The 72,089-nt window shown below is 44.8% G+C and overlaps 1 protein-coding gene across 1 annotated transcript; it reads right to left on the reverse strand.

The window, feature by feature from the left end:
- Window positions 1-9,006: 9,006 nt before the first annotated feature.
- On the reverse strand, window positions 9,007-57,814 carry LOC119185960 (sodium-coupled monocarboxylate transporter 1). Its single transcript, XM_075868311.1, has 11 exons — window positions 57,672-57,814; window positions 57,131-57,271; window positions 50,838-50,967; window positions 39,435-39,523; window positions 37,679-37,788; window positions 25,301-25,368; window positions 24,736-24,822; window positions 23,126-23,307; window positions 17,614-17,717; window positions 9,599-9,699; window positions 9,007-9,517 (listed from the first exon to the last, which is right to left on the reverse strand). Exons 5-11 carry the CDS (start codon window positions 37,773-37,775, stop codon window positions 9,431-9,433), a joined length of 726 nt encoding a protein of 241 aa, XP_075724426.1. The 5' UTR covers window positions 37,776-37,788; window positions 39,435-39,523; window positions 50,838-50,967; window positions 57,131-57,271; window positions 57,672-57,814; the 3' UTR covers window positions 9,007-9,430.
- Window positions 57,815-72,089: the final 14,275 nt, after the last annotated feature.

The following is a 72,089-nucleotide window of genomic DNA, read 5'->3' on the forward strand; positions in this document are numbered from 1 at the left end:
CCTGTGTGTGTTTTCGTTTTTTTTTTTATGAGTGCGCGTGCCTTTTTTTTCTATCTAACCCCTCTTTCTTGCCCCTACTTCCCCGCCCCCAGCGCTGGGTAGCAAACCAGGTGCCAATATCTGGTTAACCTCCCGGCCTTTCCTTTTCACTCTCTCTCTCTCTCTCTCTCTCTCTGAGTATCCGAGATATTAAGCCAGTTGCAATAATTGCTTTGTTTAACTACGCAGTTTGTAAGCGTTTCTTCTTCCCTGATATGACGTCTAAAATTGATTTTCTTATGCTTTATCTCAATCACACAAAAATATGAAAATAAAGCTTAGCGTTTGGCAGTCATTCGAGACGTGCCTTGATTTCTAGAACACTGTTGTTTCCATATTGATAACCTAATGATTCAGGGCAGTGTGCCAACATCTCTGTATAAAGTACAGCCGCTAAACCACATTTTTAGTGTGAAAACGAACTTGATCTTGTGACGTTCGTAAACGAATCTACGCTCACTAGTTCATTCGGACATAATGCATTTATCATTTACTAGAAACTACCGTTACAGCTCTTCCGGTAACTTATATTCAGAACCTTCAACCCTTTCCACATAAATTAGAGTTTTTCATTTTTGACCACATGAAGATATAAACAAACCTCGAAGGAGAAGATCTAAAGGTGAAAACATAAGTAGGCAGAAAATATGAAACCCTCGTACTGGTTGCGCTGTTGAAATATTTATGCATGCTGACTTACCAGCTATCAAATACAACGAGAAAAAAATCTCAAAAAAATATAGCGAAAACTTCGCGATTTGGAGGAAAAGGTAGTATATGTACAAAAAGTAGCCACAAGTCATCGCAGAAATACTTTCGACGCTTTCATTCAAACGACTGAATGCAAAAGCCTATTAGCAACAACGTTATTAAGCAAGTCATAATTTCTTCAAAGTCACAGTTTACGAGATTCAAGTATCCACTATTGACTTTTGCGACCATGTCGTGCAGGTTCGCAAAACAACAATCTTTTTTTCCATCTTGCGTGGCTTTTCTAAAAGGACTAGAAGGAGCAAATTTGGGGTAACGATAAGGTTGACTACGGTATCATATTGATCATGATCACAGTTCCTGGGCTTAATCTGGACTGTAGTTTCTCAATCACCTAATCACCTCCTGCATGATAACAAAGTGCGAGAAGTTATTATCGCTGAGTAAGAATTCATACGTATTTCTAAGAAATGACACAAGTGATACCTTGGAGATCCGATTTCATATGCCAATGATAGCAGAACACCCTGCATGCAAAACGCTTTTGATTTGATAAATGTGGATCAATGGATGAACTTTATCAGGTCCTTGTGGGCCGCTCCCCCATCGGAACAGAAAGATGAAGTCTCTCTGGCACGTGGCGGGCCCGTTGTACTGCCCATAACAGCTGTTCGATTCCGGAGGTACTACCTTTGAAATACATCTACAGCACCATGCTGGAAAGATCCCCGAACCCGAGCCACATATTCCAAAGCTTTTTCTTTTTCAGCATACTGGAGGCGCCAGTATTAATGTTGCTGTAACCGTGCCTTAGCCGTCATGTTCTGTCACCACACTTTCTAACTCGAGCGGCTGCGACGTCACCAAATATTGGCATTTTGGTTCAAAGGCTCTAAAAAGATATTCAAAACGTAGCCCCATAGCCAAGTCATTTTTTGGGCTACCACTGACCCCAAAAAATCATTTCAAGTGGCCGAAAAAAAACTGAACATCCGGGCCCCATTTTATCACAAGTGTAAGCTAAAAGCAGCGTTCCTTACTGTCTTTTCCAGCGCGTACGGTTTGTGCTATTCTTCTCGTAATATTGCCTCAAAAACTGACTTAGCCATCAATACAGAGGGCAAAGAACTTGTCGCATTATGAATCCCCTCTAAAATCCGCAAGAACACCACCGGTGAGCAATAAATACGTGGGTTTGAACACGAAAGTGACATTGAAGCCGCAAGGTGGCCATCAATTCAATAGCCACAGAATAAAATGTTCTACAATATGGTCTTCACCGTTAACTTTTTGGGGTCAGATCTAGCGCAACTCTACAAAATGGTGGTGTGAGCGCTAGCGGCCACTCTCTGAAGCACCGTCGTTTCCATGCTATTTGTCACCTTAACGCAAAATAGGCGCTGAGAGCGCAGCACGTGAGCGTATTCGAGTCACCAACTGATTTCTGTTCATAGAGCGTGCACCAGCGCCCTTGACAGTGCCCATTTAATCAAAGTTCACAGTTGCTGCTTGAGCAAAGCAACGCACATCAGCTCCACATAATTCCAGACATCCACCTTCCCGTAATACTAAGAGCTTGCAAAAGTTTCTCGGAATGCTGGCTTTTTATTTAGACTTCTCCTCCCACTGAGCAGATGTCTCCTTGTACTAACATTATTCCTGATAAAATGCGCAAAAAGGCTGAGGAGCACTCGGCAACGAAGAGCGTTCGACACACTTTTCAATGTTATTCCTTGTAACGCCCGTATTCAACTGCCACACTGTAAAAGAGCAATGGCACCAACTTTACTCATGTCAGTATTTTCGGGTCAATCAGTTGCTATCGACCCCTTAGTAGCTATCCACGACCAAAAACGAAACTAAGGGACGAATAACTTTCATTTTTGTTGATTTACATTACTGCTATCCAACACAATTCAAAATAGCAAGGCTGCCATTTCCAGCGTTGGGAGTGCTTTTTTGCAGATCGCGCCAAAGCTGATCACTTCTCCACGTAAAAGAGTGACGTCAGACTCAGCTGCTCCGAAAACATTTTGTCTGCTAAAGCACAAATTCAGTCATGCCTTATCACCTGCTACCGTCGTCACCGTACGAAGTGAAGACTGGAGGTGAACACGGCAGTCTGGAGCTTCGATTTGCCACGATTCGTGACGTGGCAAAGCTTTTTGTTTTGATGGGAGCGATTCCAAAGTGGACGCCATTGCAAGTTCCAAGCAACAATGAGGAGAGTCCCGAGGATGCATGCTTCGGCCATGCTCCTTCGTGTGTCTCTATTTGCTATATTGGGGGTTCTGGCGAGCACATCATTGAGGTATACGCTAAGTGGTCAACTGAATATCAGTGTACAGAATGCGTACCAGCGGAGAAATGGAATACGATCTCTGCTTGCCAGGTTGCTCTTTACGCCTCATGATGGCTCCGCCTATTAGGCCCATCACAGTTGCGCAGAAGTAATCCTGTATTACCGGATGCAAAATCTACGAACGAACTAAACTTCACTTTTAACGATACCTACGTGTTAATTATTAGCAATGATATTTTCTGTACGCTACTCCACTTCGATACCTTGTGGTCTCGTTGGCGTGTAAAATACGCGTGATACAAATACTTCCTGATTGTTTTTTTTTTCACCCTTCCAAACAGACAACTGCAACTCACAACAGTTTCCCAAATTGCTGACTGGCGAGCACAAGTTGAATCATGCTCTTTCGCCGTTCCTTTATTGGTGATTTGTGGCTTGTAATTTCACGAAATCATTCAAAGTGGTTTGATGAAAAGGCATGAAGAATGAGTGCGCGTGTCCAACCTTCGCCACCAGTCTGCGCCATGATAACAAAACATGGATAATTAATGGCATCGCTACTAGTGCATCGTCACTCAGAATGTTGTGTGTGAGATGTATCACACAAACACGTTGCACTAGTGTCGATGTCACATGGCACTCCATTTTTCATTGAGCTCAAGTACGCTGTTTGCCTTTGAAAAAAAAATAACTTCGACGCGACGAAGGCGAATAAAGTTCGGCCAAGGGGACCTACGCATAACAAGCAATCGAATGAAGGGTGCATCTCAATTATGAAGTTTTATGTCACTGCTTCTTTAACAAACCTCCTGTGTTACAGACCAATGCCAGTGATTATCACCATGGTGCAGTACTTCTTGCTACAATGCGCAGCGCTCTGAGATCTGTCGTTTTCGCAAGCCACACTTTAATCAGTGTGCAACGCAACTACTCGCTAACAGAGAAGGAATGCTTCACCATCATTTTCACACTGAAGACGTTCGACATGTTTTTGATGGCAATAATAGATCATTCAGACTGATCAACTAACAAGCACTCTCTTTGCTGAAATCGTTACCGAATCCATCTGTACGATTAGCCCAGTTGGCGTTTATCTTGGATCGCTACGACAACTTCATTGAGTACAAAAAAAGTATTAGTAACACTTTCTGACGCAATTTCAAGTGTGACATTGTCTTTTGAACCCCAGTTCGAGCCAGAAACAGTGTTTGTGGTCAGGACACCACATCAAAGCATGCAGTCACGTTGGGGTACATTCAAGTCTAAACAGGAGCTTCTTGCCGTGGTGACGGCCTCGGTTGTAAAGTGTCAGAAAAGGTTTCGGCTCGTGATCCAGCTGACACAGCAAGCGGCGATGGGAGAGACGGACTGCTACCTCCTCGGAAAAGGTTGCCTCCTGTTCTGGTAAATTCCATAAGTTAACTATGGCACAGAGGCATCACCTTTTCAAACCTTCATCCCTGGTAAACTTTGCAAATCATTCATTACCATAGTGCCAATACAATGCTTTAACTAATCACTCTTCAGGGAAAAAATCTGACGAGAATCTGTATCATACAGTAACTTGGCCAGGTATGAAACAGGATGTATTACAATAAGGGCGTTCATATTCTGTTTGTCTAAAGGTGAAAACACGTGGTGGTTTGCCGCTGAAAAAAGGGCAGTCAGTTGAGTATGTCGCCAGGGCAAATAGCAGGACTTGGCGTATTTGGTCCGCTTCTCTTGAGCCCGCGGCAAGACCAGTATCTCCTTGTGGTGGCAGACCATTTCACGAAACGAGTTTAATTGTTTACATTGCACAAGCTCACTTCGCAGAAAGTGTTGAAGTGCCTTTTCGAAACCTTGACAAAGTTCGGATTCCCTGGCCAGCTGATCACGAAAAACGTGATGTACATGACCAACAAGGTACTCACTGATTCCTGTGAGATACTCGGAATTCGTCACAAGGGCACGAATGTGTATCACTCGCAAGCCAACATCGCGAAAAGAGTGAACTGAAATCCTAAATCTATGCTGGTCACGCATACTCGGAGTCAGAACGGCTGTGTTATGAAACTGACCGAGAAGGTGTTGGCGACTAGTTGCCATTAAAAATGGAATGCTCATTTCCTTTTTTTCGTTACAAATTTTTTTTCACTTTGACTTGCAGCGAAAGTGGCACATTTGCGTGAGTAATTTTAGGCGACTATGGTTGCACGGCGGTTTTGTTGGTTATTCATGTTGTTAGAAGTATAGCGCATCTAGGACGGGACAGAGAAGAAAACACAGAACACATACACGGCGCTAACTTTCAACATTGCGGTTTAATCCGAGAAACAGCAATACTTATACCCAAACATGGCGCGTCACAACCACGTGCTAGAACCAGAAAACTGATCTACTGCAACTCATGCGACATCTAAATAATGCAATTCTTTCATTGATAATGATATTGATGGCTTGCTTATACACGCGTCCCCAAACTTAGCAATGAATTTTGCTTCTATGATGAGCCTTGTCATTTGGTTAGTGCTTCCCTCTTTAATCGCACCAGCATAATCGGAAGAAGCACTAACCAAATGACAAGGCTCATCATAGAAGCGAAATTCATTGCTATGTCTGGAGACGCGTGTATAAGCAAGCCATCGATATCACTATCATTGAAAGAATTGCATTATTTGGATGTCGCATGAGTTGCAGTAGATCAGTTTTCTGGTTCTAGCACGTGTTTGTGACGCGCCATGTTTGGGTATAAGTATTGCTGTTTCTTGGATTAAACCGCATTGTTGAAAGTTAGCGCCATGTATGTGTTCTGTGTTTTCTTCTCTGTCCTGTCCTGAAGGTGCTATACCTCGAACAACAGGTAATGTTAGGCCCAGCGGCTGCCCACAAAACACCAGCCTAAGGTCCAATGCTCTCCGTCAGGCCAGGAGGTTCTGGAACGTATCCGGGAATGACCTTGGAGCATCAAAACCACACAGATTCCCACAGGCAGAGCACTGCCTCTTCTGTGCCCTGTGAGTTGAACTAGTAATACACCACAGCACATACTTCGCGAGCACCCTGCTTGCTCAACACACGGCGGCTGACGGGGCATGGCACCACCCGCAAAGATACGCTCAAGCGGTAGCGGAGGCGGACCTCGCGTTACTGTATCTCCACCCCGACCTTCTCGTGTTCACCAAGCCGCAAAGAAAGAGGTAGTCTTGGACGTGAAAATCAACGACGTATGATGGCTTCTCCCGCCCTTCTTGAAGATGGGGGATGCACCTGGCTCGTCTTAAAATGTGCCACCTCTAGGTTGCTGGACAAGGAAGGGAGATATTTCGCTAGACATCGAAGAGAACAGGCGTGCGTCAGTGCCACGCCACCTCGTGCTGTGCGCAGAAGCCACCCAAATTAAAGTCCGTTGTTCTTACTTGACCGTGTCGTCCTCGCAAGGAATGTGGACGGGATGCAGCAAGCCCAAGATTCACAGCTGTAACGGCGTCTAGGACGCAGTCAGTTTCGCAGTATAATTACTGACTGACTTCAGTTTATGTTTACCTCCACAAGCATTTCACTGTAGCTGTTTTCAGGAGCACACTGTCGGAAAAAGAGCCACGCAAATTTAAAGAAACGTGAACAAGCAAACAATACAGGCACTGGTTCATTGTTCGTTTGTCCACATTTCATAAACTTGGCACTGATGTTTTCAGGATCATGTACAAACTAGAAGCTCTCATATAGGACCTTTAGCAAGTTTACTTCATTGTTAACCTTAGCAAGTTCACAAAGTTTGCACAAATTATTTCATCCTTTATTCATGCAGAACGGTGTGTTTGTTACAGGGTCAAGCAAAATGTTTAACTCAAAACATTCTCATTCCTACAGCCCATTTAAAAGGAAGTCATCAAGACAGTTTAATGTCGTTTTTTTAAGTGTTAGTGTCACAATTGTGTCACAATTAAATATTTACTCCGTTGTTGCAGAGTATAAGTTGATGAAGAGCGCCAGAAATATGTTTTAGCTTTCGATGCTCAAACGATTTTTGTCGATAAAAAAAACGAATTCAAGTTTTTATTCTTGCTTTTTGACCTGTTTTTCTCTGCGAAAGAAGGTTCGCTCTTCTGCGCTTTGCGCTGAATGGTAAACCTGGATTGTAGAAGCTGTGATATCCGAACCAGTAGATGAGCAGAAAGATGTGCGCACTCGGTTTACAGCGCTCTTTGCACATGTTTTTTCTTTATTCTTTATTCAGTGAGTACCCCGCTTTGCTCAAAAAGGCGTTACAGCAGGGGGGTTACAGACTGGAATAAAACAATTCTTCGTTTATACAGCACACTTGCTCGTCTTGCAGCTGGTTCCAATCTCTAATGGTCATCACAAAAAAGGAATTATAAAACATGGTCGTTCTTGCTCGATACTCTTTCACTTTGCGTCGGTGGTCATGTCGACTAGATATGTAGCTGGGTTCACTGAAATAGTTATGACGGTCAATCCCAGTCCGCCCATGAAAAACAGAAAAGAAAAACTTCAAACGCAGTTTTTTCCTGCGTAAAGAAAGCAATTCCCAACCCAATTCAGCTTTCATAGCACTGCAGCTGTCTCTCCGCTCGTACCGCCCTAAAACAAACCGCGCAGCTCTGTTTTGTATTTTTTCAAGCTTATCAATCAAGTTCGCCTGCATCGGGTCCCACACGGGACATGCGTATTCCAAAATCGGTCTAATACATGTGAGATAGGCCGTATTTTTTAATGTTCGGGGTGCCAATCTTAGGTTCCTCTGAATGAAATTTAGAGCCCTTGCCGCTTTGCTAACAACGTGATCAACATTGGCATTCCATGAGCAATCATGCGACAAAACAACGCCAAGATATTTGCATGTTGGTTCGGTAATAACAATATGCGTATCTATGGTGTACGCCGTTACTATTGGTTTCTTTTTTTTTGGAAACACGCATATGAACGCACTTTTTGGGGTTTAGCGTCATTTGCCACTTCTGGCACCACTGTACAATACAATCCAAATCGTTCTGCAAATAAGCACAGTCACCTTTGTTCTGAACCTGTCGATATAACACACAATCGTCGGCAAATAAACGCATGCGCGACGAAATACCCACAGAAATATCATTTACAAAATAAGAAATAAGAGAGGCCCAAGGACAGAGCCTTGGGGCACGCCTGATGTAACGTTAACATAGGATGAACACTTCCCATTTAAAAGAACGCATTGACGCCTGTTCAGCAAGTAATTGGTTATCCAGATGAACACATTTGGGTCAAAATTTAGAGTCTGTAATTTAGCCAGGAGAAGGGAGTGTGACACGGTGTCAAAGGCTTTTCGAAAATCTAAAAACACGCAATCTGTTTGTCCACCTTCATCAACGTTGGAAGCCAGCTCGTGAAAGAACTCTACAAGTTGCGTCGTACAAGAAAAACCTTTACGAAAACCGTGCTGCTCATTTATTAATACATTATTAGCAGTAAGATGGGTCAATATGTGCTTGGATAAAATGTGCTCGAAAATTTTGCATGCCACTGACGTCAATGAAATGGGTCGGTAATTTGTTACATCTTTTTTTGAGCCACCCTTATGAACCGGAACAACATGAGAAATTTTCCAATCTTCGGGTAGAGTTCCCGTTGAAAGGGATTTTGAATAAATTATATAGAGGTAAAGAGAAATTGGCAGTGCACATCGCTTTAGAATACGAGGAGAGATGCCATCAGGACCAACTGCTTTGGATTCATCTTGGTTTTCTAGAAGAAAACATATGCCACGGACACTCAGTTCTACCGGTGGCATCAGCGGAATCGTGGTTGGGTGTGGTTTTGAAGGAACGTCAAGCTTGGGCAAGAACACAGACTGGAAATATTTGTTTAAGCAGGTAGCTTTTGCTTCCTCATCCACCACAACCATATTATTAAAGCTTAGTTCAGCCACTCCAACATGATCAGACCCACACTCTTTGATATAATGCCAGAAACACTTTGAATTAGTTTTCATTTTATTGCTGAGCCCTTCGAAATATTTCGTTTTTGCGCTTTCCACACATAATTTATACTGCTCCGTTAAGGCTTGTAATTCTTTCACGTGGTCACTGCTTCCAGATTTCTTTAATTTACCAAAAACCCGTCGCCTTTTCCGGATTAATCTCAAAATACCGGACGTCATCCATGGCTTCTTGCGTTTACGAAGCTCTCCGGCTTGTTTCGCAGGTATATACTTATCTACGAGTGCTAACAACTTGTCCTTAAAGCAACTTGTCCTTCTGGTTTTCGCAGTCTTGTATTTCATTACAAGACTTGTATTTCATGTCGCCAAAATATTCTGGTCACACTCGTTGTATCAACGAATCAACACTAACAGTTTTACGCATCTTATTCCGTGTCTTAAGATATGAGCAATTTCGCCTACACATTCATCTCTGTTTGAGACTTTAGGAGGTCAAGATCTTCTGAGCTGCATTTGTGCTCGTCGAACCTCGGCGTCTTCATTTCCTGAAATGACAGTGTCATAATGGAGCAGGGTAAAACTGATATGTGTTTATGTTCTAGCTGTAGTGGAGGTAATGGACTTACCTGTGGGAGCGATTCATTCAAGAGTCGTGCTGGTTTCCGCCAAATTCTAACGAGCAAGTCACTGCCTGATTCCGGTTGTTCCTTTTTACTCCACGATTCCCCTAAAAAAAAACTAAAGCTACGTGATTGTTCTTCCACAGGGCAGTCTCATTAAATAGTCTCAAAAACTTAGGCAGTAGGGCGAGATTCATGACCTGTGAAACCTACCCACAGAAAATACAAATGTCAACACTTTCATAAATACTTTACACAAAAACACATTCGTAACCATCTGTGGTTGTGTTTGATTTTGGCGAAACAACTAAATGCAGCAGAAAACCTCAAAGAAGCAAGGGGGCCGACAAGCGCAGAACCTTCGACTTGAGTGCCGCTGTGTATGGCGCGTGGATGCGATGCATACGCTCTAATGTCCGCAAAGCAAGGTTGTCATAGCTTAATTACACGTTCCTTTCTTCCTCTAAAATATATGTACCTCAAAGACGTAATAAACGTCACAAAAAGTGATTTGGGCTAGTTGAAGTGGTTCATTACGGAAGATAGAAGTGGGGTGCAGTACGTAACATGAACTCGAGGAGGCGCTTGTGTTATTCTCTCACCCAGCTCATGGTACGAACTGCGCCCCACTTCTATCTTCCATTAGAACAGATGTCGCTACAAAATGTTTGGTGCCATTACCTTTGATACATTTTAATATACATGGAGAATCTCAGATCAGACAAGCATTGGCATTGACAATGATGGTACGATGACATGAGGAGTCACGCCTGTTCACATCACAAAAATCGGGTAACATGCAGTCATCTCGTGAAAATGCAGAAACTGGGATATTATCCATAAAGCACAATACAGAAAAATCTGTAATATTTGCCAGACAATCACGATCCGGAACGGATCACTTAGTAGCACGTACGAAATACAAGGTTTGGTAGTTTAGCCTCAAAACAAAAGATCATTTAATGCGCTCTCAACTGCGTGAAGCGAAGTTTCATGACGCTTTTAAGGTAAATGCTATGAAAATCTTCATCTAGACAGCGTTCTCAGAGTGCTGCATTTATAAACCAGCTCCGCAAGGTGGCGTGAAACAGACACGCAGAACGCGACCATGCCACCGTGATGGGCTCTCTGCACATCAGCACTGTCTCCGTGACAGATTGTCGTCTCATTGGCGAAGTTTTGCCCATTGGCTTTTTCTATTTCCCTCATGGGTCTTACTTTTGGCCAGAAGCAAAGCTGTTTCATCTGCAGTATTGTCCCGTGAATACTTTCATTGAGCACAAAGCGATTACATTTCATCAGCTGTAATGACGTGAGCTGTACATACCAATCTTGGTTTAAAAAAAAGCAAGAAACGGTAAGAACAAAACATTTTGGCCTAACTGCGATACCACGCTATACCGATAACGCTCGAAATGTTTTCCGTAGTCGGATTCGCTTAAACTATCAACTCTGCCAACAGAATGACAGCACGCCGTCGTTTCAGCACTCGAGCCTTCCTTCTAGCTGGTTTACACTTGCACCACAACTGCGTTTTTTTTGCGGCGAAGCTCCTTAAGCTGGGTCGTGCGTCCCTGATGTATGTAGTAGTAGTAGTAGTAGTTGTAGTAGTAGTAGTAGTAGTAGTAGGTAGCCACCTCTTGTTTAGTTTTTGGAATGCCCTCTGGATGACGGTATTTATAAAATGAATATATAATGAAAAGTTGCGAGATGGTGGTACTTGGAGTTTTTGTTCACCAGAAAGACAGACAGACATAAAGACAGATGGATAGACAGACAGAAGGACAGACACACAGACAGGCAGACAGACAGACAGACAGACAGACAGACAGACAGACAGACAGACAGACAGACAGACAGACAGAGAGACAGACAGACAGACAGACAGACAGACAGACAGACAGACAGACAGAGACAGATGTACATACAGACAGAAAGACGGACGGACGGATGGATGGACGCGCAAACGTACGGATGAAAGCGCAGACGCCCGGATGGACACCCGGACGAACGCCTAGACGGACGCCCAGACGGACGGATGAACGGATTGACGCAAGGATGGACGGATGAACGGACGCAGAGACGGATGGAAGCAAGAACGAACCGACGGACTGAATCACGGACAGACTGATGGACGCTTCGCCCCACTCATCATTCACTCCATGGTTATGCTGTGATTTTTTTTACATTTGCATTTGGCCAGCATGCCGGAAGAGAAGGCGTGAGCAGCCGACGGCCTAGCCGGGATCGTTGCTCCGCCTACTGTCGTAGAGCTTAGCCATGCACTGTCGATGGCTGCTACTGGCATAGCTTAGCCAGGACTGTTACTTATACCTATGAAACCTTAGTCTTCACAGAACTGTTTAATGTGGTGTGATATGTGACTAAGCTTGTTTGGCTAAACATAGGACACTTAGCTTGTTTGACAGCTGTAACACTGTTTCACTCGGATGCACCCACGTAGACTCCCTGTGGAACACTTCGATCGTGCCAACTAACGCCAGTATTGGTTGTTTATCCGTCAAGGAAACTGAAGCTTTGAACATATACCTAGACACAGCGTATGGTCGCAGCGATGATATCAACAAGCACATGGTAAACTATAGAACTCAATCAGCGCTTTTTGAAGGCGTCGTCAAATAAGGAGAAGAACTGCACGGTCTACGCTCCTTAGTAGTGTAGTAAAATATCCTGCGCTCGCACATACCCCAAGGTCAATCTAACTAGGTGGCGAAAGTTGGAACAAAAAGTGGTCTCAAGCCCAATGCGACAGACATCAAGAACCATGTGACGATTGAAGCGCGAATAGGTGAGAAGAGGACTAGTAGCAAAAACAAAAAATAAATATATAAACGTTTATTTTCAATAGATTTATATATATTTGTTACAATATAATTGTAGACTACTTTAATAAAGCTTTGGTATGTGGTTGAGTGCCCTTTTTTTTCGTTTGGTTTCAGAAATAGTGGGCACATGCAGGCAGTCTGGTCTTACTCAATGATCTGTTAACATGGGTCAATAGATCTGTCAACATGGGTCAATGATCTGTTAACATGGGTCAATACAGGCTATATTACCAGTTCGGTGCATTACCAGGCCAAGGAGGCATCGCCCACCTTTCCGTGATGGTTTCATGCGAACCTACAGAAGTGTACTTACTTTTTATGTACATTTCATAGCTCAACTAGCTCACAGATTGCGTGGATAGCCGCTCCTGGGACTGCCAACTGCTGTCGCTGGCACACGGCCGGCGTGCCCTCGCCGTTGGTGACTGTAAACGTGACATGCCAAGCAAGAAGACACTGTATTCTACGGCTTCCAAAGCTCCATTTTCAGAAGTGCTGTCTTGCCGCAGTAGTTTCCAATGATAGGGCAACGTGAGTTTTCAAACTATTATGCTATTGTGCTCGGGAAAAGTTGTCTCACGTTTGCCTCTGCGAAGTTTCTTCTGCATATTGTAAGTACGTCATTTGGCTAATAAAACAACTTTGCTTCCTCAATCTTTGTTGTTTCTGTTTCCTTTCTCTCTAGCATAATAATAGCGAGACACATTTGAGGCGCAATAAAATCACGTAATAGTAAAGGCACGTAACAGGTCAGCAATTAGGAATAATTTAATTTCACGCCGTGTAAGGCCAATGCGTGACGTTGCTAACGCTTCTGGTTATGACGTCATATTTTATTTTTCGCTTTTTTTGCTGTTAATTGTCCCCTCCTCACGCAGATGGCGACGGTGGACACGAGCTGACGACTACTGGATGTATACATGTGCCTTTATGGAAGTTAGGCTGCCAATTTTATACGTTATATTGTTACGTGGAAAATAACAGTAGACAGTCCCTCAACGCAGCTCACAGACTACGTCCATTTCTTCACTCTCAGTCTGAGGTACCTTTCTTGGGTATGTCCTACACTGCCCTGTTTCAGTCAGCCGAAATCACTTAACAATATTACACTCGCTTCAGCAACATGGGAGGCAAATGCGTGCTCGTAATTTGAGCTACGATTGCGCAATGCTGTTCCAAATCCGGCTGCAATCAGACTCACTCTATCGAAGCACAACATTCGCTCGTCCACAGTTTTTTTCTGTCGGCGGCAGTCGGCGGCGAACCAGTCGGTGATGGAGAAACATCGTTGGTACATAGAGAAAGGGCACTGCTTCGACAATGAGCCGTCTCGCGCAAATAGGAAGCGAAAGGCAAGAAACGTAACCTTGCCTAGGGTGACTTCGAGTGCAGCCAGTGTTTCTCGCTCTTATCAAGATGCTTTCAACATGTCCTCCGATATTACCGACCTTGGAAAACATGTTTTAACGGCACCATGAACGAACCACATCCCCTGTTTGCTCTAGCAAGTGTGATGACGCATTACTTAAATCCACTGCTCACAGATGATGGCACTGTCCAGCCCTATTTAGCTCCGCTAAGAGGGAAGTGAAAAATAGTCATGCGTGTCAGGAGTTCGGTGCGCGTGCCTTGGTAGCTCAGTCGGCTCACGTCACGGATCCCGTGGCTCACGTCACGGATCGTGAGGCCAGAGGTTGAATTCTCGCCAGAGGAACACTTATTATTACTTTTTTCTTGCTCATTTGTTAGTCTCCGTTATACTGGTGTGATATTTTTGACAGAAATACGCAACTGAATTATTGGTGGACCTCACCCTAAAACAGTTTCCTGTTAAAAGCTGTATCAGCCTCTAATAACCTATCATTATATTTCGGTTATTTACTGCTGCATGTAAAGGAATGACAAAAATCATGTGCATTACTATCGTTGTATAGCAAAACGTTAGGTGATTGATGACATTGCGCGTAGCGCCGAGTACCATTTGTGTTCACCGCCTGGGCTGTTATTGATAGATGCGACAGATGGCGCTTACGAAGGCTTTATCAATTCGCTCACTTGGGAGGGACACCGATCCTCATGTAGAAGATTTTATTGCGCTTGATATACATATGTACATGGATGTCAATAAATAAATGCACAGCGACTCAGCTGTGACGAAAATAAATTTCTATTTTTATATGTCGTTTATTAGCTAACAGTATTTTCGCCGTATAAATGCTCTGATCGCACCAAACGATAGCCTGGAGAGTGGTTGAATTTCGAGACGACAGCGCTTAAGAGCGCGTTTCGCTGAAGTTTTTGGTTGATTGATATGTGGAGTTTAACGTCCCAAAACCACCTTATGGTTATTGAGAGAGGCCGTAGTGGAGGCCTCCAGAAATTTTGACCACCTGAGGTTCTTTAAGATGCACCCACATTTGAGCACACAGGTTTACAGTACTTTCGCCTCCATGAAAATTGCAGCCACCACAGCCGGGATTCGATCCCGCGACTTATGGGTCAGCAGCCGAATACCTTAGCCACTAGCATCAGTGTGTCAGCACCAGTGTGCACGTCAGAACAAATAAACAGCTTGTCCGTGAGGGAAAATTTTAGGTGTTCAAAACGGGAATGGCAGCCCGAGGAAAAACCCCGCTTGATATATAAAGAAGGCGATTGTATGTGTTTGCGTGTATTTATGCGTGTATGTAGTGCATGTGTGCCTGCGTGTGCGTGCGCGCGTGCGTATATCACTGTCACGTTCCAGTTGCTTAGCGAAAGAATAAAAAAACTTCGCCATTAAGCGCTCACTTAGTGTATCACCAAACTTTTCAAAGCTCAAAAACACCTCAAAGACAACATTTTTCTCTTTCGCCCAATAAATAGCCCATAAACTGCAACATGACCTTAAAAATTTTCTCTGAATCCATTGTTATGGAGCCTCTGGTGAAAGTTCTATAGGAGTAATTTTCCATGAAAACACGGTATACCATGTCTTATCGCGTTTATATTTACTTTTCCCACAAGAAATGAAATTCTTACTATACAGTTCTCAATGCTTATCTACAATGAATTACTGCTCTTCGGTATGGGGCAACACAGCGGAGGAGAAATTAGGCCGAATAAATAGATTGCAGCAAAAATGTGCGCCTAATTGCAGGTGTTCCACGCGGTTAGCATACCAGACCGACAATTCGATGCCCTTATTTATAACGAATACCTGACATGTACAACCAATTTTTAATGATGCAATATCGTACTTCTCAAAAAAAGCATAATTCTTTACTTACTGTTTCAGCGCGTTTGACACCCTACACCTGTCCCTGTAACACACGAGTCACTGGAGAATGAAAGATTCCTTACACACGTACTTACTATGGTCGACAAATGATATGCTATTTACTGCCACTATAACTTTAGGTTGTTGCCTGAAATGAACTATCACTACTGGTTTTTTTTTCTTATGAAATGTATGTAGTTATGCGGTGTGACCGTTGTTCCTGTGTCGTCTAATGATGCCAAAGTCTCTGGCAAGCCTTAGTGGTTTTTGCCTTCATCCCACAGAAAGACTGTTGTGTCTTTTGAAATGGCTCATTGTGAAGAAATAAAATTGAATTGAATGGGGTGCCGAAAGTCGGCCCTGGCTTAACCCGTACCGTATCTATGTCGGGAAAGTTGGGCCAGTGCCATCAGGCATACTTTGCGCTATTGTATTAAGCCACGCTGAATTCAACTCGATGAAGTGCTTAACGGACTGTGAAAGTGAGCGGACTACCTAAAGCAATGCATTTTGTGCAGCTCGTCTCTTACGACGCCGACACGGGAAGCCGATGGTCATATTTCTCCTTTGATGAGACATCTAAGGCCATATAACCTCTCGCCTTAATAAACGGTGTTGTGTCGTAGGTACCTTTGTTGGAAGTGCGCCTGCAATGTTGCAAGACATGACGATGAAGTGCTAAAGACATCCAAAAATAAGAAAATTTCGCTTGATGACTCTAGCAGGGTAAGCTGATTACAATCACATGAATATAGTGAATGTTAAAAAAACATGTCTGTATCCCGAATTAGTTTATGCAATGATTTTTGTTCCCTGATTGTTCTACAACACTTACCGTTTATCGCTTAAAATAGGCATATATGAGCCGGGTCTAAAGATTGTCACCTTAATTTAAAACAAGAAATCACTTTTAGGGGGTGATGAGGAACTGAGTATGTAGCGCATTATCAGTGTCGTACTGAGAAGCATCCTTCCCTTCACGTGGAGGAGGCCCGTCTCTGCTAAGTCAAAGCGCTACTTTTTCAATGCGTGCCAGTTCATTTATCTTGATTCATTGTCGCCATGCTGAAGAGTCGCTGTCTTCATGTGCAATAAATCTGGCGTACTCTCAGCGGCCATGTCAGGCACTTTAGACGCAGTTGAATGTTTCTTCCACAACGTTTCTTGGAAGTCAGCAATAGAGCCAGCCGTTTTGGCAGAGCTCTCCTGTTTTTTTTTTTTTTTTTTATGCATGGTGAGGTATTTCGGGCAGCCCGGGTAAAAAATGGCAGGCACAGTAGTCGTCGTGGGCATAGGTTTATTTGGGGTGTTCAACCTGAGGTTTCTCTTGTATTCTGCATTATATGTGGTAGAGATCGCTTCTTCCGTAAAATGCTTCGCGCAAACACGGTCAGTAGGCTGTAAGGCTCCATCAGCTCTCGATTCAGTATCCTTACTTGCAATTTGGTACAAAACACTAATTGCCATTTCGGAGCGCAGCCAGCGACAAGGCCGCTGACTCGTTCTCGGAGTCATATACAGTGTTAAGGTATACGTGCAGTGAATCACCAAGCGCGAATCGGTGAAACGAATGCACTGGCAGGGTTCACAGGCGTAGGGCGACGCGTTTCTAATTCATAAAATTCCTTGCACACATTGCTTTCACCGAGGTGTTCTTGCACGCGCGAATACACGGCGCAGCATACAGCAGCGCCCTCTCAAATCGCGCGATGGAAACTACTCGTATCTCAAAATCATCAGCGAAAACAATGTGCCTGCGCCCTCTCTTTACACGCAGTGGCGAGGGTCACGACTTGACTTATACTTACACCGTGATTGCTATCAAGGCCAGTGCTTCACTTTTTGAGCGTAGCTGTGGCATCTTCTATAAGAAAATGCGACGCTTGCATTCAATGTAAAATTCATTGCTGTCTTACCGGTTAAAGCGCTGATCAATACTCCAATTGCAATTGTTGCAAAAGTACCGAAGAAGCCCATCCAGTAGTAAGAAACCCGAAACAAGTAAAAGGGCTCTTCGGATCTGCGTTAAGAAAAGGCAAAAAAAGCTGAAAAGAATGACATTTCATCCAAACAGGAACACTTCTCACGCCCCGTACTTTTGAGCTTAATTCTCATCATCACTCTTTCTATTGTAAAAATTCCTATACAACAGTAGAGAACAAGAAGAAATCTGCTCTAGGCACCTTGAGGAACTCTTGGCCCCTGTTCTCGCTGGTGGTGGCAGGTGGTGGAGGTGGCAAAAGTGGTGTGTTTGGATGACATAAACAGGATTATTCAAGATAACATTACAATTATTAGCAATTACACAATGCAAGCAAGGCATATAAATATACAATATAATGTAAAGTAGATAAATTAGGTGCGTGAGAGTAAAAGTTTTTTTCAAACAATGCGAATTGATTACATGCTCAAGCACACTTTCGCAAAGGCAGTGGTAACTTCTAGAAAGCACAAAAAAACACTAACAGAGTGAAATAAATAAGGGAAGCAAGTTGAGACCACGTTATGTTCAACGTAATAAAACCAGCACTTTCAAGTGAATTAGGCAATCCGGTTAATTTCTCTTTCAACACTTGCATGCCATAATTTCTTCGGGATTGGAGTACAGACCATACTTCACTGATACGGGTGGTATGAATAGGTGTGTTTTATGTAGATGTGCCATTTTGTTTATTACGCAGTATTCTGAATTGTAGTTCCATACTCGAAGTAGGAAACAATTGTAGAAGGAAAAGATAGTGTGGAGGTTGTAGTGCCCGCAGAAGTCTCCAGTGTGATGTAGTTATGTAATGGTTGCTATTATACGTATTGTTTTCTTTGGTAATAGGTGCAATTTTTTAAGGTTGAGTTCAGTTGTAGCGCCCATACGAGGTAGCGTCATTGGTATGTGTTGCAAAGAGCGAGTAATAAACTATTAGTTTTACGGATGTTGGTAGACGATATCTATTGCTATTCAGCGTTTCTGTGGTACGGCTATTTTTTATGAAAAACTACACGTGTTCGTCTCAGTTTAAAGGGCTGCAGAAATGTGTTCCTAGTACTTTATTACATTAACTATTTCTATGTTCCGGTTGTTCAACATCAAGGTGAGATTGTTTGGAATTATTGTTCCTTTGGCGTTAAAACTACCGCTTTTGTTGTATCGCAACTTGTTTTCAAATGATTTTTCGAGTACCATCTTTATAAGGATAGTTTGCTATCTTAGTAAGTGCATTTTGCCATTTTGGTAAGTCCAAAGCCGCTTCCTAGAGAACCTGAGGCATTTTCGCAGTTTAGACTTCTCTATAAAAAACGGAGCTGTCGAAACCGAAGGCGTATCCTTTGGGATCGTGGTCGCCACCTATTATACTCGGAAACTGTTTTAGAAGGCAGTGGCAATTTCCCCTCAAAGGCGCATGCACACGAGCCTCTACCAATAGGCACGCACTTCAGGTGACGTTATGAGGCTGACGGCCGGTGACCCTGCCGACGGAGAACATGCTCCCTTCGTCGTTTCGAGCCCAGCTCTCAAACGACCGACCGTTGGCAGCAGTGTAGTAAAATAGCTGAGTGTCTAGCTGCCACAATGAGCATTTTGAACTCGCCAAAAATAACAGTCAAAAGTAGCGTTCAGATTCCGATATGCCAGCATTGCAATGTGTTTCGATGCCCCTTCTCCAATCGAGCAATGCGTGTGAGGGACGTTGCTTATCAGCATGTATGATCCAAGGGCGTAGCCAGGGAGTGGCACACACGGCACGTGCCCTTCCCCCTCGAAGTATTTTTCGGCATGGCATAGAAAGCTATAAATGGTGATTTTAAAGGGATATCCTCCCAAAATCATGGTAATGCCTCCACTTAAAAAAAAGTATAGATAGATAGATAGATAGATAGATAGATAGATAGATAGATAGATAGATAGATAGATAGATAGATAGATAGATAGATAGATAGATAGATAGATAGATAGATAGATAGATAGATAGATAGATAGATAGATAGATAGATAGATAGATAGATAGATAGATAGATAGATAGATAGATAGATAGATAGATAGATAGATAGATAGATAGATAGATAGATAGATAGATAGATAGATAGATAGATAGATAGATAGATAGATAGATAGATAGATAGATAGATAGATAGATAGATAGATAGATAGATAGATAGATAGATAGATAGATAGATAGATAGATAGATAGATAGATAGATAGATAGATAGATCTATGCTGCTTCCAACCAAAGTACGAACTTTGGTTGAGCTGCAAAAACTGAGCTATGGGTCATTGCTTTGGCCATGGTTTTTTGTGTTTATCTGCTGTTTGGAATGATTCCTATTGTTCTGCTTTTGTGCTGTTTTCAGATCATCACGTGTGATTACGTGATGTTTTCTGTTCTTTTTTTTGTAAATGTGTGGTTCGTCTTGCGACCAGCTGTTTTCAATTTTATAGTGTCCTTTCGAATGTTTTAAAACGAAAGTGTTTTATGATTGAGTCAAACAAGACCTCACCCAGTTATTTCCGTCAGAGATATGACATTGTTAAAATTTACATGAGGAGCATGCGAAGAAATGAACCAGAATAAAAAAGTTCGCAAACTTGGCGACCCAGAAATTGAACCCACAACCAGTCGCTCAGCGACGCAAAGTGCGTGCATAGCCAAATAAGCTATCGGCACAGTAGGCCTGTTTCATAAATACGCCAGCTAACGGTGGTTTTTTCGTCAGTTTCGCTTCGCGAAGAAGCGTGGTATAGCAAGCGCCATCACGAGGGCATGGAAAGTGAGCTGTCGAATGCGTGAGTGCTGCGATGTTTGTGTTGGCCGATAGTTCTCCGTATCCGCTGCAATTGCATCGCTTTCTAGCTTGAACGAGCTCCTAGTACTCTCCGATAAGCTTTCTGAGCTGCTTCCGCTGCATAATGAGTAATATTTTGTACACTTCAACGGGTTCGACGAGCAATTTGGCTTGTTATGACTGGAAATGCTTGGATCCGGCCTGCAAGAGACTCTCGACGGCGTGCCCTCACGACGTGGTCCGTGTCCTGCAGGAACGCAAGAGGTGTCTGTGTGCGCTGCAAGAAATGTGCATCTGTGCCGATGGGACACACAGCCTCCGTCATCTGCTGCGGGGCCCTCACAATGACGGCAGACTGTAGTTCGTGTCCGTGGCGTTAGGGCCGCCCTTTTTCGAGAAAGGTCTATTCGCGAGGCGTACTTCGGACGCGCCTGTTATGTTTCACACTTCTCTGAGTATCCACGCTCTTAGGGCAGTGCTGCCGCCTAAGAGCGCAGAAGGGAAGTACTACAGTAGGACACCAACTAACAATGATAGAAAAAGATACTGTCCCAGCCCTTTGTAGTCTCGATGCCAGCACTAGCAGGGCCGCTGTGGCGTCACAGCCTACCAACACCTCCTGGGTGGCGTTGGCTCTACTTGAAACATATTGTAGCGTAGCCTCTGCAATCAGCTCCGTTAATGTTTCGGGACTCGTTTCGCAAGTCACCAACACAGTTTACAATGGTAATGACGCAGTTACATGCTTCATCTTTCGCATCACGATTCCGTGTGCAGTGTAGTGCTGCTTCTCTAAGGAACAATGGTGTATCTTCTCCATCTACTGACATGAGTGCGGTAATACCTACTACAAGAACTGTTGCATTAAGCACCGCTGAAATACAACGCCGTCAAAAGGTGAATGTGATGCAAATGATTTCTTGAAGCAATGGACATGCCAGGGGGGAAGCGGGAGGCCATCGTGCATTGACGGCACAAGCTGAGAGCTCTGTCTCTCGTATTTGTGAAGTGTAGCACAAAGAGAACCAACTGGCTGCCATTAAGTTACCATTGAAGAACTCAAGTGACCTTATCGTCACCGAAGCGATTTATCAGCAGGGCCCAGCTCGTCAACCCGAAGCTGCATGTCAAGCACATATCCACAGGGTGGTCACCGACCCTCAACTCACGCTCCGCGACCACATTTCATTTAAGATATTTGCTTCTTCGAGCAAAATATTTGTTACCCCAGACGCTAAAATTTCGCCTACATTTGTGTCTTTTGAAGTTTTTCTGCCATTTCACAAGCATGGATATTTATATTTGGCCTCTCCTAAATTTGGCATTAACGGGCGAGCGCGACCTAGCGTTAGAAGTGAGCAGCCTTCTGGACTTATGAGCCAAACCGCGACATGCGTGTGAGCAACTTCATGCATATTGATGTTGCAAGCATGATATCAGTGCATGGTAAGGCACGGTGACAGGCAATAACATGAATGTCGTGATATACCTGTCACGAACATTGTGACGGCGCCATTGTGATGACGTCATGATGGTGGTTTCAGGGTGCTACATAGAGCACCACGTGGTGTTCGTGCACGACGTTCTTGTGTGACAGTAAATTGTGGAATTTGGCTAATAAACTTCTCAGCGCGAAAATTTCAGACCAGAAAACCAACACAAGAGACGAGTACGAGCACTCGTCCTCGTCTCTTGTGTTACGGGAACAGAAAAGATTAGGAAGTTTGTGGGTATAAAATGGCAGCAGCAAGCACAGGACCGAGTTGTCTGGCGAAACATAGGAGATGCCTTTGTACTGCACTGCACTTAGTCAAGATGATGATGACGACGACGATGGTGATGATGATGATGATGATGATGATGATGATGATGATGATGATGATGATGATGATGATGATGATGATGATGATGATGAAACACCATCCACCTCATTGCACAATTCACACGTTTTTACGGCTGCAGCGTGATCCTAAGCATCCAGCACTCTATACTACATATGGTAATTAGACTACTGGCAACACATGCATTTATATACGGTTTCTTTTTGAGAACATCTCATCTTTTTTCATGGATGTGTGGTGGGACGCTTGGTCGCCGCACAGAATACCTGAATTCAATTCCCACTAGAACCGAAGATTTTTATTGAATCAGCTAAATGTACCTCCCTTTATCACCCGCAGATAACACCACTTTTTCGCTAACAACCAATGACGATGTTGCCAACACCACCACCGGAACATCTGCGAAACGAGCTCTTTAACGTTATCGCTCTGTAATGGATCGTTATAGACAACTAGCATTTTTTTTAAATCTGTATGTTCACATTGGGGTTTGTCTACAACCATCCTTCTCGACCTCACTCAGTACGATTGTTTAAGCTGTCTTAAAGAGTTTTAAGCCTGAATGCTTCATCGCGTAAGGCTTGCGATGTTTCACAGATTATCTCTGTCTAAACACGTTCTCCCGGTAACATTCATTTAATCACAAGAGTAAGCACTTTTGAATGAGGGCTATACGCATCTCGCACTAAAAGTGAGATGTCATCTATTTCTTTTTCTTTGCGGCATAAAGAATCTATAAATGTCGATGAGTTCTCCCGGCAATTTTTCTCTAAGAAGTAGCAGCACGAAAATCAGTGTATCACCCATACCCTGCTGCTACGTAAGACCGGTTACCCTCAAATGTGTCCAAAACTGCTGTGTGCAACGTAACGTTTCCAGGGCAGTAATCCAGGGAAACTGGCATTCTGGGGGGTGCCGCGCCCATCTGGATTGCTTTCGTGATGTGCCATAGCTGAAATACCACCGTGACAATAGTAGCTACAGCTGCACCCTGCAAATAAAAAAAAGAAATAACATCTTGAGGCGTACAAATCAAATGTATTCAAAGGTCACCGTGTAATTTGTATCACACCTTCCATATTCATTCGTTACAGCAGGACAGAGGCGTAGCCAGGGGGTGGCACACCGGGCACGTGCCTCCCCCTCCCGAATTTTTTTCGCCATTGCACAGAGCAAAAATGATCATTTTAAGGGCGTGCCCTTCTTGAAGTTATTGTGTGTACCCCTCTCCCCCAAAAAACATTTCTGACTAGCCGCCAGCAGCAGGAGTCTCAAACATGCGTCACGTGAACCACATGCGGCCCATCGACCTTTAGCTTGGGTTCCCAAAGGACAGTCTGTCCCATATTTTTTAAGGCTCTGTGATATTCCGTAACACAGCTATATTCTGCTTGCTTCATTTCTTCGCCTAGCGTGATTGATATCGCTTGGTGTGGGTAAGCTACACAGACTTCACTATCGTGCTAAGTATATTTTTTTTCATGAGGTACACCGTGTAGTCCCTTTGGGTCGGAGCATACCCACGAGACAAAAACTCAATATTTCAGGACCGACGTTTATATTTTCATCATTTTCCCTACCTACATTGATAAGGTACACAAAACCTCGCAGGGAATCTCCTTTAAAAGTGACCTATGTGTGATATACGAGAAAGGCCTCCTTTCAAATAGCAACACTCGACAAAATTTGTCTCGAACTACCCTTCCCCCTTCTCTTTGTTTCCACTTATTGCCGGCGCTGGCCCCTTGGCTGACTAAATTTAGTCACGGCGACACAGTAACTGATGTGAGTTTGAGATACCTGCGTCAGAGGATAGAACGACCTTAAAATGACTATTTGGTGCGAAGTGTTCACTACCGGCTTGACAAAAAATTTCTTGTGGCACGTTGTCGAGCAACAACTGAAGCTGTTGATATGAATGAACGGTGTCGTGCGAGCGAGATGACGTGCATGCTGTGCGCGAAATGTTTTCAATCTTCTGCTAGCTTTAATCTTTCAAACCAGTTTCACGGTGTCGTTCCTCTGCTAATTCTTTCACAAACTTTCAATAGTCTCTCCACGGCGGCGCAACTACTCGTATGTGGCAACGAGCACTTCTTTTCACTGGGAAGGGAAGTGTTACAACAATTTCTATACGTGAGCAAAAAAAAAGGTAGGGGGGTAACGAAGGGTGGAGCGTGTTAGATAGTATGTTCACATCAATCTACTCTTTCCTTTTTATGCATGAATAGCGCTGTTCTGGGAAATATTGTCTTTATTATACTGGAGTCGCAAGTACAGCCTTGTTCTGTGTATTACTTTTTCTTGTGTTGGCGTTTGAAACCTGTTGGAACCTTTCACTTTTCATCATGCACCAACACGCCCAAAAAACCACGCTGCCAAAGTTCTTTTACACAGAGGACGGATTGCCGCTTCTTACCTTCGAGTGCACAAAAAGGAATAGCATAGCCAGGAGACACAAACCAACGAAAGGTGAAGTCAGACCTGAGTATACCATTAAAAATACCTGTTTGCAAAAAGAAAAGCAATCTTAGGACATAATCAAAATAATCAAAATGACATATTATACAACCAGTAGGCACCAATAATAACCAATATATCCATACTTCTCATAAGGAAATATAAAACCTAGGAAGGTTCGCTGCTAAAAGCATGCTCAGTAGGATCATGTACTTCTCGAATATTTTACAGATGTGAAGTTTGACAATATGACATATGGAATTTCGCATGTTATTGTAAATACTCGAGTAATATCTGAATTTTTACTGCTGTGCTGTAAATTATAAGCATAGTACTTGATGTGGAAGTATTCGGAAGTATTAGATAACGCCTATTTATTTGAATCAATTTGTTTCTGGCACTATTACATTCCGACTCAAGTCAGTCTATGCTAAGTCGCTGTTTGCACGTCGGAACTGAATTATTTCCTGCAGAAGAAATATTGCGAGCAAAGCAGTAGCATCCAACATTGTAAACCTACTCACCCGGCTTAAAGATCCCATGTATACGCATATAGTGCTGTACACTGTCATGATTATGCCTAAGGCTAGTGCTGCAAGACAAAAATAACAGATATAGCTATTAAAATTGCGTTCCCACGTGCTCCAAAAGAATGAATGTACATACAAGTGATTCTACTCTTGCAAATATTTAATATGGAAGGATGTATCAAAAAAAAACCTACAAGTGCATATTCAAACCAGAAAACACCACTACCGTGGTGGATTTGTAGATACGTAACCAAGTTAGGGAAACATTGCGGTGAACGTAGAAATGCGGCCCCTGCAATTATTTTTCAAGTGTGACTGGTTGAGCAAATGCACTGGTTACGAGGTTTCATGTAATTATTTGTAAGCAATATAGCAGTTTAGTGATACAATAATGCAGACAAATGAAAATAAATTGCCGCATCTTTTGCGTGAACAGATGTGCTTCAAGCACCCCATACATTCAGAGACCTAATATGTGTAGTAAAAAAAATATCGCAGATAATTGTATTGGTTTATTGTATTTAAACTTTTCTCTTTTGACACAGCTATTTTCCTAGAAATTTCATGGGCTGTCCCTTTATGTGATACTGACCACTGTCATGCTTTAAGTGACGTATACACATGACAGAAAGACGCGATAAAATCAGCGTTCTTCGGTGGCATTTTCCTGAAGAACAAGTGCTTTTCTTCCATTCTAGAACATACAACAGTTGCCTTTCAATATGACGAAAACTGCAATGTTCTAAAGGACAGGAAGCTTTGACAGTTTTGTGATACCTGATGGTACGTTGCGAGACCTTGTCAATGACAGCGGCGGTAACAGCAATCGTGCAAAATAAAAAGTTCGGCCATCGCCACAAAGTGAATGATGATCGAGAAGCTTGCTCTTAAGTGGTCGGCAGAACTCTTGAATACTCTGTACAAGCACTTTGTTATGGTGGGTAATTGCATATGCGTCGCTATATACATAAGATGTAATCATTTACATTTTGACGCAATTATATCATCACGTGCTACAAAAGGTCTTTAACTCCGAGGAACTGAGCCGGCGGGGAGACGCACCGAAAACTGGCAAGGTGGCTGCTTCAATAATGAACAACTAGCCAGAGCACGCGCCGCCCCAGAACATCGTCTTCCATTCTAGTGGGCAGCCATAGCTTACACACCGTACCTAGCGGCAAAATGGCACTATTCCTCCTCTGAAAAAACAATGAGCATCACTCTGATGCTCGGAAAGTGCAAAGGCAAAGTCGGGGCGAACCAACAGAAAGTACACGCATACAAAAAACAGCAATAAAGTTCATGCGCAGCTGCACTACCGCGTGAAGTACGGCTTCAGTCACACTACGTGCACAATCTCCGAGTGTGCGCCTTCACCGCCGTGGCGAGAAGGCGCCGTCAGGGACTACCTCGTAGTTCACATCGCTCACGCGTCGCAACACTTTGTACAATCCGACGTAGTGGCTGGGCAGGTTTTTTTTTTTTTTACAATCCCTGGCGTCGTACTGGAGTCCACACCCAAAGTCTATCGCTTGGATGGTATTCAACTGGTCGAAGGCAAGCGTTGTAGCGGCATGCGTCTGTACTCTGCTGGTGCGTAATGTTTAGGCATGCCAACTGGCATGCTTATTCAGCGTACTGGGTAAGCTTCACAGCGTCAGTAGTGATCAAAGCGTCGCGATTGCATGGAATCATCACATCCAACACGATTTCGACCTCACGTCCATAGACAAGACGGAAATGCTTGAATCGCGTAGTTTCCCGGACGGCAGAATTGTACGCGAATGTGACGTACGGTAGCATCTGGACCCAGGTCTTGTGCTGCACTTCTACATACATTCATAGCATGTCAGGGATGATCTTGTTGAGTCGCTCTGTCAAGCCGTCGCTCTGCGGATGATATGCCGTGGTCTTGCGATGGCTTGTGTAGCTGAGATTGATTATGTCATGAATGAGCTGGGCCGTGAATGCTGCTCCTCTGTCTGTGGGGACACACGACGGGGCCACATGTCGAAGAGCGATGTGGTCCATAAAAAATTGGGTGACGTCGGAAGCCGTAGCACGTTGTAGTGCCTTTGTTTCGGCGTACTTCGTCAAATATTCGGTGGCTACTACGATCCACTTGTTGCCTTCAGATGATAGCGGAAAGGGCCCCAGTAAGTCCATTCCTATTTGATCTAACGGCGCTCTAGGTGTACGACCAGTATATCGGTTTAAGAAGCCTCGCGGGCTTCAGTGGCGGAGTTTTGCGGCTTTGAGATTCCCGGCAGCTTTTCACGTATTGCTTAACATATGCGGAAAGCTTGGGCCCGTAGTACGCTTGTCGAACTCGAGTGAGAGTTCGAGAGGAAATTAAGGAACCAGATGTGGACTCATCGTGGCAGGCGACAATAATGTCGTCACGCATGTCAGATGGCACCACTAGAACATATGTCCTCTCATTGCCGTTGGATGTTTCCTTATACAGGACTCCATCTCGCAGACAGAGCGACGTTAAACCTCGAGAAATACATCGAGGTATAAAAATGTTGCGTCCTTCAAGGTTTTAGATAACTGCGAGAATTTTGTCGTCCGCACGCTGTCATGTAATCAGATTCGTTGTGATGAGGACCCCAAGAAAATCGCCGTCATGCTCGGTGTCGTGGCCACAAACTTGGGCAGGTGCAAAGGACAATGAATCAGCATCTTCGTGCTCGCGACCCGATTCGTAAGCGTTCGTGAAATCATATTCCTGCAGATGAAGACTCCATCGTGCCAGCCGCCCACGCGTGTCCCCTAGGTTGGCTAACCAGCACAACGAATGATGGTTGGTCACTACCTTGAAGTGGCGTCCGTAAAGGTAAGGCCTAAATTTCATCGTGGCCCATACAACAGCGAGGCACTCTTTCTCTGACGTGGAGTAGTTTACCTCGGCGCGGAAAAGAGTGCGACTAGCATACGCTATCATTTGCTCTGTACCCTCTAGTTGTTGGACGAGGAGAGCGCCAAGACCCACGTTGCTGGTGTCAGTATGAATTTCAGTATCGGCGTCTTGGTCAAAGTGATCGAGGACTGGTGGTGTCTGCAAATGCTCCAGTAGTTCAGAGAAAGCTGCGTCCTGTTCTTCATCCCAGACGAATGGACCATCTTCACGAGTGAGCTGAGTGAGCGGTTCGGCAATCCTAGAGAAATTGGCTATAAAGCGGTGATAGTACGCACAGAGCCCTAGCAAGCGACGTACTGCCTTTTTATTATGGGGAACAGGAAACGAGGCCACGGTGGTACTTTTGTCGGGGTGTGGTCGAATACCAACCGCACTGACTACGTGGCCGAGAAACTTAAGTTCCTTGTAACCGAAGTGGCTTTTTTTCTGGCTTCACTGCCAGGTTAGCAGAGCGGATCACTTCCGGCACATTCTACAGACGCTTCACGTGCTTCTCAAAGGTCGCAGAAAACACGACATCATCCAGATAAACTAGGCACGTGTGCCACTTTATACAGGTAAGAACAGCGTCCAGCATTCTCTAGAATGTCGCAGGTGCATAACAGGCGCCGAAGGGAAGCACTTTGAATTGATAAAGGCCATCCGGTGTAACAAAGGCGGTTTTATCGCGATCTCGTTAATCAACTTCGATCTGTCAGTGGCCACTTTTCAAGTCTATCAATGAAAAATACTTGGCCCGCCGCAGTCTGTCGAGGGAATCGTCAATGCCGGGCAGCGGATAGACGTCTTTTCAATCACGCTGTTGAGTTTCCTGTAGTTCACGCAGAAGCGCAGTGATCTATCTTTTTTCTTCAGGAGCACTACAGGAGATGACCAGGCACTCTTCGAAAATCGGATAACATCCTTTTGCAACGTCTCTTTGATTCGGGTATTAATTACGTCACGTTCCTTTGCCGAAACGAAACGCGGTAAGGGTGTTGCTTTATGGGCGAGGCGTTGGTATGCGTAATTATTCGTTGTTTGGTGATCGGTGTCTGACGAACCTTTCAAGTGAACGCGAAGCACTCTTTAAATTGATATAGCAGTTCATGTAGCTTGGGCTGTTGTTGTTCTGAGAGCGTCGAGTTGACATGAACTTTTGCAAGTAGTGAACTCACGTTGCGTGGTGTCGGTCGAAGCCCGTCGTCGGCTGATGTAAATGCATGGCATTCAGAAACGTCTGCGATAGGGTAGGCGAAAGCGATGGTGGTGTCACGAAACAGGTGCCGGTACTCGTTATGGAAATTAGTCACAAATAAGTCAGAGTGTCCGTCATAAAGCGTGGCGAGGCTGCGTCCAGCGCAGACACCTGGCGTGAACAAAAGCGGCAAGTTGCCTTCGGCGACCACCTCACCATCCCGTAACTTGTCGGACACCACATCAATTAGGACGATTGAACGCAGAGGCAACGTGATGCTGTCGGCAGAAAAGCAAAACGTGCTGTCACGGATGTCGCCAGATTTTTCGGAGGACCCAGCTGTCGAAAACGTCATGGTACGCTCTTGAAGATCGATAACAGCGCCGTGTTACCGCAAAAAGTTGAATCCCAGGATTAGGTCTCGGGAACAGTCACGAAGTGCGAGAAGGCTGGCGAAAAACGTACGTCCCTGAATGCTCACTCTGATAGTGCAGATGCTACTTCGCGCGACTACGTGCCTGCCCGCAGTATGAATTTCGGATTCGCACCAACGCACAACAATTTTCTTTATGTACGCTTCTAGTTTACCGCTCATGATCGAACAGTCCGCAGCTGTGTCTAATAATGCACTAACGTCGTGGTGATTGTCGACTACCACATGTATATCAAAAGTAAATCTGCTTTTGGCTCTCGTCGTTGTCGTCCCGGTATCGCTCCCGCTCCATGCTTGCGTCGGTGGGACGCCTTTCTTGCGTCGAGTGTCAGTGGCGTCACTCCCGAAGTTCGCTGGCGTTAGTTTTCCCGTCTAGGGCTTAATGAGCGTGCCAGCGCCACCCCTGGGAGGCTCCGAAAATTCAGAGAAGGTTGCCTTGAGGATGGGGAGCGCGACTGCCACCGCAGTGGCATGCACTGTTTGGGAAACGTAAGCTTCAATAGCTTTTGGTCTTTCGCTGAATCTCGGCAGTGGTTAGTCGAGAGCAAAACTCTGTAGTCCGAGGCGACAATAGAGACATACCCGGTACACATGTACAGCTTCACCTCAATGATAATACAGTGGTAGTCTGTCCGGTGTGCGCCATACGTCAGATTTTCTGGGATGCGGCTGTCGATTTTCCAAGTGCTGAATTGGCTGCAGCGAAGGAAGTGCATCCTGAGGCATAGGATTATCAAAGCATGGGGAAGCAGGAATATATCAACTGACAGCTTCTGCGTATGATGCACGATGTGGTTCGGTCGGTACAGGTGGGACATAACTGAAAGGCGGCACTTGGAGATCCTGTCGTACTTCGTTTCTGACGAGACTGCATATAGACCCTGAAGTAGGTTGGGGCATGCAGTGAATCTTTTATAGTTCTTCGCACACCACCGACTGAATGAGGCCGCTGAGAGACTCGATGTTGATGCTGCTTCCTGCACCTCCGATCTGACCTACTGACGAAGCGACGCTCACTTGCCGGTCGTACAATGTAGAGCGCTGCTGCAGCACTTGTTCTACGGTTGTGGCTTAGGTCAAAAATTCTTCCACGGTCTTTGGGAACAGAAAATGAGGCCAGCGAAAAGCCGCTCTTTCCCTCTTCGTAATAAATGACGGACTTTCTTTTCTTCCGCCATGTTGGGGTCGGCTCGACGATAGAGGCTCGTCATGTCCTCGACGTACATCATGACACTTTTATTCGGCATTTCGAGGCGCAACAGAATCGCTCACTCGGCTCGCTCACGACGATCGGGATTGGCCCAACTTTCCAGCAAGCATCGACGTAAGACGCTCCACGAGGAAAAAGGCTCACGGTTTTTGCACCAAGTACGAGCGCCGTCCTCCAAGCTGAAATACGCTTTCCTCATCTTGTCTAAGTCTGTCCAACAATTGTAATCAGAGACCCGTTTGAATTGAGCCAGCCAGTGTTCGACATTCTCCAAGATGGAACGGTGGAATACTTTTGGCACACGTGGCTTCCACAGCGTATGAGGCGTGGCTGCAGCGCTTTCCAGTGTGTTGGAGGCTGCAGCGCCTTCCCTAGCGTTCGGCGGTGTGTCAGACGTCATCTCGGGAAGAGGTCCACGCTCAGGCGGTAGTCCTTGGAGTCTTCGGCTTGAGCGGTGAACAGGTGTTGTCACTGCAGGTACAGGACTACCTAGAGGCGTTTGGAACATCGGCTGGCGGTTACGCAGCAGCTCCACCAGCTGTGAAGTGCTACAAAAGGTCCTCAACTTGGAAGAACTGAGCCGGAGGGGGGACGCACCAAAAACTGGCAAGATGGCTGCTTCAATACACAAACAACTAGCCAGAGCACGTGCTGCCCCAGAACATTGTCTTTCATTTTAGCGGGCAGCCATGGCTTGCGCTCACCATACCGGCCAAGGGGCAATATACTAAGAATACAATACTCATTCCAAAGCTGTGAACGGTTTCTTTTGTAAACTAGAATTTTATGGTTGGTGAAATAAGTGGCAAGGGGGATGCTGAATTAGAAGTTGCAGTTGAAACTCGGAGAAAGCAATGCCAATACAGGTGCTGACTTGAGGTTCTCTTGCGGGCGCATGCGTGTCGCTTCAGCTACGCGAGCTCTCACGTCGAATTTCATCTGTCGACGAACCTCTTTCGCAGCACGAAGTACAAATAATTATTTGCAGATATGTAGCGGGTACCTCCTTATCAGCAAACATGACTAATGGCAGCGTAGTGGGCCATCGCACAGCTGCGCCTCTGGCGAACAAGCCAAGGTACATGCCTGAGAAGCTTGGTGAGCAAGCTCCTAATCATCTCAGCAATAAACGGCGGTGGAAAGTTCCATGACATTCTGATGAACTAGTTTTTCCATTGACGGGCCAAGAGTCACATGGCCATTAGTGACAGCACAAATAAAACAAATTATTACTTAATCACGCACAATGTAATGACGTCACGCCATCACTTTCTCATGCCATCCGTAGACCACAGACATCTCCTCGCTTCTCTGCAGAATTGTCAATAGTAGCGTAATGGGTGTATTCCTACTTGGAAAAATGGGGATCATTTATAACGTAGTGGCTGCCTTGCAACTGTACTTGTAGCAGTCGCCCCGGAAGAGTTCATAACGAACCCTAGAAAGCCACTGCTCCTGCTTTTGATGTAACTGTGCTGCGTGTTCCACGCAGGCCTGGCGATTTCTCGGGTAAATGTTAGACAAGTAGGATGAACCAAATTTTTATCCACACATTGCTACTTTTATACCAGCATAGGTCATGTCATCGCTCCCCATAGTGAGGGAAGCTCCTACCGAATGCCAAGAGAGAACAAGCTTCCCTACAGACTTGGTAGCCCAGTTCCAAGGTTCAAAGAAATTGGTGGCTCATGCTAGTGAGTCACAAGGACACTTTGGTAATGCAACAAGGCATATTTCTCAGCTAATCGGTTGATAGCACTTCAGAAAAATTGCTCGAGCATTGACCCACTTTGAAGCTGTCCATGCGTAAATGGCCATGTTGAACGAGAAATCTGTATCACTTGTGGCACTTTCTCATCTGAAGCAATTAGTGAGCTTTGATATCAGACAAGAAAATCTTGCTAAAGGCCGCTACAGTAACTTCGAATGATCATGGATCTGTCAAGAATTCGATATATAGAGGGTGCTTGAAGAAATGTGCACGATAATAACCAAAAAATAAGGGTAGATGTAGTACTTCCTGGCAGGCTTCATTTTTATTTCCGCGGCAGTGGACAGATTGTTATGACTGAAGAGGACAATGAGAATAGTAATAATGGGTAGGTGTTCTGTGACTATATGCCTTCGTGGGATTTAAAGCCGGCACGCTGGCCGACATGCAGTTAATGCCTATGTTGGTATTGCAGGTCTTGGCGCTTCTTCTTGGTGAATATCCTACGGTGTGCACCGTCTTCCCGGGTCTGGCTGGCCTAACGAGGGCTGGTTTTCATCACCCGTGGACGACCGCTGCTGGATCGAGGAAACAACGCCCCCTTTCATCATAGCGTCCACGTGGAATCATCGCCGAGTGACGTCGGTTCCCGTGATCACTTCGGAGCCTTTATATCTACGGGCAGGCTCATTCCACGGCAGTGGGCTTGTCAGCAGCAGAGAAAGCAGCATGCTCAGTAATCCGCTTTGCCTTGCGATACAGGTTAGTAGGTACTTTCCTGCTCCATGTTATCGTAATGATAACCGTTTCCTGCTGCTGCTGCGGCCTTGCCCACTGTATCTAAAGCTTCTTTTTGCTTGTGTTGCACCTATACCTCTTCATCTGTTGATTTGCGGTGACGTTGAGGCTAATAGAAAAGGAAATGCTATCTGAGCTACTCGCTAGTCTAAAAACAATGAAAGCAGCTATTTACTAAGTACAGGCCAATCAGAAAGATTTAGCAGAAAACTTTGGCACGCTAGCAGAACGAGTTGATGCCATTGAGCATCACAGGAATAGATTTTCTTCATTGCCTAAACAAGTGAAAGAAATTGAAGATTCTATGACTCAAACGCAACAAAACCTAACATCCCTTAAAGACAAAGTTGGTGATTTTGAAAATCGAAGCCGTAGAAATAACTTAATAATTTATAACCTAAAAGAACCCCCTAGGAAAACACCTCAGACACTCCAGGATAGCGTCAATGAAATCCTCGATAATAAACTAGGTATAAGGGCAATTACTGTTAAAGGATGTCACAGGCTTGGCCGTATAATGGAAACAAAGACAGACCAGTTATTTTAAAGTTTATTGATTATCGTGAGAAGATGTCTGTTTTGAAAGTTACGCACAAGTTAAAGGGCTCGGTATTGTTTTTTTCTAAGGATTTTTTATACAGGGTTCCTGAGGCACGCAGAAATCTGAGGAAAGGTTCGGAAAAAAAGAGAGAGAGAACAGTGCTAAAGTAAAGCTTCTCTACTATCGACTGAGTGTGGATGGGAACTTGTTTAGTTGGGATGAAGCGAAAAATCCACGTGTTAAGCTAAGGAAGAATGGAAAATGACGGAGCATGTGCAGTCTTCAGTCGCTGAAAATACTAAATTTAAACTGTAGAAGTGTTATTAGCAAAACCACAGAATTAGAAGGAACCCTCCTGGCCTATAGTCCCCATATTGCTATCCTAACCGAAACATGGTTGCACGATAACATACTTGATAGTGAATTTGTTCCTCGAGGCTACCGTGTGTACCGGAATGACCGTGGGAGTAGAGGCGGTGGGGTGGCGATCCTGTTTAGACAGTCATTGCAAATTCCAAAAATGCGTGACATACATAATGTCGAGGGCATATTTTGCAAAGCGTATTACGGAAAGACTAGGTATGTTATTGGGGCTATTTATCGTCCACCCAATTCCTCCATGGATGTTCTGGATGAATTACACAATTACCTTCTCGCGCATGTGAAGCTTGAGGATCGGATAATTCTAGCTGGAGATCTTAATTTGCCGCATGTTAACTGGCCATTTTTCTCTTTGCAACAACCTAACTATAAAAGTGGTGAAAGAATAATCGATATAGCGTTTTCTTTTGACTTGATGCAAGTCGTTGATGAATTCACTCAAATACAGGCAAACTCTTGTTCAATTCTAGATCTCTTTTTCATTAGTGGCTCAATCTCTGCTCAAGCTAGCTGCTTTGTTCTCCCTGGAATATCTGATCATGAGGCTGTGATACTTACGCTTTCTGATGTTGTTTTAAAGAAAAATTGCAAGAGGGTCTCGTTCCCAAACTTTTCACGTGCAGATAATACTTCAATATTGGACTTACTATCATTTGAATTTGATTCTTTTTCGAGTTGCACTGCTGATAATCATTATTTGTGGAAGCGTTTCAAGCACCTTATAAATGTGTGTATTGAAAGATTTGTTCACGCATTGTAAAAAAATCGAAAGGAAAGAACCCCTGGATTTCTCAGGAAACGTTGCAGTTGCGAAGACGGCTCAAACGTATAAAAACTCAGAGACGGTACTCCAAAGATGTAGGTACCGTCCAGCAAAGAATTTCTTAACTGGCTTCTCAACTAAAAGCAAATTTATTGTCCGACAGGGAACGCCATTATGGCCAACAACTCCCGAGTCTCATGTCTTCGTCTCCCGAGAGGTTCTGGAGATTAATTTCGCCCAGTCCTGTGACTACTGATGTTTTTGAAATTGACGGTGTGGAAACTAGTGATTCCTCTGTTATTTCTAATGCTTTCAATGATCATTTTAAGTCTGTTTTTACGAAGGATAATGGAGTCCTGGAAACATTTGATATAGCAGGCCCACCCCTATCGGATATTGTCATAAGGGAAGAGGGAATTTTTAATTTACTTTTAAAGCTTGATGTTAAAAAATCTTCAGGTCCTGATAGAGTACCGAATGAGTTCTTAAAACGCTATGCACAATGGGTTTCAAAGTACCTAACAATTCTTTTTTCTAAATCTCTGAAAGATGGTCAAGTTCCGGATGACTGGGTAACTGCTAAAGTCAAGCCCCAACATAAGAGTGGAAATCTTCATTCTGTTATTAACTATCGGCCGATCTCATTAATTTCAACTTCCTGTAAACTACTTGAGCATATGATACATAAGCATATTTCAGAATTCCTAGATAAGCACAATATTTTGTCAGGTTCACAACACGGATTCAGGAAAGAATTTTCTTCTTGTACTCAGCTGGTAAGTACAGTTCATAATTTCGCACTATCTATGAATTCCGGAAAACAGATAGATGCAATTTTTATGGATTTTGCTAAAGCTTTCGATACGGTCTCTCACAATAAATTACTCTTCCAATTGGATTGAATTCATAAGAGTACTCAGCTTCTAAATTGGATTTCCAGTTATCTTTCGAATCGAAAACACTACGTCTTTTTCAATGACCATTGTTCTCGTACAGTAGCGGTTGACTCGGGTGATCCCCAAGGCTCTGTGCTCGGACCCTTCCTCTTTTGATTGTTTATAATTGATATATCTTATGATATACCTGTAAAAGTGAAGTTATATGTGAATGATTGCATCCTGTACTCTGAAATACAAAACCATGTTGATCAAATTCATTTGAACGATGCATTTCAAAAGGTCATTCGTTGGTGCGATAAATGGCAGATGTCAGTTATTTTTAAAAAGACCGTTTTCATGAAAATTTTTCACAAACGTAACACTCATCAATTTGCATATTCAGCCAATAATGTTTTTTTTTTGCAGGAGGTACAACACTACAAGTACCTTGGTCTTTGGATTTCGAATGACCTTAACTGGATGAGACATATTAACACAGTAATAAGGTCGTGCAATTACAAATTATTTTATCCTAGACGAGCTCTTAAGCACTCCACTCCTGCCGTTCGCCTTGTTGCATTTAATGCAATTGTTCAACCTACTTTAGATTATGCATCCATAATTTGGTACCCTTACACCAGAAAAAATATCAGCGAAATAGAAAAAATTGAAATGAGAGCTGCTAGGTTTATTTATAACAGTTTTGGTCGTACTTCAATAACATGTTTATTACCAAAAGCTAACCTCCCAACACCTACACAAAGAAATAAAGTATTGAGATTGAAATTTTTCTTTCAATTAGTTAAAGGTTATTTTAAGTTAGACTATCACATATACTTCATTTGTCCACAGGATATACCACAAGGCAGAGGCATGCCTTTACAATAACCCCATTTTCCACCCGTAATAACACATTCAAGTATTCGTTCTTCCCTAGGACAATTACCGAATGGAATAACCTTAGTAACGAAGTTGTTTCCCAGTCATCCTTGAACTTTTTTGCTGCGCAGCTCTAGCAGCGAGTGTCTAATTTCTATGACATGTGCTCCTGTTGTTTATTTCAATCACAGTAACCATTCTCCACTTGTGATCCTCTTGAATGCAGCGCTCATTTCTCTATATGTTCTTATGCCAGTTTATTACAAACCACTGTTCTGAAACCACTGTTCGTTCTGAAAGTGTGTGAATGCCTTACCTGTTTTATATATATTTTTTGCCAATTTGTAAACTTATCAAATGTATATCCACCCTGCCAAAACCCTAAGTTAGGGTTGCAGTATTCATAAATAAATAAATAAATAAATAAATAAATAAATAAATAAGTTAAAAACTTCGCTTTTACTTTGGGGAAACTGGTGATGATTTCAAAGGGGAGAATTGAAGACCTTTCTGAAAAGAGCCTTTCCTTAGCTTTCAATTTCAATTTTGCAATGTGACATTCATATCAAAAACTTTCACACAGCTGCTTTACTGAGTGCAGGAAAAAAAGCTCCTTCATGTTTGGATGCTTTGCCTGAAAGAATGTTTTCCGTAGATGCACGTGAAAAAGTGCCTTACCTGTGCAACTTGTGATGCACAAAACGAGCTGGTTAGCATTCTTCCATCGAGGAGAGATGACGTCCACGTACAGAATAGCTGCTTGCAAATTAATCATAGACGACGTCGTACTGAAAAGTAAAAAAGAAAGAGTCATATTTCACGAGTAGTTTAGGCGGCTCTTACATGACGGAATAAAAATTCGGCTAATTCTTTATTCACCACGGAGCGCTAAAGAGTCCTCGGTAGCCGTAAGGCACACTTTCATTTGGCGAAACAAAAGAAAAAATATTCTGTTCATTGCATGTTCGTCGTCCTATTCCTGATCGCCTATTTTTCGAGGCACAACGTGGTATAGCAAAACCCTTTATTCTGTTTTTAAGGTAGTTAAAAACAAGCACGTGAAAATAATTTAGGCGTCAATGTCTGCTTGTTGTACGGAGAAACCAACGCCAAGCAGTTGTGCTAATTTTGTGACAAATGGAAGCATAAGTCTGTTGTCATAAATGTTTGCACGCTTCACTTCGACTGCTGTGGACTCATTAGTCAATACCCGGAACGTTTGTCAACGTTCAATTTCGTCTCTACTAATTTTCAGGTATTGCCAAGGCAGGCAGGCGCTCACTGCAAATTCACGCTGTCGACCACAATAAATAAAGAAATAAAGAGTTTAGATTCTGATAAGGGAAGTGGCATAATGTGATCGGCCTTCGGTTTTTAGCACGCACGCTGGCATCACCCATATTGCAGGCTAAACGCCTTCCGAAATGTGAAATTCAAAAGCACTTTCTCGAGAGCGTCCAACCGAGTTGATATTCTGGTGCGACGAATTATTGCGCAATAGGCGCCAAATAACATCGTGTGTCTTCACACAATTTCCGAAACCTGTGAGCATCGCATTCAACCTTGCACTGCTCGTAGTACAGGTGAATATTAAAATATATACACTAATGTCTGGTAATCTATGGTGCCCTGCTACCCCCCCAACCGAACTGAACGGTACAGACATTCAGGCGATATATTCAATATCAAGATTCTAGAGTAAAGGCTGCACCTGATATCTGACATGAAAACAAACTCCAAAATATAAAACCTCCCTAAGTTTTAGCCAAACTTATGTACAATAATGATAATATGTGGATTTGAATATTGGTAAACTACATGCTCTTATAACGTGTGTGATACCCCTAATTACAGAGCTTAAATCGCACAAATTACGTTAAAGATGACAATTTCCTCTTAAGTATTACGCGTGTACGTGAAAACGTTGAACTTTACTCGTGAAGCCGATGACGCGTTCGCTACTATCACTCTAGTCTCGTGTGACACTCTTCTTTCTTGCTCACTCTTTGGCCCTCTCCACGCTCTGCTTTCTTTCTTACTCTTTCGCCCTCTCCACGCTCTGCTTTCTTTCTCACTCTTTCGCCCTCTCCACACTCTGTGTTCGCTTTCATTTTTCGGTGTTCATTTCCTTAGTTACGGCAGACGAGGCACGCTGATTCTCAACACCAGAACAGGCTGTTAAAAGTCACGTTCTTCGATGAAGACGGAAGAGACTTTCGAAGAGACGACTCGCGTTCATAAGGCGAGTTTTTTACTAGTTGGATTTAAGCCATAGAAGGCGGCGGAGCTTGCTGCTTGCTGCGGCTGCTGCTGCTGCTGCTTCTGCTGCCGCCGCCGCCGCCGCCGACTCGGGCATTGAATTGGGCATAAACAATTTTTTCCTCCGCAAGCCATAAGAACTACCTAAGATACTAGAAATTGTTCTGGTCCTTGCCTTGTTGCAGCACAGACGACACCCGCAAGAAACAGTCCAACGAATCCAGGAACTTGCACTAAACGGGTGTTGATGTAGTACGGCAAGACCTGGAAGCATACTCAAAAAGAGAAGCAATAAAGAAGTTTCTATTGTCTATTATACTTTTTCTGCCATAAACAGAGAGCAGCTGTGTTCCCAAGAACTGAAACTTGTTTTCAGTAGCCCTTTTTACTGTAGAGAGATTACAAATTATAAGAACGGCAGATCCACTGCGAGTGTTTTAAATTTGGCTATTACGTTTTGTTTAATATAAATTGCCATGGTGAGAATAGAGAACAAACCTAAGACTCGAAAATTAACTAAGCTCAGCCTTGTAGGCCACCCTGTACTGCGGGAGTAGAGGGGGGTAATTATGTGAACATAACTTAGATTACTTATGCTTGAGAAAATATCTAACAACAAGTACTAAGCCTGAAATCTGCTTGAATTCGTTAAAGTTTTAGTTCGGATTATCAACACACAATTGCTGCGCTTTCTTCGAAGCTTAGTGCTTCCTGACTGTCATTCTTATTAGAGTAGTTAACGTGATGACTATATAAAAGAACACATTGACGTTGATCACTTTATCGTCGTTGTTGTACATGATACCATGGCGTTACATCAATGACAGACACGAAACAATTGAGCAGATCGAACATGAGGGTTGTATCCTGGCAAAAATTAAAGACTTAGCAGATACTTCTAATTGCTTCTTTAAGTTCGTTTTCACAATAGACCAGGGCGATAAGATAGGGGCATCCATCAGCAACAGTGCAACAACCGCAATGAAACTTGTTATCAACGGGGAAGGTGTTCTTCAGTTACTGCTTGAGCTAGATGCCAAGAAAGGAAGTGGTCCATATAACCTACTGTCACGGACTGCAATTTTTGCGACCCGGCGTCACGGCAATCAACGGGCGCCGTAACACCCCGCTGACCAGCGGGAACGGCCCGCGCATGAAAGAGAGCCGGGAAGTGCAGAATGGGGTGTTCTTCTTCGAACGTCACCACCGACGTTTCATCCTTTGTACATAAAGCGGCGTCTGCAGGGTCGTGGAAGGCCGCGATGTACCCCAAACAAGGTTTAGACTACGGGACGCACCGGCTGAGAGCCAAACAGTCTGACCGTTCTCACGAGAAAACTTCTGGTGGCGAAGCCGTATGACAGCACCCTAACAGGTTGTCACTCTCGCTAGTTGAGGGCCCTCTCCTAATTAAAAAAAAGGTGGGATCAATATATTTTTGGGGCGGAGTTTCCAACAATGAAACGCGGATGATTGGACCCATGTAGAGGTCTCTTGTCCCCAAGGAAGAGAGCGAGGGGACACGAGGGGGATTAAAGCGCAGGATCTTGCCCTGCTAGGCAGGCTAGTCGCTGACCAACATGGTTTAGAAACAGATCAACAAGTATCTCTTCTAGAAGTTTATAGCGTGGCTCTGTATCGTCTGGTCACCTAAACTTAGCCGTTCGTCTAGTTGTGACGCGATATTAACGTCTGCAACGTAGGCTTCGGGACTTCGCCTCAAGTTAGCTCAACCTGCCCAAGTTCACCTGCAAGCACTAGCCACCAGGAGTCACCAGCGTTGCAACACCGCCGAAATCGCAGTCGTGTCCGAACTCGCTTCGACATCTCGCATCCGATCGTCGGGGACGCAGCGCTGCTGGTCATCACACGTATGCCTTCACCTGTTTTTATCTTCGAACTTTCTCCTCCATAGTTTTATTGTTGCTAGCTTGTGTAGTTTGTAATAGTTCTCTCTCGTAAGCTGATTTATTGTTTTTATATGTATTTTTTAGTTGCATCAAGTGTTGATGTATTTTGTTAGTTGTATTGAAGTGTTGTACGAGATCCCGTGTGCTGCAAAATCAATAGAGTAAAGTTTGTTTTGTTTTCTCACGTCTCTGATCTCTTCACTGTCTCGGCTTGCGTATGGAACGAACTAACCTGCTATCATTCCCGTCGCCGACTTTCCGCTGGCGACGCTAGAGTGGCAGCTTGTAACACCTACCAACAAAGTTTCTCAAGAGATACGCAGAATGGGTCTCGTTTTATTTATAAATAACATTTGTGAAATCGGTTGAGACGCGATCACTTCCACAAGAATGGCGCAATACAGTTGTAATTTTGATTTTTAAAAATGGTAACCTCTCGTTAGTAAACAATTACCGGCCCGTATCCTTGACGTCGGTTTGCTGCAAAGTTCTGGAACATGTATTAGCCAAACATATTCTTAGTTTTCTTGATTCTAACCAGTCAGTCACTTTGCTCAAACCAACGTGGGTTTCGGCATGGTCTTTCTAATGTGACACAATTAGCTGAAGCGTTCCATGATTTCCATAACAACAGCGATGCCCTTCTGAAGACTGATGTAATTTCTGTTGATTTTAGGAAAGCCTTTTATAAGGTCTCTCATCGTAAATTACTTTTCAAGCTTGAAAGATCAGGAAAAAGCGAAGAAGTATTAAAATGGATAGAGGCCTACTTATCCGCACGTCAACAGGTTGTAAAAATTGAAAATTACACTTCAAGACCACTTGCCATGCACTCGGGCGTTCCCCAAGGATCTGTTTTAGGACCTATTCTTTTTCTGATATTTGTTAATGATCTATGTTCAATAGTTGAGGCTCCCATTAAAATGAAACTTTTTGCAGGTGACTGCTTTATTTTTTCCCCAGTTACTTGCGAAGGTAACCAAATTAATCTGAACAGGTGCTTACAGGCATTAGATCAGTGGTGTATAATTTGGGACATGGAAATAAACTATAGCAAGACGACATTTACGCATATTCACTCTAGTGGGCGGGAATTGTCATTCATGTACCACATCGAAATTCACCCTTTAAATAATGCAGATTGTTTCAAATAGCTATGAGTTAGTATTATGCACACATTGAAATGGCACTCGCGTATCTCGCATATCGATAACGTCTGTTCTAAGGCAAACAATAAACTGCATTTCCTTAAAAAACGGGAACATGCCACACAAGACGTAAAACTAACTGCTGACAAAACATTCATACGTCCTGTCTTAGAGTACACTAGTATTGTATGGTCGTCTCACCAGAAGGTGTTGTGGACAAAAATTGAAAGAATACAAAAATTAGCAGTCGGTTTCATATGCGGTAGATACCGACGCACACACTCAATCACAGCTTTGTTAAAGTCCTGTGAGCTTGAGTCTTTAGAATATCACAGGCAAAAACATCCCCTCAAATTTCTTTTCAAGATTATAAGCGGGCAAACAAAGATAAATAAGGATTTATATAATCAGCCCCTTGGAAGGCGATGTGATTGTCTTGATAATAGTAGAGCAATTCAACGTTATTTCACACGCACGAATGCTTTCCGCCACTCCTTTTTCCCAGACACAATAGATATGTGAAATAGTTTACCCAATGCGGTTGTGCAACCAACAACATCAGTGCATTTTGAAAATGCATAGGACGGTTTTCTTTGTAGCGATGCGTGCTAAATTCTGTTGTCAGCATTTATTTGTTGATTTTTATTTGTGTAGTCACTGTTGTTTGTTTCTTATTTTTTAAATTGTTGGTTATTCGTCTCGTATTTATATGTGTTTTGAATTTTTCTTTTTTGTGCGAACGTTATGTATTTCGAGACACCCTCTCTTTAATGACCCTAAGCACGGGGTTGACAGTATTAAATAAATAAAAGAAAAAATAACATACAGACGCACGGAATGTGCTCTAAAAGTAAAAAAGTGAGACATGTGAGACATTTTGCACCGTTCACGCTTCCTTCAACTACCACATTACTCTAGGAGATATTAACACCTATATTAAAATAGAACGGATAATGATATGAGCCAAGCATCATCTTGCGTACTCAGGGTGCTCACGCCACTAAATTTCGTCGATCAACAGCGCTGCTCTTAAGCCGAATAATTTGTATCAATTTCAAGCGCTGTTGCCAGTATGATTTTACCTGCTCTCGATCACATGTTGCATCAATTACCATTGGTGTAAACTAGGCTGATATACAGCAGTGCTCTCCAATGATACAGTGTGTGTTCGCAACATCGTTGTATCATCGCAGCAAACGGCTGATGCATCATCATCATCATCATCATCATCAGCCTGGCTACGTCCACTGCAGGTCAAAGGCCTCTCCCATGTTCCGCCAGTTAACCCGGTCCTGTGCTTGCTGCTGCCAATTTATACCCGCAAACTTCTTAATCTCATCTGCCCACCTAACCTTCTGTCTCCCCCTAACCCGCTTCCCTTCTCTGGGAATCCAGTTAGTTACCCTTAATGACCAGCGGTTATCCTGTCTACGCGCGACATGCCCAGCCTATGTCCATTTCCTCTTCTTTATTTCAACTATGATATCCTTAACCCCCGTTTGTCCCCTAATCCACTCTGCTCTCTTCTTGTCTCTTAAGGTTACACCTACCATTTTTCTTTCCATTGCTCGCTGCGTCGTCCTCAATTTAAGCTGAACCCTCTTTGTAAGTCTCCAGGTTTCTGCTCCGTAGCTAAGTACCGGCAAGATACAGCTGTTATATACCTTCCTCTTGAGGAATAGTGGCAATCTACCTGTCATAATTTGAGAGTGGTTGCCGAATGTGCTCCACCCCATTCTTATTCTTCTAGTTACTTCAATCTCGTGGTTAGGCTCAGCGGTTATTACCTGCCCTAAGTAGACATAGTCTTTTACAACTTCAAGTGAACTATTACCTATCTCGAAGCGCTGCTCCTTTCCGAGGTTGTTGTACATTACTTTCATTTTCTGCAGATTAATTTTAAGACCCACCTTTCTGCTCTCCTCGTCTAACTCCGTAAACATGAGTTGCAATTCGTCCCCTGAGTTACTCAGCAATGCAATGTCATCGGCAAAGCGCAGGTTACTAAGGTATTCTCCATTAACTCTTATCCCTAACTGTTCCCATTCTAGGCTTCTGAAAACCTCCTGTAAGCATGCGGTAAATACCATTGGGTAGATTGTGTCCCCCTGCCTTACACCCTTCTTGATTGGTATTCTGTTGCTTTCTTTATGAAGCACTACGGTAGCAGTTGATCCCCTGTAGATTTCTTCCAGAATGTTTATATATACTTCATCTACGCTCTGATTCCGCAGTGTCTGCATGACGGCTGATATTTCTACTGAATCAAATGCCTTCTCGTAATCTATGAAGGCTATGTATAGTGGTTGTTTATACTCTGAGCATTTCTCTATTACCTGATTGATAGTATGAATGTGGTCAATTGTTGAGTTGCCTGTTCGAAATCCTGCTTGTTTCTTTGATTGATTGAATTCTAATGTTTTCTTTACTCTGTTAGCAATTACCTTTGTAAATAGCTTGTATACTACAGAGAGCAAGCTGATCGGCCTGTAATTCTTCAAGTCCTTGTCATCTGCTTTCTTATGTATTAAGATGATGTTAGCGTTCTTCCAAGACTCTGGTACTCTTCCCGTCAGGAGACACCTCGTAAACAGGGTGGCTAGTTTTTCTAACACAATCTGTCCTCCATCTTTCAGCAGATCTGATGTTACCTGATCGTCACCAGCAGCTTTGCCTCTTTGCATGCTCTCCAAAGCTTTTCTGACTTCTTCTACCATTACTGGTGGGGTGTCATCTGGGTTACTGCTAGTTCTTATAGTATTAAGGTCGTGGTTGTCTCGGCTACTGTACAGATCTCTGTAAATTTCCTCCGCTATTTTAACTATCCTATCCATATTGGTAGTTATTTTGCCTTTTTTGTCCCTTAGTGCATACATCCGACTTTTGCCTATCCCAAGTTTCCTCTTCACTGCTTTGACGCTTCTTCCGTTTTTCAGAGCGTGTTCAATTCTCTCCATGTTATACCTTCTTACGTCGCATACTTTACGTCTAATAATCAACTTCGAAGGCTCTGCCAGTTCTATTTTGTCTGTTGTACTTGACACTTTCATGATTTGACGCTTCTTAATTAGGTTCTTTGTTTCCTGGGAAAGCTTGCCAATGTCCTGTCTAACTACCCTGCCTCCAACTTCCACTGCACACTCCGTAATGATATTCGTCAGATTATCATTCATTGTATCTACGCGAAGGTTGGTTTCCTCACTAAGAGCCGAGTACCTGTTCTGCAGCGACACTCTGAATTCCTGTGCTTTCCCTCTTAGTGCTAGCTCATTGATTGGCTTCTTGCGTATCAGTTACTGTCGTTCCTTCTTCAAGTCTAGGCGAATTCGAGACCGCACCATTCTATGGTCACTGCATCGTACCTTGCCAACCACTTCCACATCCTGCACGATTCCTGGGTGTGCAGTCATTATAAAGTCTATTTCGTTCTAATTTTCTTCATTAGGGCTCCTCCATGTCCACTTGCGGTTTTCTCGTTTTCGGTAGAAGGTATTCAAAATCCGCAATTAATTGCGCTCTGCGAATTCTACTAGTAGCTCTCCTCTGGCGTTTCTAGTGCCGATGCCATAATCTCCTACTGCCTGGTCTCCAGCCTGCTTCTTCCCTATCTTTGCACTGAAGTCGCCCATCACTATAGTATACTGTGTTTCTACCTTACTCATTGCCGATTCCACGTCTTCATAGAAGCTTTCAACTGAAGCGTCCTCATGGCTGGATGTAGGTGCGTAAGCCTGTACTACCTTCATCTTGTACCTTTTATTCAGTTTAATTACAATACCTACCACCCTTTTATTAATGCTACAATATTCCTCTATGTTGCCAGCTATGTTTCTGTGAATTAGGAACCCCACTCCCAGTCCTCTTCTGTCTGCCAAGCCGCGATAGCAAAGGACGTGCCCATTCTGTAGCACAGTATAGGCCTAATGTGTCCTCCTGACCTCACTGAGCCCTATTATATCCCATTTAACACCCTCTAGTTCCTCGAATAGTACAGCTAGACTTCCCTCACTAGATAAGGTTCTAGCGTTAAACGTTGCCAAGTTCAGGTTCTAATGGCGGCCTGTCCGGATCCAGAGATTCTTAGCACCCTCTGCTGCGTTGCAGATCTGACCGCCGCCGTGGTCAGTTGCTTCGCAGCTGCTGGGGACTGAGGGCCGTGAGTCATTTGACGTATGCATGTGGGAGGTAGTGGCCAGATACTGCACCAGGGTGGCCAATCCTTCTCTGGTGAGGGAGTGCGTTTCCGGCGGTGGTTACCGGTGAGGCCGCACCCCAGGCCTTTTAATGCAGTTCCATCAACACGCGGATTTTTTTTTAAAATCCGGTTGGGAACTGCGCGGCGCCGGGATTTGAACCACGGACCACTTGCATGCGAGGCGGATGCTCTAACCACTACGCCATCGCCGCACCTGCTGATGCATTGCCGATGCTTATAGGAGTCTTGTAGTGCTCTAATCGTTACTGCACGACAACAAGGGCCCGTAATGTTTACTCTACATGCGAATGATACTTCACAATGTCTATTTGATACAGAAATGTAGTTGTATGCACATCATACTACGTAATGATTAGCTGCCAAGTACGTTCCCATTTTTCAGGCAGAAGTGAATGAGAAGCTGTCTAACATACAGCTACGATTTCACAGCACTTACCTAACCTTCGACATTCATGAACACAATGGTAACTTTAAACTCACGAAAAAATGTAATCATTGAAATTACCCACACTAGTGGTAGTAAGAGAGTTCACTTCCTAAGCGCACTAAAATGAACTAATTAGGAGTAGCCATGGAATGCGACATGTATTGGTCAGCTGAAATATGCATGGAGAGTTTGAGGCTTAGGAATTCTTTGAGCATGCTCGCAACACCCTTGTAACGAGCTCTTGACACAAAGCAATGGGGTAGTTCATGAAGAAATTATGTGCAAAAGAAGCGGTCGCTTCCGAAAGCGCGTTCAAAAATGCAAACATTTCATTGAAATAAGTGGGTTTATATAGAAGCAATAGGAAATTTAAAGATCCCGTAATAGAACACATTACTTTTGCAGGAAATGATCGAATAAAACCAGAGCATCCATGAATCAATCGACATGTTTCTGTCAACTTTCATGCACATTGTCAAAATTACAGAGATGGCTCCCACGATTATCACGAATCAAATGCCCTATCGAGCTCTTTCACGCGGACACAGAACGTGACTAACAAAATTCTCAATGTAACAGGTTTTAAAATTGCACATGTATTTTACTGCTTTCACAATTTACTGCTGTACTCAATCGAAATTGAAGAGTTCATCCCACATTTGAAGAAACTGCGAATTATCAACACTCCCTTTAGAGGTATCCTTCTCAGTTAGACCATTGACAACGAGGGTGTTTTGAGGGCTGAAATATGTCGTTCTGTATTTACTGCACTTTTTGTTCCCTTGATGTGATCGTGGATACGGCGTATTTAAAACTCTTTGTGTTGACGAGAGAGATAAAATGGGAGAGAAGAAAAGACAGGGAGGTTAACCCGTCCAGTATAGACAGTTGTTCGAGACCCTACACGCAGGAGCAAAATCAGGGAGATTAAAAAGGGAGAGTAAAAAGTTGGAAAAGAGAGATAGAGAGGGAAGATGGTGCATAATGCACTACACACACAATCACGTGGTCAGTCAGTAAGTCAGTCACAGTCGATCACTCCGGCGTGATACTTGATATCAGTCTCAGTCGCTTGTCCACGTCTGTCTTAAATGCGGAGCATTTCTTAGTCGAACAAAGTCATGAATCCGGCTTCGGCAGCACCGTTCATGCCCACTGTGCATGGTCACTTCTCGCGCCTCGTGCCAACTGGTGCCCTCTCCCCCCCCCCCGCTAACCTCGCAAAAACCGACGCAAGCAGCGTCTGCCAGTAAAATACCGATTTCAGTAAAAACCTTGCTTCAGTAAATATCCGACTGCTCACGCTGCACGATTGTTCACTGGCTACCACGTACATGGTGTCACATGTCCCGTTGATTAGGTAGACGATCTTCAGGGCTAATTCGCAGGGCCGAAGTATCTGACCCCGAACTGCACTACGAAAGCTTGGACAATTTAGACGTGGTCCTATTCGGCGCGCCAGCGGACGCTGGCTGTGGTCCAAAGAACAAGTCAGAGCCGAAAGTTGATGAACAAAACAAAATTATACTCTCAAGCATGACCGATCAAACGGTACACAACATGCACACTCGGCAATAGTTTAGTACAATATTTCACCAATCAAACATTGAACTAACCAATACAATCAGCTACACTCGAAACAATGGACATAAACAACAATACGGGCTACAAAGCATACACATGCATCAAATGACAAAGACACTTAAAGTCTAAAGAGTTTGAAAACTTATTCAATCCAAAGTCCTCGGAACAAAGTCTTAATGTTGCTTTTCCAAGAGTAACTCACACAAAGACTAGTGCCGTTGTCGATCCGCGGCCCCCGAAGTTTCTCTTCCAAGAAACCTCGTGTCTTCATTTGGCCGCTCTCCAAGCACCAAACGTTTTCGCCGGTAACACGTCGGCTTCCCACGCGCAGCTGCTGCAACGCGTCTTCGCTCACTGGCGTTAGACACACTCTTCTGCTTGTAACACAAGCCTTCACCCCTCAGGTGGAAACTCTCTTCATCACCTGCTTTGTCACTGAGGACAAAAGCCTTCACCGACACGGCGGAATGACCCTACGTCCACTTGCGCAAAACTTCCTTCATCTTATACCTACGCACACTGGCGTAAACTGGCTTCACCTCCTGATCTCTCTTCTCCGCTGCTCTCTTAAACACCTTTCGCACTAGATTCTAGAAAATTCTTATTGTTTCGTCGGCGCGATGCACAGCCAAGGCTGGGGAAAGGACAAGACATTTCGAGGGACGTCCGCGACATGTGACACAACTCTGCATCACCACGCACCCTTCCTTCTAGAGCTTTCCAGGGCTTGCTAAGCAGCCGATGTGAGGAGGTTGGTCGGCGAAACTACGCTTTCAAGGAGAAGAGACGGTGCACCCGGAAAGTCTTTGGGTGCTTGTCTTTCTTCTTTAGCGCTGACGTTGAGGCGTCTCTCTGGCGCTTGGTGTCGTCACTTTCGCAAGAATTCGGCGGCGCGCTCATTTATGAGCGGTCGTTTGTGGCACATAAATAGGCACAAGATCGCGTGTTGGTAATTCAGTCAAGAATTTCTTCGCTTGGCTTTCACTTGACTTAACGCTTTGCTTGTCTCGAGTAGATGCGATGAAAGCAGCAGTGCCTTCAACTAGTAGTGCGACCTTGCCCATCATCAGCATCCCACAACTCGTTTAAAGGAGCACTTCCCTTTCATTCAATAAATAGCAATGGTAAAGACGAATTAAAAAATAAGCAGTCCCAAACCATACCCAGCTACGCAACATTCACGCGATACCACCATCACTCGAGTTCCCCCAGTGGGAAGATGCGGGGGGCTTTTTTCTCGAAAACCTCAGGATTTCTTTAGTTGCTTTCAGCTGCAATGTTCTCTGTCGACGGGAGGCAAGAATATATTAAACAGACATTTTACTATTGTCAAGATGTGCTAGAACAGACTCCAGAAACTGTCTCTGAACATTTTAGACTGGAGAGCCAGACAGGGTGAGGAGTAGCATCTCCTTCTAACGACAAGCACTGCAGATTGCACTGTTGCATTGTGGGCCATTCCAATGTAAAAGTAATAAGATTTCGTTAATGCCACATCTGACCGAAAACCAGGAGCAGTGTCGCCGCTCTTGGGTAAAATTAGGTTGGCATATAAAAATGCACAAAAATGCACAGGTGATGTCAACGATTGGTCAGATTGGTCTGGTTCTTTGTGCCCATGGAGAGAGTCTGATCTCCTGTGCAAGCCCTAGATGATTTATGGCAGCGTCAGACCTTAAAAGTGGTGTGGTATCTTTCTGTGATCCTTAAAAAGCTTCCTGAGCAGCTTTAGCGGTTTGTGAGTTTCCTATGACGCCACACTGACTTCGAAGCCATTTAAACTTCACGCAATGACATTTCTGATATGATGTATGATGGCACCGATTTCCAAGTATAAGCTGTTTATGTGGCCCACTACGCAGTGATGATAGTACAGATTGTGGGACGGCTGCGAAATCACTGAGTAGCAGCCATTGTTGCGGTTGTACACGACTGACCAAATGAACTAGTTCCGCAGCTGTTCCCGTATGGGGGCTACGAAGGCAATGGACTCAAACAGATTGTAAGTTATCTTTATATAATATTGTTTTGTCTAAGAAAAATATCAATGTCGCGCGTAGTAAATAAAGAAACAAATGAGTTATGACAGGTGCGAATGGTTATGCACATTCGTACATGGTTTAGGCGGAACATTCTGATGGCGTCAACGTAGCTTTTGTCTGCATGTTTGTTTTTATTACATGATGATATTGTGTGGTTTTGAGCATAGAACGCTGAATATGCTTACTTAACTAGCTCATTGTCAGTTTTTTAAATATATAATATTCTGAACCGAAATGTCGAGAACACTCACCTGGTCAACACGATTAATCGCACCAGATAATAAAGGATCGCAGCCTCAAAACCATATGGTCAGTGCCACGCCCATTGAAAGCAATGATCCATAGGCGAAAATAAAAAGGATAGAACTCCTAATTGCAGTCCTGAAAAAATACATAGTATAGGCTGAATGTTTCCAAAATTTGGAAGGCGAACATTGAAAAAGATATAGATATTGCCACCCGTAGATACATTTAATGAGCTGAATGGCGTTGCGCTTCCTTTCTATATATTGTCGCTGTCTCGCAGCTATACGCCGGCACATTGCTAAAGTCATGGCTGTGGCGTACCTCGGGGAGCTCGACTACTCTCACGGCTGTCTCCTTGTGCAAGAGAAGACACAGCCCAATCAACTCCGCATACACCACCAGTCGATATTCGTCCAAGTCTAACACCGACTGAAAGATGCCGTCTTACGGAGCCACTCAACGAGTTCAAGGACTGCTTCTCATCGACATCACGAGTGGGTCAAACACCTCTAAGCTTCGCATCATTACGGAAGACACAGCAACACCAATCTGACAAAACCAATATGGCGTTGCTCAGAAATAACGGAAGGTAATACAGCAGCAAGTCAAAAAGATGCTAGAGGATGATGTAATCTAACCATCAAAGAGTCCTTGGGCATCGCCTGTGGTACTCGTGAAAAAGAAAGATGGCAGCCTGCGTTTCTGCATCGATTATCCTAAGCTGAACTACGTTACAAAAAAACACGTTTATCCGTTACCATGAATCGATGACTCTTTGGACAGGCAATGGCATGCGCGCTACTTCTCGTCAATGTACCTTAAAAGCGGATACTGGCAAATAGAAGTAGACGAGCGTGACCGAGAAAAGACCGCCTTCGTGACGCCAGACGGGCTTTATTAATTCAAAGTCCTCCCTTTCGGTCTATGCTCAGCCACAGCCACCTTTGACAGACTAAAAGATACCATTCTTTTTGGCATGAAATGTGAAACATGCCTTGTGTACCTCGACGACTTCATTGTATTTTCGGTCACGTTCGAAGAACACCTAAGCGGCTACTGTAAGTCCTTCGAGTCATACGGTCTGCTGGACTCACACTAAAACCGGAAAAATGCCACTTCGGCTTCGAAAAACTCCAGTTCCAGCGACACGTGGTCAGTCGTGAAGGTGTGAGGCCTGACCCAGATAAAACTGCAGCCGCCGCTAAGATCGCAAGGCCTACTGATAGGAAAGCGGTCAGGTGTTTTCTGGGGCTCTGAGCCTACTACCCACGATTTATAGCAGGCTTTGCTCACATCGCCTCTACACTCACCCGCCTTACAAGGGAAGACGTTGCGTTTGTATTGGGTGAAGAGCAAGAAGCTTCGTTCAACGAGCTGCCACAGCTTCTACAAACTCCACCCGTCTTCGCTCTCTTCGACGAGGATGCACCAACAGCCATCCATACAGACGCCAGCAATGTGGGTCTATGTGCTGTTGTTGTTCCATGCCTAGATGGTGTGGAGAGAGTAATTGCCTATGCTAGCAGAATGTTGGCACGCGCTGAGTCCAACTACTCAACAACAAAAAAGGAGTGTCTGGCTGTCGTTTGAGCAGTTGCGAAGTTCTGCCCGTACTTATAAGGCCGCACTTTCCAAGTCGTAAGCGACGATCACCCTCTTTGTTGGTTGACCAACTTGAAAGGCCCATCTGGACGTTTCGCACGATGGAGCTTATGGCTCCAAGAGTACGACATGGCCCTAGTTTACAAGTCGGGAAAGCAACACTTAGACGCCGATGTTTATGAAAGTCACCGATTGAATCACGGGCTACAGAGGATGATTAATTCAAAGGTTTTTTAGGAGTTGTTGATGCGGCTATCATTTCTCGGCAACTACAAGATCATCGGGAGCTAACTTGCTCATATATTTCTTAAATGGACAAGCCGTCAATACACCAAGAGTGTTTTCGAAGAACTTATCGTCATTCTTTTTACGAACGGAATTATGTACAAAGGAATTGCTCATCAACAGGTGGAAGCTATCTGCTGGTAGTTCCTGAAGCTCTCCGCAGCGAAATTTTACAAGCTTGCCATGAAAAAGCCCCTGCGGGCCACCTCGAATTCACAAGAGCACTGACGCACGTCAAAGAAAAATATTACTGGCCAAGAATTGCAGCAGAGGTGAAACTTTATGTCCGAACATGCATTGACATCCAGCGGCGAAAGGTACCCCCTGTCAAACCCGCTGGGCTTTCGCATCCTGTGTACGTGCCAGAAACTCCGTTTTCTCGAATTGGAATGGATCTGCTGGGCCTATTCCTAACATCGGACAGCGGCAGCAATTGGGTTATAGTGCAGATGGACTACCTCGCCCGATAGGCAGAGACCAAGGCGATTGCGGGTGGCACTGCAGCTGAAGCGGCACAGTTCTTCATCAAGAACATTGTCCTGAGACATGGTGCTCCAGCTGTCGTCATAACAGACGAAGGTGCCGGGTTTACAGCTGAGCTTTTGCGCACTGTGCTTACGCTCACTGACACAGCGCATAGGAAGACGACAGCTTACCACCCACAAACGAATGGGCTTACAAAACGACTTAACAAGACAATCGCTGACATACGTTGCAGATACATCGACGTGGAACACAAGATTAGGGACCAAATATTGCCGTATATGGCATTCGCGTATAATACGGCGCGCCAAGAAACAACGAAAATGACGCCGTTCGCACAAACTCACAGCAGATAAGTTACTACAATGCTTGACGTCATGCTACCTTATGATTGTAATGATTCAGAGACATATTCCGCAGACTTCACTGAGCGCACCCAGGAAGCAAGGCACCTTGCCCACGTCAAAATAACAAACCAGCAGCAACTTGACGCCCAACGGTACAACCTTCGCCATCAATTCCTCTCTTACTAACCAGGAAATAGAGTCTGGGTTTGGTTTCCTGTACGACGGCGAGACCTCTCGGAGAAACTCCTACGCCGATACTTTAAACCCTACAAGTTATTACCCCGTTTTAGCGACGTGACGTACGAAGTCGTGCCCGAAGCCGCCTTCTGTTCGAAACGTCGCCAGAATCTACCTGAGACAGTGCACGTGGTCCGCATGAAACTTTACCACTCTGAGTGATGTAAGCACCTGCTGACCGCATCTCTATCTGGTAAGCATCGGTACGACGCTCACTCTGGTGGGAGGGTAATGCCGCGTGCATAGCTGTGTCTAGCTGCGAGATAGGGACGACAACAAAGATCGCGCATTTGCTCGAGAGGCACAGCGCAGGTCAGTGAAGAAGACGACAATGTTAGCGGCCTTTTTTTGAGAGCGTCTCTACGAGTTCCACTGTGCGTGTTCTTAAAAAAATCCTCTGTATTTCATAACCCGCAACAATATTACAAATATATAAAAGATCAATGAGCGTTTTATTTGCAGATAACGAGGCGTATGCCTAAAGATGTCTTTCTATTAGCGGAAATTTTTTCAGGTATTTTTGTGCAGTAGATTTTTCATTCGAGGGCTGCCTCATATGAAAATATACATGAATATTCATGGAAGTATATGCCTAATATCTGCGTCTCTTGTGTTTTCTATTTACACCAGTGCTAAATTTATTAAAACGCTATCTACTCTACTCTGCACCTGCATTGTTTTTGTTTGGAGACAAGATAATTTTGAGTACATTGCAGTATCACACGAAGGGGCCCACGCAAACGTGAATCCAACTTGTCCACCTGAAATCTCAGACACGTCTTACATAACACCAGCGGAGGCATCACAATAGGTATTATCAAGCTACCACAGTCTGCCGTAGCACTACCAGCTACATGACTTTCAGAACATATCAGTATATCAGCACTATCAGAGCTATCAAATCCGCGTCAAAAGCAGCTTGCTTGTAAAACTTCCTGTGAAGTCCCCTTTACTTGCCTGAGCTTCACTACTGATTGTTTTCACATTGTTACATTGAACAAGCCATTCGGTTCATCAGAAGGGTTCTGTTGAACCCTCTGTTGCCTCACATATTTGTCGCTTTTTGTATGACAAAAAGATATTTATGGCGAGAACACCAACACTTTCTTCTTTCTTTTGATAGCAACTGTCTCTATGAAGCGACACTGGCGAGCCATAAACGCTACCGCACCACGCCATTACTAGATGCGAGGCCTCTTTGGCGTACTGTAGGTACTTTGTCTGTCTGTCTGTCTGTCTGTCTGTCTGTCTGTCTGTCCGTCCGTCCGTCCGTCTGTCCGTCTGCCTGTCTGTCCGTCTGTCTGTCTGTCTGTCTGTCCGTCTGTCCACCCTTCCGTCCGTCTATCTGTCTATCCATCTATCTGTCTATCTATCTATCTATTTTTTTATCTAGCTGCTAACGTCAGAGTGCTCTCAAAACCACCCCCTTAACTTGGGGTAAGCCAAAATTAGCATGGAATGGTAGGATGTTTGACGAAAGGCTAGACAGACTCTAGTATAGTATCGACAGACTATAGTATGTCTTCCCTTTCTTGTCCTCGTTCGTGTCGCGCTATTATTTGTCCATGATGAGTACAATTAGACCACAAGAAAGGAAATAAGCCCGTGAAAGCTTGTCTACTTTACTGTTGTAGTGCTTGTAGTCGGGCTAGTTGGTATGTGCTTAAGTGAAAATCATGGCGCAAATACTGAAGTCTCTGACGCAGAAATGGAAATACGGACAACGGCACACTTGCAAGTAACTCTCATTCTTTCAACAGCTCTGCTTCACAAACTTAAATCACGCGCGAAAGACCAAGCACAGCAATATATCACGCTCTCTAGCACCACCACCTTATCAAACCTTATCAACCACATGATAGTAATCATTAGGACCAATGATCATGGAGAGAACGGTGACCCAACAAAAACCTTAGTTCTGTAACCATGGTTCTCAGCGATCTCCCGAAGCACTCTATATTTACTCTTTAGCAAAATATATTCGCTGCCCAGCAATGGTCCACATATGCATTTCACGCAGTGATACGGGAAGTGAGAAGGCAAGGCGTCCTTTGCTAAGAGGTCTTTAGAACACCTTGTCCATGCTTGTTCGTGAACGCGTCACAGTCCGAGTATTTGCGCAACCAACGCTACTTAAAGATCCATCTTTCTAAGTGCGGTGCACTTTATAAGCCTGGGCTGCCATACGCTGCCGCAGCCAGCTATCATACACTGCCTTCGTCACCTCATGTCGCTTGGCGTGACGTGGGCAAAACTATTGTACAGCAATGAGACATGGAAAGAATACAACTACCCGCATGTAGCATGGAGCTAGAAAAAAGTCTATATCTATTGCTCAGAAAGAAAAGCTTCTTCTGCAAAAACATTTGTCCCACTCCAGGATTCGAAGCCACGACCAACGCCTTTCCAGAGTGGTGGTTCTTCTAATTGAGCTAAGCAGGAAGCTATCCATTGGCAGCGCCAGTATGCCAGCCATTATTGGCAGCGCCATTGGCAGAAAAAGAAAAGGAATATTGAGCTTGATGAGGAATATGAGGTGGAAAGAAATAAAAACAGGAGGGCATTGTACAGCGTGGCATAGCCTTGTGTGATACAGAAGAATGATGGGGGAAAAAGTGTCAGAGTGAGGATCCGAGATGTGATGCTGAGAAAGGCGTCAGTGCAAAACCGCATGTCATAACCGCATAGCGCAGCGTTGGAAAGCAAAGGGCAGTTAGGAAAGATGGAAACGTGGAGCTGATAAATAGCATAGTATTATGGTGTTTAATAGTGTAGCATGGCAAGAGAATTAAAAAGGAAACTTGAAGTGAGATGGAGAGATGTGAAGGTGAGGAAGAGACAATTCAAAATTGTAGAAGCTGCCACTGTGGCAGAAAGCAAACGTTTATTTTCCCGCCGTGGACGCCAAGCAGACTGAAATTTTGGAACGCGAGCGTACGTCTGCTTATTCGTGAAAGCAAGCGTCGCTGATAGGGAATTAAGTGTCCTCTCTACGCGCATACCTCAGATTTCATATAACTCTGGAATTCATGTCTCTAGCGCATGTCCCAGTGACTTGGTTTCCGGCGTACGCAGTGTCTTCCTATGTATATATGTGGTTCTCCAGGATCTCACTGCATAAAATATCAGTGAGGCTTCATCCCTTTGTTTCCTGTTTGTTTCATTTCACTCATTCGTTGTCTCACTCACCACGTTCACACCTTCTCGTTCTTCCTCTCCACGTGCCGTTTATTTCAACCTAAGTATCCCAACTCCCTTAAGGTATAATTAAATCAAGGCATTTCTATATGTCTGTCCAGCAGTCTAACCTAACTTAGGGGCATTTAGAAAGCAGGATATCTTACCTTTGGGCGTCTTTGAGTGTCTTGGATGCTATCATTCTTTGCGCAACAACTTGGTCAAAGCACAGGCGGTATATTCCTGGGGCGACTCCACCGAACAGGCAACTCCATACGTTTTCATCGCTGGTAAAATCCAAGTTGAATCTATTAGGACGAAAAAATGTTTGGTGTTGAGACTGGCTGCATTTTTGTCGGGGGCCGTATTTAAAACTCCATAAAATTACGGCATCCAATCCTGCGATTGACGCAAAACAATGCAGTCGTTTTTTTTATGACTTCACTCAAACCTCATACGTTACCAGGCTTTTTTGCCTACAAGACACCTCTGTTTACCCTTGAGGAAGTTCGCCGCACGATTGATTTTAGTTGGTGAGGTGAAATTTTCACATTGAGTGTTTCACATTGAAGTGTTTAAGCGGTCACTCACTTTCACGACAAAGAAAATTTAGTTAAGCCCAGTTCGTGATGCCCGGAATGTGCACTGCAGATAAAATTTGACGTTTACTAGTATAGAAGACAATGCTTTACAGTCCAATGCACTTACCTTGCAATGTAATTGGAGATGTCCAGGTCATTTGGTGGATGCACCACGGAGATAGGTGACATGGATTCGTACATAACTTTAGCCACGATGGTAGCGGGGGCACAAAGTATTATAAAGAACTGAACACAGTCAGTCCAAACCACACCTCGTAGTCCTCCCTTGAAATAAAATTGTCATGTAGCAGCAAATAGTATTCTCCATTTACTCCTAGTGGGCAATGCTCTCTCAGTGGCTCTACCTTGAAACTCATACGAGTCGTGCCTCAGAAGTTTTCCATTCAAAGCTACGTGCATACGTTTTCTACAGTATAAAAGGATGCAGGCTTGACGTGCAGTGAAATCGCGAAACAAAATTGCCAATTTCATTGTGCTCTGATGTCATAGTTTTAGTTACTATTAAAATAGCGTGAGCTTGCATTAAATGAAGATAGCAACAGCAAAGTGCCTATTTCAATACTTCTGCAAATCTTTTTCATAGAGTTAGAACATATTTTTCAAAAGGAAGTACACATTATTCTTACCAGTGCTGTGTAGACTGTTCCTGATAATCCAATTGCTATGTTGCACCACAGGAGAGGCGTATGGAACACAGAAATTTTGTTGTAATACGACTCAGCATGCAAAAAATTTTTAAGCAAAATGACACTTAACAGTCTCTATCGTAAGACAAAATAACTTCCATGATTTCACTAATGCTATCTCTTACAAAATCTTGTTTACAGCACTAATGTGTCTACTATGGACCGCAATGAACACAGTTTTGTGAATGCGCGTGGGTGTGGCAGGGGAAGGGAGGGGGCACCCCTAGTGACCTTCGGGGGTGGCGCAAAGTGAGCCTCATAAATTGACATATAGGGAGTGAGGTGCGGCTACTCGGGGAGGAAGAGGGGGGTCAGCCCTATTCATTCACATACTAGGGAGGAGGGTGCGGCAATGAACCTTGTTCTGCATTATTAAAGGAGAACCCTGCACATACTTATAAACGTGATTTGCCATAATGTTAAACTTCATTATTGTATTCAAAATGATGTCAGTGAAATTCGGAGACTATCTAGCAGTCTAGCGTATCAATAGGCAGAAAGTCCAGCTGCTTGCGGCGTCAACACGCACACTGCAAAGTCTGAAAGAGGGATGGAGGAGATGAAATAGAGCAGAGAGGGAAGAGAAAAACAGCACATTCGGCAGCACACGCGCGCACACTCAGTCATAGTCCAGTCTTGTCTTTCGCGGTGTGTGACATTGCTGTTACAGACGCTTGTTCAAGTCGGTGTCGCGTAGGAATTTCAACAGAGCTTTCGTCGCCTTCTGTTGCAATGTCTTCTCTCGGGCACTTGACAGAATAGTGTCCACAGACATTTGGCTGTTGTCGATGCGCGCAAAAGCGGACGGCAGTGACTGTCTCTGGATTTCATAAATGAACAGTCACACAGGATGTGGTGTAGCGTCTCTTCGCAATGACAGGCATCGCAGAGAGCGTCGTCGGCCATTGCTATGACAAAGGAGTAAGATTTTGTAAATGCCAATCCTAGCCATAAGCGATGAAGGCTGGCTTCTCTTCGGTCGAGTCCAGTGGGCATGCGGCGAGCCATCAAAGAGGACAGGTGGTGTTGACGATTCGTATCGATGCTTGGTGGGCACCATAGTGAAAACGTGATTTTACGCGCAAGTCGCCAATGAGAACTGGCAGCATCAGTCCGCGAAAGTGGAATGGGTTCTTCTCGTGTTCCTTCAAGGGCTGCCCACGCGGCAGTATCGGCATGTTCGTTCCCTATGATGCCGCAGTGACTTGGTAGCCATTGAAGCGTCACATGATGCCCTTTCTCGAGTAAAGTGTGGAGAAGGCATCAAATTTTAAAAACAAACTGTTCGTACGGGCCGCGACGCAGTGCTGAGAGCACAGATTGTTGGGCAGCTCTTGAGTCGCTGAAAATCGACCATTGTTTCGGCGGTTCCCGATTGACCACACAAAGTGCAGCGCGCAAAGCAGCTAGTTCCGCTGCTGTAGATGCCGTGGAGTGGTCAGTCCTAAAGCTGATGGTAACACCTCTTGCTGGGATAACTACTGCCCCTGATGAACACTGGTGGTTCGTGGAAGCATCGGTGCATACATGTATGCTGTCTGAATATTTCTCGTGCAAAAGAAGAAGAGACAGTTGTTTCAGCACGGGCGATGAAAGCTCAGATTTCCTCCGGATCCCTGGTACACTAAGATGCACTGTGGGCCGAATAAGACACCTAGGTGGTATGGATGGTTTAGATGCATGAGTGAAGCGCGAGGGAAGTTTATCGTTGTATTTCACAATCATTTTGGCGAACGATGCTTGGTGCCTCTCTGAAGGCAACAGTGCAAGGTGATGGCAGGGAGCACGTGCGAAGTGTCTGATGTGCGTTCTCAGGACTTCTACAACAATGTGAGTTTTTATCGGATAGTCACCAGCAATTGCAATTGTTGCTTCTGTTGACGTACATCTGGGCAGACCGAGGCACACTCTCAGCGCTTGGGCTTGTACTGCCTGTAAAACATGAACATTGGTCTTGCAGGTATTCCTAAGCACGGACAAGCTATATCTGAGGAAACCGAGAAACAGGGCCCTGTAGAGCTTCATCATTGCGTCTACTGACATCCCCCACGTCTTTCCTGCCAGGAACTTGAACAGTTGGAAAATAGCGGTCAGGTGCTTCTTCATATAGGTCACATGCGGACTCCAACAGAGGTCCCTATAAATAATGATGCCCAGAAAGCGGTGGGTTTTGGCGTAAGAAATCGGTCACCCGCAGATTGAGATGACATAAGGGGTCATTGATTTGCGAGTGAAAGCCACCAGCGCGCATTTTTCTGGTGATATGCTGTGACCTTGTTTGCACAAGTAGTTGGCAATCATAGTTGCTGCTTTTTGAAGCCGGGAACGTATCTGGGGACGTGTGACTGCCGATGTCCAGACACAGATGTCGTCTGTGTATATTGAGATTTTAATGGTGCTTGGCAAGTATTCAGCAAGGCCAATTAGTGCAAGATTGAATAGCGTCGGGCTAACAACTCCGCCTTGAGGAACAACCCTTGAAATATAGGTCGCGTAGTTGGGCCATCTTCTGTTAACACAAGTAATGATGTTGCAGCCAGGTAACTCGAAATCCACCGAAAAACTCGACCACCAAGGCCAACCACCGCAAGAGCACCCAAAATGGCTTCATGTAGTACATTATCATAAGCGCCTTTCACATCTAGAAACAAAGCTGCAGATAGTCGCTTACGGGATCTTTCGTGCTCAGCGTAAGAAACTAGATTAACGGCATTGTCAATAGAAGAGCGGTCGCGTCGAAACCAGCCATTGAATTTGGATAAATCTTGTAGTATTCAAGATACCACTCCAGGCGGCCCAGTATCATTCGTTCCATTATCTTCCATACGCAGCTGGCCAGTGCTATTGGGTGGTATGAGGTGAGTTCTAGTGGGGATTTGCCCTGCTTCAAGATTGGTAAGAAGCGGCTTTCTTTCCAGTCATCAGGAACATTGCCATCCTGCCACGAAATGTTGTAGAGGCTCAACAGTTCTCTCCTTGCACCTTCCCCAAGGTTGCACAAGGCTCGGTACGGAATACCATCTGGACCCGGAGAAGTTGAACGCCTGCAGAGAGCTAGTGCCGCCTCTAGCTCCTCCATTGTAAAAAGGAGGTTTATGTGGTAGTCACGGGAACGGGAGACGTCACCTCTCACTGGAGAATCTGGACGAGTGGCTTGGTTGGCGATCTGCACACAGAAATCTTCTGCGACATCGATGTCTTGCCTCCTTTGAAATAGCGCGAGTGCTTTGAATGGAAAGCGCTGTTCCGTAGGGCGACGCAGACCTTGCACAGTTTTCCAAATGTGCGAGAGTGGCTTGCGAGTGTCTAGTGACTGGCAAAACGTTGTCCATCGTTCCGACGCTAATCAATCCATGCGACGCTGAATCTTTTTTTGCAACCTCCTGGCTGCCCTAAGATTGATTTTGTACGCCGATACCGACGCTCCACCCGGCGTCGCAGTGCTCGGAGTCACTCCAACTCTATATCAAAGTAGTTTCGTGTGGAAGATATTGTCACCGTGCGAGTGGCGTTTTGCATTGTGCTCTTAATTGTTTCCTCTAACCCAGATCGTAGGCCATCGTTGCAAGCATCTTCCATGTCAGATTTGAAGTTGGTCCATTGGACTGCTCGAATGGTCGTCCGTGGACCATAACTAGACAAGCCTTTGATGTTAAGGTAGATCGGAATGTGATCACTTCCTCGTGTCTCAACATCTGGAAACCATTTGACGTATCTCGCGAGGGAGTTGGAGACAAAGGCAAGGTCGAGACAGCTGCCGCATGTCACCTCTCGAAGAAAAGTGGGGCTGCCGTCGCTCAGGAGAGTAAGGCCATAGTTGCAGGCTGTGTTTGCAAACCTGCGTCCTCTTGCAATTGTCCGCGTACTTCCCCATGCGTGAATGTGCGCATTTAAATCACCTATGAGGACCCATGGTGCAGAACACACTCTCAAAATATCCGCTAATTTCCTGGAATCGAGATTATTCGACGGCGATATATAAACGCCTATGAGAGTAAACATGAGTTTGTTCTTTTTCACAGTGATGCAGACATACTGATTGTCATCGCGAGGTGCAATTGGTTGCATAACATACGTCAGTTCACGATGAACAAAGACGATGATTTTCCTGCGCGCACCATTCATTGAAGACATGACAGCTTCGTACCCCGATATTCTTATTGGTTTCAACAAATTGGTTTCACAAATGACGATGATTCGAAACACGTTGGTAAACACAAACTGACGAAAATCTGAAAGGCCTGATTTTATTCCTCTGGCGTTCCATTAGATGAATGATGCAGCCTTGACTTCTTTACGAAATGTTGAGGTGTGAGTTGCCATCTTCCTAGTTGAGAGATTCAAGCACTGGCCTTAAGGCGTCCAATAGTCCAAGTGCGCTTCGCGCAGATGGTGTCTTCATGTCGACTAATATCGCTCGGATGGCTTCTATAAGGGAACGCAGCACCGAGATCACTTGACGATCAGTTTTAGGCAAATCTTCCATGGTTGGAGACGGCTCTTGTGTGGCCACAACCTGCAACCTGGCAGAAGAGCGCGTCGGGAGCGTGGGCCATTCTTCCAGAAAAGGAGGCTTCTCTGTTTCTTTCGTAGAAGTAGTGGGCCCTTTCGCGGCGCTACTGGATAGAACCGCTAAAGAGTAGAAAGGAGCGTCTCGGAAATGTGCCTTCTTTGAAGACTTTCGATGATGCCGAAGTCGACGTAGACCCCGGACTACTTCGGCTGCCTCCCTGTGTGTAGAGTTGTCTCGGGCCATTTGTCTGAGAACCGCGAGCTCCTTTTGGATTCAAGGACAGTCTTTCGACGAGGCAGCATGAGGACCACTGCAGTTGGCGCACTTCAGAGTAGTCGCCCGACAGGCGTCTTCAGCATGAGGTTCAGCGCAGCGGGGACACAGTCGTAAGTTGGGGCATACGCCCTTGACGTGTCCTAGCCTGAAGCACTGATGACATTGAATTGGCTTTTGGATGAATGGTCGAACCGGATGTCGAAAATGTCCAACTTTAACGTGGGACGTTATGCAATCTCTCTTGAAAAACACTTTTACGCAGCGCGTATTTCAAGGCGTCGCACTTGCGTAATGACAGTTCCCTCGTGTGCAGGCTTGATGAGGGTAGACAAGTCAGCATTAGGAATGGCAGTGTCGATGTCATAAATTACACCGGCAATTGATTTGTCATCCATCGGGATAAAGGGGCGCATTTTAATGCCACCTAGCTCAGTCATTTGCTGCAGCTGCCCTAGCGCACTCACATCGTGCACGTCTATGGCGAGAATGTTCATCCTTGGGTTTACTCGTACGTCCTTAATTTGACGTGGCACCGCACATTCGAGAGCCACCGAAAGGGCTTGTCTGTTCAGAAGCCGTAGGTTGGTTGATGGATCTTCGGGCATGAAGATGGTGACGTGCGGCCAGCGCGCACGCCTTGAATGCACAGTCGCTGTGCTTGCATGAGCTGATGCTGCCGTATTCGCCGTTCTTCTCTTCGTTCTCTTACCCCGGACAGGTATAAAGCTGCCATCGGATGTGTCGTCTTCCGACATAGAATAGAGATCGGTGTCTTCAGTCTCACTGGGAGAGCCAGCTCGCTTCCTTGTGGTTCACGGGTGTGAGGACCTGTGACCAGGCGGGCCATTGGCATGCTCCATGGCCATCACCGCAAGACGGGGAGGCGAGGCACCTCAAAAGACCGATGATTTCTCTAAAATAAAACAGAGCACAGAAACAAGCGTTCTTCTAAAGAGACACTTCGCAACGTCTGGGATAATCTAAAGTGGATGTTTTGGTGAAGTGAATTCCAAGTGTACTTTTTGCTGCCGTCACTGGTATCGTCCACGTCGACTGACTTCAAGGAAGGAAACGCCGGATAAACGCCGGCGAAAACGTTTCAAGTAGTTCAACCTTTGCGATGCCATCCGTGTCGTGCGAACCCGTGCGGGAGAACTCCAATAGAATGCTAGTGGCCCTCAGAAAAACAGACTCGCACACATGCCCAGACTCAGCAATAACGTGCTGCTGCGCGTTCAAGAAACACTGCAGTTCAACGCACATTCGGCCATGTTCAAGGCATTTGATATAGTTACTGAATCTCTTAGCCTTACTTCGAATAATAGTCCGATGGGTTGCTATCGGATCTATTGCTTCGGTCTTGTGCCAAAACTAACTTCTTTAGAGCCTGCCCCTAGGCACAAAAATAAGCGATATCGAAAATAAACATGCAAATTCATCTTCATGTAGAAATTTCAGCCCCGAGCAGTTTCACTATTTTATCGCGTTCTTTCTCCCCAGCATAAATAACACTAAATGCTGTCAACAGAAATATTTTGTCGTCCCCGAACGTAAGAAACATTTGTCAACGTGTGTTCCGTATCTCATTTCACCCACAGTTGTTGCCCAATACTCCTTCTACAACGCTCTTGCAAGCTAGCTTGACAGCAGAGTTTATGGACTGAAGACTCTGATTAAAATGTTCCTGAAAGCTGTAAACATGTGATTCCTGCTTTCAGTTGGGAGTGTGATCAGACAAAAATAAAAAGCCCAATATGCACCGCGGATGCGATATTTTATTCCAATAAATAACACTCGTGAATTCGTCGAATAAATCATTTTAAATATATGAATTTGGTGGCTAGTCACGTGAATTCCACTTAAAGGTATATAGACGCACCTGTACTATTCTATAAATGACGCAATAATATCTACATCGTTGTCCTGTTTTGTTGTTTCAAGACCTGCAAAGTGTGCCTAAAGAGTCACAGATTTGTCGCGAAGGCGAAGCAATGAACACAATAGACACATATTGGAATGCCACACGTAGAATAACCAGCAGATCGCAACGTGCTCCGCGTTTCTCACGCACAAATGACGCACGAAACGTACTCTCCGGTGCAGATGAACATGAATAGGCATTAGAGTTGTAATTTCGCTCTGCCTAAAAAGCGCGCTATATTCGCAAACGTAGACTGTCCAAAGATTGCAGTGACCTTTGTGCACCCGGTAACTAAAAGAGAATCGTTCCGGTAAAAGCCAAACGCCAGCCAAGACGTAAAATCCTCGCTACCACGAGATAAGGGCGCGTGAGTGAGTGCCGACCCCCAGATCTTCGCGAGACAAAGTGCGCGTGGGAGATGAGTGTGTGGCCGCTACGTCGTGACAACGTTTCTAGGCACGGTCATTGCGCCATCTCACTGGTAATGTTGAAAACATGATAGTTCTCCGCCCCCGAGATGCCTGTCACCAATGGTAAGTGCTAGATACAGATAGCCTGCTGTTTTAACGTCGAAGGAGGACGTTATGCTCGGTGGCTCAGTGGTTAACGCCCTGCACTCACGATTGAGACGACTCAAGTTGGATTCTGCGCGCCGGAGTCTTTTTCTGTTTTTTTCTTTCTTGCAAATATATATATATATATATATATATATATATATATATATATATATATATATATATATATATATATATATATATATATATATATATATATATATATATATACACGCATGCAAATGCGGTGAGTGACGGCGACGCCCACGTCGACGCCGGCGGGAAAATCCAGTCAAGAGTGTCCATATAATTACTATCAAAGTATAAGAAGCCACCGACATAGAAACGTGAATGTTGTTGTGGCCCTTAGCCACAATTGTGTGTATAAGTTTGAAATTACGGAGCGTCTCTCATATTCATATCGTTGTTTTGCAACCTTAAGAGCTAAGAAATATTGATATAGTAGTTCGTATTTTACACTTGTTAAGATCCAGAAATATGTATCCTGATGTGCTCTATCACTTTGATCAGATTGCTTCAGAAATGAGAGGCACTGTACCTGTTTGGACTGCCAAAGACGCTGCGAATATAACGATAGCACCGACACTTTGCTGCAAGAAACATGATTAAGAAAACAAGCGTCAAACGAATGGCATTACCCTTGGTTCTGCGCTATATTGTGATAAACGTAACATCACGATCTCCTTAGTGAAACGAACTAGTCTGCGAATCGCTAAGTATACTTTTTTTTTCAAAATAACGCCTCCAAACATAAAGTGAACATGAAAAACACGTCGCTCGGTGAAGTTTGTGTTCACGTGGCTCTCGCGCTTCCGTTTTGTGAGGTGGGGCCATTTTAGAAAGTTACCTGACTTGCTTGTGTCTATGCCCCTGGCTTGCTACATTACTGCTTGCAAGTCTCCATAATGGGGATCACGGAGAGATATCGTTAAGTGTGTCTCTTGGGTCGCACTGAGAATGCAATATGTAAAGCACATGAATAGCCAACAACTGTAAAAAAGCGTACCCTTATCGCAGCTTGGAGAGTGTCATGATATGCGCGGTAGGTTCATCTGGTGCGCGATGTTTGTGAGTTTGTGCTGTGACGTACGCCGACGAAGATGACGATGAGACAAGGAAAAGGCGGAATCGTGTCGTCAAAGTCAAGCCAAGCCATGGGGAGAGAGAAGAGGAAGACGACGACGGGGCGTTCGAGAAGAAGGATCGGAACGAAACAGTGGCAGGCTGAAGCGCTCGTCTGGTCGTGGTCCCGAAGCCTACCTGTGCCTGTGGTCCGCACGAGCCTGGCTCCCTTCTACCGTGTGATCCAGCAGCCGGCGCCGGTCCGTTGTACTCGGACCCGGGCGTTTTCCAGACCTGGGCCTACTACTGGCTGTCCGGGACGTGTTTGCCACACATCGACTCTGCCTCACGCTCCGCTCCGATCATGCCTGAGGCATCGCTGATGTCGGCGTCAGACGCAACGCAACGCATCGACTCATCTGCCTTCGACGTCACACGGTGAAGTGTTTCAAACCTTGTGTAGTGCAGTGGGGGACTACGCTAAGCGTCAGACCTTGTCTTTCGAGAACGGGTGTCGTGCTCGTACTTAAGGCCGTTCTTCGCTGTTGCCATGTAACACGCCAAACTTCTTTATCGTTTTTTTTTCTTTTTTTTCGTGGCATTAAAGCCTTATAACTCAAGTTGCAAATGTCTTCGTCAGTCTCGACAACGATTATTTAAGTTGCCGTGATTACCCGAACCATATCCCTCACAATTGGCGTCCGCGCGACAGGACGAAGCCATTTGCACTGGGTTGAAATCTATAGGGAAGATGAGTGAGCAAGAGCTTATAACGCTAGCGGAACGCATGGGGCTTCAAGGAGCCGAGCTAAAGACGTGGGTAGACGCGCGGTTAGAGCGGGCTCATGAGGAATCTGTGCAAGCGCGTGAAGAGCGTTCCGCGGAAAGGCAGGCGGCGAAGGAACGTTTGGAGATAGAAGAGAGAACTCTTCAACTGCGAATTCGACTAGCTGAGGTTGAAGGTAGCCGAGAGCCAACAGCGCGGGACCGCGAACCTGAGAGGAGTCAAAGCCGCCCGTGCTTGATCAATCCTCACAACCTGATCCCAGTGTTTGACGAGGGGCGTGACGATCTCGATGCGTATCTCAAGAGGTTCGAACGCGTAGCAGTTGGTCAAGAGTGGCCTGAGGAGAAGTGGGCGACAGCGCTTAGTTTATGCCTCAGGGGGGAAGCATTGAAAGTCTTCGGTCGTCTGTCGCCAGAAGACTCAATGGATTACCAGTGTACGAAAGTGGCCTTGCTCCAGAGGTTTCGTTTCACAGCCGAAGGCTATCGCGAAAAGTTTCGGCAAAGCAAGCCTGAAGACGGCGAAACTGGTAAACAGTACGCCACGAGATTACAGAGTTACTTCGATAGATGGCTGGAAATGTCGGAAACGGACGAGGACTTTGCATCCGTGCGCAACCTCATTGTAGCTGAGCAGTTTCTGAATAACTGCCACGATCGCCTGGCAATTTTTCTAAGGGAGAAGAAATGCAGGACGGTAAAAGAAATGGCAGAAGCAGCTGATACCTTCTTGGAAGCCCAGCGGCAAACAAACTTGTTGGTATTTCGTACCAAGTCTGCAAACAACATTCCCAAGGAGCAAGAAGGATTTACTTATACCCAGCCTCCTCTTAGATGTTTCGTCTGTGATCGACCCGGCCACAGAGCATCTGATTGCCGCACGAAACCCCAACGAGTCTTCTGTGGGCACTGTCGGAAGCCCGGCCACGATGCAAGAGCATACCCAAGCAACGGCGGGTCAAAGAAAATGACATCTTGCATCGTGTCTACTGACCAGAAGTTCGAGACGCCCCGATGTGCCGATGATTCATCACAAGATGAATATGTTGCTAGTGCACTCCGAACGCGCACCGCAACAGCTACACGAAACTTGCCGGCGTTACAGGGAGAAGTGTTTGGACATACTGTATCAGTCTTGAGGGATACTGGAAGCAACACCCTGGTCGTGCGACGTTCCCTCGTTCCCGATGATGCGCTGACGGGTACTACCGCCACTATTTTATTGGCCGATGGTAGTTGCATCGAGGTACCGGAAGCAGAAGTACGGATTCTATCGCCATATTTCACCGGAAATGCGATAGTCAAATGCATGACGTCGCCACTTTACGATGTCATCGTAGGAAATGTTCCCGGCGCCCGTGACGCTAATGGCCCTGACTCAACGTGGAAGGAGTCAGCGAGCCTGAAGTCGGAAATTAATCAGGCATTGAATTCTGAAGAGAAATCGAAGGATGGATGCGGGACGAAGAGCACAGTCATGGTTGGTGTTTCAAGCAAAGGACATCGCCGGAAGCTCACGACTGCTAAATTTGGAAACTTAGAGGTGACACAGGAGTCATTTCGCCAAAAACAAGAGGAAGACCGGTCGCTGGATGTTTGTAGGGCGAAAATCGACACCCTCATCCGCGGTAAAGGAGCCACATACCACTCATTTATGTTCGAGAAAGGAATCTTGTACCGCGTTTACCACTTGACTCCGGGTAAATCAGTTCAACAAGCGGTGGTTCCAAAGGCGTTGCGTGTCCATGTGTTGCACTTGGCACATGAATCACCGATATCTGGTCACCAGGGTATCAAGAAGACGAAGGACCGAGTTTTGGAGTCGTTTTATTGGCCCGGTGTACAAGAGGAGGTACGAAGATTCGTAAAATCATGCGACGCATGCCAAAGGACATATCCCAAAGGCAAAGTAGGCAAGGCGCCTCTTGGACGAATGCCTTTGATTGACACACCATTCGAACGTTGGGCCGTTGATATCATTGGACCTCTGACGCCGATTTCAAAGAAGGGTAATCGGTACATTCTTACCCTTGTGGATTTCGCCACTCGGTACCCGGACGCGGTGGCTTTGCCCGCAATTGATTCGGCAACAGTAGCAGATGGACTACTGGAGATGTTCTCTCGAATAGGATTTCCACGGGAGATCCTCTGTGATCAAGCATCTTGCTTCACGTCAGGCCTGATGGAAGAGGTGAATGCTCTGCTTGCTATTCGACATTTGAGCTCGACGCCTTACCACCCGATATGCAATGGCTTGGTCGAAAGGTTCAACGGCACTTTGAAACAGATGTTGCGCAGGTTGTGCCAAGAGAAGCCGAAGTCATGGGACCGATTTCTTGCGCCTCTGTTATTCGCCTATCGAGAAGTACCTCAGGCCAGTATGGGCTTCTCGCCGTTTGAACTGATCTACGGCCGGCACGTCCGAGGACCCCTGGATATATTGAAGGAACTCTGGACAGGGGAAGACATAGAGGAAGATATCAAGACTACTTACGGATACGTGCTTGATCTGAGAGAACGTCTTGAACGCACCTTGAAGCTGGCTCAAGAGAATCTCTCCCGAGCTCAACACTCGCAAAAGAAGTATTATGACCGAACCTCCAAAACCCGACAGCTCAAAGTTGGTGACTGGGCTCTTATATTGCTCCCAACCAGGGAAAACAAGCTTCTTATGCACTGGAAGGGGCCATTTCCGGTTACAGGAAAAAAGAATGACCACGACTATTGGTTGGACCTTGGGCACACCACGAAAATGTTTCACATAAACATACTCAAGCGCTACGAAGAACGTCAACCAGAAGTCACTAGTCAAGCTTCATCGTTCGTTGTAGTCGAAGAAGGAGAGTCGGATTCACCCCTCCCTACATTTAAAGTAAATGAAGGGAAAGGTATTGAGTCGGTCACACTCGGAAGTAATTTAGACGAAGCACAACGCGATGATATGTGCAATCTCTTGGAGAAATTCCGAGACATATTTTCCGAAGTTCCTGGGAAGACGAACCTCCTAGAGTGCCGGCTAGAGCTTACTACAACAAAACCAATCAGCACGTCACAGTATCCGTTGCCGTTTGCAATGAAGGAAATAGTAGAGAAGGAGGTTCAAGATATGCTGAAGTTGGGAGTTATTGAACGATCCCATTCGCCGTATAACTCACCCTTGGTCCTGGTTAAGAAACCGGACAACAGCTTTCGCGCGTGCATTGACTTCCGTCACATTAATGAGGTTCTGGTGTCCGATTCTGAACCCATACCCAGAACTGACATTATGTTTGCTGAAGTCGGCACGAAGTCAGTTTTCTCAAAGTTAGATCTTACAAAGGGCTATTGGCAAGTACCCTTAGAGGAAAGTTCTCGTCCGAAAACAGCTTTTTCAACGCAATCTGGACACTACCATTTTCTCTATATGCCTTTTGGGATTAAGACAGCCTCGGCCATATTCACACGATTGATGAGGACATTACTGCACGGCATTCCAAACACAGTGCATTACATAGACGATGTTCTAATTGCCACAGCTACGTGGGAGGAGCATCTAGTGACATTGAAACAGTTGTTTCAGAGGATCCGAGAAGCAGGCCTACGGATCAAACCTCAAAAATGTGAGATCGGAATGACTTCTGTCATCTTCCTTGGGCATCACCTCGGCGATGGTACAATCCGCCCAGTAGAAAGCACGATAGCGAAGATCGCTAAAGCCCCAAGACCGGAAACGAAGAAGCAACTTCGCTCTTTTCTCGGCTTGGCGGGATATTACCGAGACCTCATACCTCACTATGCCCAGAAAGCGAAACCACTGACTGAAATGACAAGAAAGATGGAAAAGAACAAGTTAGCGTGGAATACCGAAAGAGAAGAGGCATTTGAAACCCTCAAACAAGCTCTAGCATCTACGCCAGTAGTCAAGGCTGTTGACATAAAGAAACCCTTCGTATTACGTACAGATGCATCTGATAGGTGTATAGGCGCTGTGCTTATGCAGGAACACGAGGGTCTTCTTCACCCGGTGTCATATGCCAGCCGCCAACTTATGCCCCGGGAAGAGAGATACTCTGCAATTGAAAGAGAGTGTTTAGCGTTAGTTTGGGCGATCGCGAAATTTCATATCTTCCTTTATGGAACCTCCTTCGTCGTTCAGACTGACCATCAACCGCTACGATACCTCTCTCAAGCCAAGCATTTGAACAGCCGGATCTTGCGCTGGAGTCTCGCATTGCAAGAGTACACCTTTCGCGTTGAGCATATCAAAGGATCAGAGAACGTAGGTGCTGATTATATGAGCAGGCTACAGGTGTAGGTGCTAGCTATACCACATTAATGTAATAATGTACCATATGCCTAGGGACTCTCACATACAGACTATTCTCTTGGTGCAACAGTTCTGTACATTTGTTTGTCGTAAGTCTTGTCTCCCGCGCACTTTGGACAGTTTTTTTTTTAAAAAAAACTTTTGAAAGGGGGGACTTTTGTCATGACATGCGCGGTAGGTTCATCTGGTGCGCAATGTTTGTGAGTTTGTGCTGTGACGTACGCCGACGAAGATGACGATGAGACAAGGAAAAGGCGGAATCGTGTCGTCAAAGTCAAGCCAAGCCATGGGGAGAGAGAAGAGGAAGACGACGACGGGGCGTTCGAGAAGAAGGATCGGAACGAAACAGTGGCAGGCTGAAGCGCTCGTCTGGTCGTGGTCCCGAAGCCTACCTGTGCC

Source organism: Rhipicephalus microplus, chromosome 7, assembly GCF_043290135.1.
Source record: "Rhipicephalus microplus isolate Deutch F79 chromosome 7, USDA_Rmic, whole genome shotgun sequence".
Taxonomy (NCBI): domain Eukaryota; kingdom Metazoa; phylum Arthropoda; class Arachnida; order Ixodida; family Ixodidae; genus Rhipicephalus; species Rhipicephalus microplus.

Coding starts and splice junctions, on each gene's coding strand:
- LOC119185960 (XM_075868311.1), bottom strand. CDS start 37,775: ATGATTAATTTGCAAGCAGCTATTCTGTACGTGGACGTCATCTCTCCT. Junction 25,369..37,678: donor GTGCATCACAAGTTGCACAG/GTAAGGCACTTT, acceptor TTTGTCTTGCAG/CACTAGCCTTAGGCATAATC. Junction 17,718..23,125: donor CGGTCTTACGTAGCAGCAGG/GTATGGGTGATA, acceptor TTCTTAACGCAG/ATCCGAAGAGCCCTTTTACT.